Source organism: Podarcis bocagei, assembly GCF_964188305.1.
Source record: "Podarcis bocagei genome assembly, chromosome: W".
Taxonomy (NCBI): domain Eukaryota; kingdom Metazoa; phylum Chordata; class Lepidosauria; order Squamata; family Lacertidae; genus Podarcis; species Podarcis bocagei.
This window is the reverse complement of record NC_138131.1, coordinates 45,566,431-45,636,465: the sequence shown is the minus strand read 5'-3', so window position 1 is coordinate 45,636,465 and position 70,035 is coordinate 45,566,431. Positions and strand designations below refer to the sequence as shown.

At 49.6% G+C, this 70,035-nt stretch overlaps 3 protein-coding genes and 1 pseudogene across 6 annotated transcripts; 1 reads left to right on the top strand and 3 right to left on the bottom strand.

Annotated features, from left to right (window-relative positions):
• Positions 1-20,746: 20,746 nt before the first annotated feature.
• LOC308578237 (U4/U6 small nuclear ribonucleoprotein Prp4-like) lies at positions 20,747-36,281 on the bottom strand. 3 transcript variants are annotated; one of them, XM_081178482.1, is made up of 14 exons: positions 36,231-36,281; positions 34,653-34,830; positions 29,390-29,576; positions 29,200-29,287; positions 28,931-29,010; positions 28,610-28,703; positions 28,070-28,164; positions 27,545-27,603; positions 26,570-26,693; positions 24,315-24,404; positions 23,595-23,717; positions 22,301-22,408; positions 21,777-21,895; positions 20,747-21,360 (listed from the first exon to the last, which is right to left on the bottom strand). In XM_081178482.1, the coding sequence occupies exons 1-14, from the start codon at positions 36,252-36,254 to the stop codon at positions 21,167-21,169; spliced, it is 1,563 nt and encodes a 520-aa protein (XP_081034608.1). In that variant the 5' UTR covers positions 36,255-36,281; the 3' UTR covers positions 20,747-21,166. The 3 variants fall into 3 exon arrangements, with proteins under 3 accessions (XP_081034608.1, XP_081034607.1, XP_081034609.1); XM_081178481.1 differs by having other exon boundaries at positions 36,222-36,278; XM_081178483.1 differs by lacking the exon at positions 36,231-36,281 and adding an exon at positions 36,023-36,113.
• A 154-nt stretch (positions 36,282-36,435) lies between these two features.
• Positions 36,436-38,635, top strand: LOC308577967 (anaphase-promoting complex subunit CDC26-like). Its single transcript, XM_081178296.1, has 2 exons — positions 36,436-36,683; positions 38,204-38,635. Exons 1-2 carry the CDS (start codon positions 36,603-36,605, stop codon positions 38,348-38,350), a joined length of 228 nt encoding a protein of 75 aa, XP_081034422.1. The 5' UTR covers positions 36,436-36,602; the 3' UTR covers positions 38,351-38,635.
• Positions 38,636-42,949: 4,314 nt separating this feature from the next.
• On the bottom strand, positions 42,950-43,571 carry LOC308577934 (barrier-to-autointegration factor pseudogene; annotated as a pseudogene). Its single transcript has one exon. The product of its transcript is annotated as a barrier-to-autointegration factor pseudogene (transcript).
• Positions 43,572-62,521: 18,950 nt separating this feature from the next.
• Positions 62,522-68,908, bottom strand: LOC308578091 (carboxy-terminal kinesin 2-like; the record flags this gene model as incomplete). Its single annotated transcript, XM_081178367.1, has 13 exons — positions 62,522-62,525; positions 62,687-62,782; positions 62,974-63,047; positions 63,377-63,516; positions 63,698-63,836; positions 65,008-65,175; positions 65,583-65,756; positions 66,206-66,322; positions 66,974-67,105; positions 67,185-67,331; positions 68,149-68,347; positions 68,439-68,655; positions 68,761-68,908. Coding segments are annotated over 13 exons (1,755 nt in total), but the record flags the coding sequence as incomplete, so codon positions are not given.
• Between the last annotated feature and the right edge of the window lie 1,127 nt (positions 68,909-70,035).

The following is a 70,035-nucleotide window of genomic DNA, read 5'->3' as shown; positions in this document are numbered from 1 at the left end:
GTGTTTGAGTTCCTATAAATACTGTTGAGGGGGTGTGGTGTATAGCCTCCAACGTTCTGGGCAGAGAGGAAGTTCCCAGGTTATTGTGCCTTTTCTTCTTTTGTTCATTAATTACTTGAGGGATATCTTGAGTGATTTCTTGAGTGATATTCTGAGTACCACTTAGGAGGGTCATTAGGTGTGGATTAGTTGCTAAAGCTTTCGTGTCTTGACCTCTTGAGCTTGTGAAGAGTTTTTCTGAGTTTTTCTGAGAAGAGTTTTTCTGAGAAGATGGCTGTACTGCACTTAGTTGTGCTCTTAGTTGAGCACAACTAAGTGCAGTACAGCCATCTTCTCAGAAAAACTCTTCTCAGAAAAACTCAGAAAAACTCTTCACAAGCTCAAGAGGTCAAGACACGAAAGCTTTAGCAACTAATCCACACCTAATGACCCTCCTAAGTGGTACTCAGAATATCACTCAAGAAATCACTCAAGATATCCCTCAAGTAATTAATGAACAAAAGAAGAAAAGGCACAATAACCTGGGAACTTCCTCTCTGCCCAGAACGTTGGAGGCTATACACCACACCCCCTCAACAGTATTTATAGGAACTCAAACACTGAGATCCTGCTCTGTTCTAGTAACAAGAAGCCGAAAGCACCAGCCTGAAGATGACGAGTGAGACCTCGTCGAAACGTCGCCTAGACACCCCAACTCTTACACGGGAAGATACCCGAAAACACCAAAACCTGCATATACAGGAACCTACATTCCTGTACCCGTGAAAATCTACGAAAGCAATATATATATATATATATATATATATATATATATATATATATATATATATATATATATATATATATATATATATTCTTTCAGGGCCTCAGTACCTTAAAACTTGGAGTTAAAAATTTAATTAAACTAAACTAGGATCATTAGCTCCATCACAGGGCTCCCTGCACGTCAGTTTTGGGTAAAAGGGAGAGGTTCCAAGGCCTCCCCAGGCCCTTATCAGGTAAGCAGTTTTTCTTTCCTCCCAAAGATTTCTCTCTAATCACGTTCTGTTCCTTTAGGGAGTTATACTCACTCGGCTGCAGTAAAAGTTCACAGCAAGGTTCCTTCAGCTATTAATCTCGGAACTGAATTTCGCAACGCTGTTTTTCACAACAGAGACCTACTTCTTTTTCTTTCTTTTTTATAATATTTTATTAGGTTTTATCAATAGAAAAGTTTAGAAAAATACAAAAACGAAAAAGATACAAAATTACAAAATACAAAAATACAGACATTGAACACAAAAAAGAAAAAGAAAAAACACATATAAAAGAAAACAAAAATTCCCTCTTTCTTAATTTCTCATCTTTAGTTAACTTATTTTCCTGACTTCCTCACGTCTCCCATTTTTGTATCCCTTTTAAAAATTGGTTCAGCAAATTCATGTCCTATTAGTTTATCTATTATTAATCCAATCTTACATTTTACCTTGTTGCTAGAACCCCTGCAATTCATTTCAATGTCATCAGCATTCAAAAATTTTACAATATTTCTGCAAATAAGTTTTAAATTTCCTCCAATCTTCTTCCACCAACTCTTCTCCCTGGTCTCGGATTCTGCCAGTCATAACAGAGACCTACTTCTTGTTGTCTTGTTGTCTTTGAGTCTCTCTTGCTCTCTCGAACTTTTAACTTGAGCTTTTAACTCAAGCCTTGTGAGTATATTAGTTGAAGAGCAGCTGCCAAATGTTGTAGATAAAATACTGAGGCTGATAAGAGCTGAATAAAAACTGATAAAACTAATAAAAACTAATAAAAAACTGCACAACTGCTGTGGAGCTCAAGTCAGTGCTTCCACTAACTTTCCACCAATCAGTCGACTGATTTTATATTGGGGAACCATTTGTCCCAGAGGAAGAGGAATGAGATCCTCAATGGCGACTATGTAGATATGTTTACACCTTCTCCCTCCTACCAAGCTAACTGGGAAAGGGGAAAAGAAGCGCTCTTTCAGTAAACGGAGGTATAGGACGAACGCACCTTTGAGAACTGGTTGGATGGGTACCAGGTCTTCATGGGAGTTATCTGTGTGGCTTATCCTAAACGTTCAATGGATCTGGATGCTTATTTGGCTCATGTGAGGTGGGCTCACACGCTGGCAGGTGAGACTGCGGCATTAACGTATGAGAATTTTCGTAGAAACGCTTCTCTCGTGCCCTCCACCCGGTGGGACCTAAGGGACCCCAATTACTGGGGCGAGGACATTAACCCCTATATCGAAAAGAAAAACCAGGAATTGGCCAAGTCGGGTAAGACAGAGGCAAAACGGTGCCGCCAGTGCTGGGAGTACAACAGGGGTGTGTGTTCGCGACCTTCCTGTAAGTATCTTCATGAATGTGAGCGGTGCCTGGGAAACCACCCCGCCTCTGTTGGGATTCGCAGGATACTGGATAAGTCTGCAGGCTTCAACAGGATGATGCAATACTCTGCTGGGTCAGAGTGACTCAGCAGGAGTGTGATTAGTGTAATTGGCTATCACCTGTTTTAAAAAGGAAAGCCTGTTTAACAGGGGGTGTGGTGGTTGTGCCGTAGTGTGGTGGTGCTGTGGTGGAGAGTATTCGTTTGTAAGTACTCTGTATGGACTGTTTCTTTTGTAAATGCCTGTATATAGCTCACATTAAAAAGGACTGCACTGAAAAACCTGGAACTCTTAGTGTTTCGCTGAAAACGCCGCGTGGAATACGCGACAGGGTTATGGGCCCAGCACGCTTCCGCTGCGCAAGAGTACAGGAGGCAGTTATCTAGCCGTGGGTGCTGGAGGAGAGCTGCAGGGATGGAGCAGTCCAGAACTGGCGTGTTGCTGGAGAAGCTGACGGCCACGAACTACAGCATCTGGTAGGTCCGCATGCAACACTTCCTCAAGCGTGAGGGCCTGTGGAAGGTGGTGGAAACTCCACCGCAGCCCCCTGAGGAGGATGAGGACGACGATGAAAAGCTGGCACTAGCAGAGGCCCAGCTTGAAAAGGATGAGAAAGCTTTGGCTACGATCATCCTTGGAGTGGATGACAGCCAGCTAGTCTACATAGATGATAAGGTGACGGCAAGTGAGGCGTGGAATGTGCTCAAGGCTGTCCATGTGCGAGAGACAGCTGGCTCACTGATAACACTGACCAGGAGACTGTACCGGTGTCGGAAGAAACCGGGGGACTCCCTGGTAAACCACCTAAAATTCCTAACAGGCTGTTTCCAGGAGCTAGCCTTAAGAGGGAGGCCTGTGGGGGAAGAGGACAAAGTCTTTATAGTCCTGAGTTCCCTTGACGACAGCTATGATATGCTGGTCAACTCCCTCGAGTCTGTAGAGACTGATAAGCTGACTCTGGAATACGTGACCGGACGGTTGTATGCAGAGGAGGACAGGCGTGCAGAGCGAAAGATGACCTCAGCCCAGCTGTTGGAGCATCCCAGAGGGAGCAACAGCCGGGAAGAGCAGAGGTGTCGGGAGCCGGAGAAACAGCCAGGAGGAGCTGCTGCAGACCAGCCGGTGGTCAACAAAGTAAAAAGGTGTTTTTGCTGCAAGTCCAGTGGACATCTGCTTCAGGACTGCCCGAGAAAACAACAAAAACAGCGGAAGCACAAGTGGCAGCAGAGGGAGTCTACCGCTTGGGTGTCTGCAGATGGTCAAGAAAATGAAGAGCTGTGGGTTCTGGACAGTGGAGCTTCTCAAACCTTTTGTAAAAGAAAAGGATTGCTAACTGATGCTAGGGCTTCAAACAAAAAACATGTAAGTCTTGCTACGGGCCAGAAAGCAAATGTGGTTTGTGAGGGGGAGGTTGTGTTTCCACAGCTGGGACACACATTCAGGAATGTGTTGTGTGTGCCTAGTTAGCAAAACAATCTCCTGAGCATTCCTGATTTGGCAAAAGCAGGCTTTGAAGTAAATTTTGTGGGAGATCAGTGCCAGATAAAGCAAAATGGGGCAGTGTTGGCAAATGCTAGCCTTAGAACTAATATGTATGTACTGCAGTGTGAATCTAAGGTTGCGAATGTGCAAAATGTCCTGACCCATGATATGTGTATTCATCTCCTGCACAGGCGTCTAGCTCATGCTAGCTATAAGGTGCTAAACAAAACATTGGAGTTGTGTGGGGGGATGAAAAACATAAAAAGTTGTGATAATTACTTAGACTGCAATATCTGCAAGGAGGTTAAAAGCAGGGCTTGCCCAGTAGCAAGAGCAAGCCAGAGAGAAACCAAAAAACCACTGGAGTTGATTCATGCTGATGTAACTGGTCCTTTTCCGCCAAGTGTCTCCCACAACAAGTACTGTTTGATCCTAGTGGATGATTTTTCTAGATTTGGCTGGATCTATCCATTAAAGCAAAAGTCTGGCATTGCCCAAACTTTGAAGTTCTGGGTAAGAAGGGTAGAAAGGCAACTTGGTGAAAAGGTGTGCTCTATTCAATCAGACAGGGGAGGGGAGTTTATGGCAAGCTCCCTAAGAAACTGGTTGCGTTCCCAAGGGATTAAACATAGGCTTACCAATGTGGCCACGCCTCAAAAGAACGGAGTAGCAGAGCGTAGGGGAGGTGTCTTGCAGACACAAATGAAAGCATTGTTAGCAGATGCAAATATCCCAATTAAGTACTGGGCTGAAAGTATTAAGACTGCGAATTATATTGGGAATCGCTTGTGGTCAAGGGTACTAGATAACATACCCTATAAAATTCTCTATAACAAAAGTCCCAGTTTACAACATTTAAGAATCTTTGGGACAAAGGCATGGGTTGACATACCTGTGAAAAACCGAAGAAAAGGTGGGAAAAGGGCACAGCAGTTGCTATTTCTTGGGTATGAAAGTGGTACGAAAGCCTACAGGTTTGAAGATGATAAAAACCTTTTGAGTTATAGTCGATCAGCCAGCTTTAATGAGCAAAGAAATTGGCCCAAGATACATGCAAACCTGCTGCCAGGAAAAGTTTTACTGCCGAGCATACCTGATAAGGCAGCTGAAACAAAGCTAAGAATTGGCAGCTCTCCCAGAGAAACTGAAAGGGAGGAAGTAAAGGTTGAGCATTTATCTCCAGCTGCTAGCATGGAGCAGGGAAGAGAAGAAAGTGGAACAGGGACAGGAGGAGGTAGTTCTACAGAGTCAATCCACCCCAAAAGCAGTCCTGAAGGTAGCCCAGGGGGTGAGATTAATGAACCAAGGAGGTCTGCAAGAAGTAATAAAGGTCAACCTCCAGACCGTTATGGGTTCCCAGCCACCATAAACCAGGTTGTGTAACTGAGCCAGAAAACTTTGAAGAAGTGCTAGAGTTACCTACTCTAGAGAAAGAGGCGTGGTTAAAGGCAATGCAGGCAGAGTATAACTCTCTGCTAAACAACAATGTGCTTGTACCTTCAGAATTGCCTGAAGGTAAAAAGCCCATAAGCTGTAAGTGGGTTTTTAAAGTGAAAAAGCTGGCTGATGGAAGTTGTCAGAGGAAAGCCAGGTTGGTTGCATGGGGCTTTACACAGAGGAAAATGATACATTATGATGAAGTGTTTGCCCCAACAGCAAAGGCTGAAACAGTAAAATCAGTTTTAGCAATGGCAAGTCTGAGAGGGTTAAAAGTTAATCATTTTGATGTTGCCTCAGCATATTTAAATGCTCCTATTGACGCTGAGGTGTATTTACAGCAAATACCAGGTTATGAGCTGGGAAAAGACAGCATGGTGTTAAAACTGCAAAGGGCACTATACGGTTTACACCAAAGTGCACGTCTATGGCATGACTGCATAGACACAACTTTGAAAAAGATGGGATTCAAACAAAGCCTGGCTGATTCCTGTTTATATTCAGCAATGGTGCAAGGAAGTGTTTGTTATTTACTTTTGTATGTTGATGATATCTGTCTAATAACAACTGCACAAAAGCATAGAATCATAGAATCATAGAGTTGGAAGAGACCACAAGGGCCATCGAGTCCAACCCCCTGCCAAGCAGGAAACACCATCAGAGCACTCCTGACATATGGTTGTCAAGCCTCTGCTTAAAGACCTCCAAAGTATCCAATATTTCCAGGCCTTTGACCATTTTGGTTGCCCTCCTCTGGACACGTTCCAGTTTGTCAGTGTCCTTCTTGAATTGTGGTGCCCAGAACTGGACAGAGTACTCCAGGTGAGGTCTGACCAGAGCAGAATACAATGGCACTATAACTTCCCTTGATCTAGATGCTATACTCCTATTGATGCAGCCCAGAATTGCATTGGCTTTTTTAGCTGCCGCGTCACACTGTTGGCTCATGTCAAGTTTGTGGTCAACCAAGACTCCTAGATCCTTTTCACATGTACTGCTCTCAAGGGACGGGTTCTCCATGGGATTTAGAATCCCAGTAGCATTCCCCCCCAACACCGTGGACCCCCAAAATCAGAAGTCTGTGCGGGAAAGGCCAGAGATAGTTAGGAAAAATATACAGAAGGAGATCACGGCAGGCAGGGTTGCAGGCCCTTTTCCCGAGCCCCCTCTGGAGGGACTTCACCTATCCCCTCTGGGCATAGTACCTAAAAAAGCTCCGGGGGAATTTCGCATGATCCACAACCTCTCTTACCCAAGGGGAGGTTCAGTGAATGATGCAATACCTCAGGAACTGTGCACGGTAAAATACGCCTCTTTTGACCAGGCAGTCAAAATGATTTGTAGATTTGGCCGAGGAGCGCTCCTAGCGAAATGCGACATCGAGTTCGCATTCTGCCTCCTGCCTGTGCATCCAGAAGATTTCCGTTGGTTGGGGTTTAGATTTGAGGGGGCGTATTTCATTGATAAGGCAATGCCTATGGGCTGCTCCGTCGCATGCTCTGCATTCGAGTCCTTTAGTACCTTTCTTGATTGATTTGTCAGAAACAAAAATTCTCATGTGCTTGATGTATGGTTTCTTGCCAAACATCTTTTCATAGGGGGTACAACCAATCGGTGATTATAATCTGTGATTATAGGTGTAAACAAAACAGCCGAGCGCTTCTGCCCAATAACTCTCTGGAAGATTGGCATCATGCAGCAAGGTTTTCAAGCCTTGAAGCAATGTTTGGCTTGCCCTTTCACAAAGTCCATTCATCCAAGGAGACCGTGGACTTGACAGGCCATGTTGAATTCCTTTCTCAGTCAGAAAAGCTTCAAACTGCTGAGAAATGAATTCTCCCCCTCGATCTGTAAATAAACATTTCACCTGTTTATCATGCACATTTTTCAACCAAGCACAGAATTCCTTGAACCTAGGAAATGCTTCTGATTTCTGCTTGAGATTGAACACATGAATATATCTGGGATATGAATCAATGAGAACCATAAGGTACCTGGCTCCACCCAAAGAGTGTGTTAGTGGACCAACGAGATCAGCATGCACTACCTGGTATGGTTCTGTAGCTTGTCTACTAGACACTTTACCTTTTGCAGCCATTTTGACCTTGTTTGCTGCGCATGCCTTGCACTTCATGTGGTACCTGCAGGGTTTAATTGTCATACCTTCAACTAAGGCAGGCATTTTGGAACTGCCTTGAAGTTTAAATGACCAAATTTCCTGTGATAATCATGGATACATCCTGCATGCAACACCTTGTTAGTATCTGCAATACAAGTTTCATCCTGCACAACATCAACAGAATCATCATAATGCAATACAAACAAATGATCAATATAATCAGCATGCAATACAAAGTCATCTTTCTTGGTGATGGTGCACTTCCTCTTCTTGAAGGAAACGTCTATGTCCTGTTCAGTCAGCTGCGAGACGCTCAATAGGTTGTGTACAGTATCTGGAACAAAAAGAATGTTGCGTATTGATGCATCCAAGCTGTGAAGAATAACCGTTCCATAGCCTTGAGTGGAGATCGTGTGGTCATCCGCTTGGTGAATTGCACCTTCCTGTGGAGTAAAGGACACGAACAGGTGTTTGTCTTTGCAGATGTGCCTCCCGAGTCGATGATGAAGAAAGATCTAGACGTCTTCTGGACCTTTGGAGTGAAGCGTGAGACCATTGCCTTGTGTTGCGTCGTCCTGGACTTCTGACCTTTGCCTTTGCCTTTTCCATGTGTTGAGCTTTCGCTGCGCTGCTCTGTTGCCTTGGCCTTGGGATGTTTGCAATCCCTCTTCATGTGGCCTAGACGTCCACACAAGTAGCATTTCACTGCCTTCAAAGCTTTGGTGCCATCTAGTGTCCTTCGGAATCGCCCTCTAACAAATAATTAATGACCTGAGCCTTTGATAAGGCTCCAAGGCACGTTCCCCCATTCAGCAGAGTTTCCAAAGCAGCAGAAGTGATGAGATTTATGGCTACATCACTATGCTTTATTTCTTACTACACAGACAGCAAAGAAATATACATCCTCTCTCTATGAAAGCAGAGAGCAACTGGAACAAAGGAAACAGGAAACCAGTAAACATCACATCCGTCTCCCTTCTCCCGTGAGACTTCCAATAGCCTGGACTGTCTCTGGAATGTAAACAGAGCCTTGTGACTCTAAGCAGCTGCTCAGTGGCAAACAGAAACTAACAGTCACTCCCTGCTGGGATATTCATGGTAACTACTCAATAGTCGTTATATTGACCCTACTCAATAAATATGACTAACTAGGGTATAGGGACGCGGGTAGTGCTGTGGTCTAAACCACTGAGCCTCTTGGGCTTGCCAATCAGAAGGTCGGCGGTTCGAATCCCCGTGATGGGGTGAGCTCCCGTTGCTCGGTCCCAGCTCCTGCCAACCTAGTACTTCAAAAGCACACCAAAAAGTGCAAGTAGGTATTGCTCCAGCGGGAAGGTAAACAGTGTTTCCGTGCACTGCTCTGGTTTCGGTGTTCCATTGCGCCAGAAGCGGCTTAGTCATGCTGGCCACATGACCCAGAAAAACTGTCTGCAGACAGTTTTTTTTGCTCCCTCAGCCTGTAAAGCGAGATGAGCGCCACAACCCCAGAGTTGTCTGCGACTGAACTGTCAGGGGTCCTTTACCTTTACCTTTTTAACTAGGGTATATGAATTTCAGTGTGTCTGCTGTCAAGAAAACTTAGTTGAATGAAAGCTAATGTTTTTAATTGTTTTTAGAAGTCTTAAAAAAGTCTTGAAAATTATTAATGACCTGGTTGCCACCTGGGGCTCCTTCAGAAGGAGCAGGATATAAATTGAATAAATAATAATAAATACATAATGTGTGCTTGGGACCTGAGATCTTTGTACCCATTTTTCATACCTGGCTGCAGTGCCTGATAAATCACTGAAATTGATATACCCTAGTTAAAAAGGTAAAGGTAAAAGACCCCTGACAGTTAGGTCCAGTCAAGGGCAACTATGGGGTTGCGGCGCTCATCTCGCTTTCAGGCCGAGGGAGCCGGTGCTTGTCCACAGACAGCTTTCCGGGTCATGTGGCCAGCAAGGCTAAACTGCTTCTGGCGCACGGAAACACCATTTACCTCCTGCCACAGCAGTACCTATTTATCTACTTTCACTGGCGTGCTTTCGAACTGCTAGGTTGGCAGGAGTTGGGACAGAGCAACGGGAGCTCACTCTGTTGCAGGGATTTGAACCGCCGACCTTCTGATTGGCAAGCCCAAGAGGCTCAGTGGTTTAGACCACAGCGCCACCCGCGTCCCTTTTCCCTCCAAGGTAGGCAGTGACTGATAAAGTACTTCTAGCCTTTCAGAAAAGTTGTTGTTTATTAAATTTGTATACCACCCTTCATCCATAGATCTCAAGGCTGTTCAAAACATAAAAATACAATATAAGAACATAAAATACTTAATAAAAACAATACAAACTAATACTCCCTCCCTCAAACACACGCTTACTCAGCCAAAAAGGCCTGGTTGAAGAGGAACATTTTTGCCTGGGAATTTAGAATATGAGATGCAGCTGACCAGAGAGACTTTGAGTGCATAGAGACATGCCTCACGGCTGTGCAGGGTTGGGCGATGTCAACTTTTCAACATTGTGGTGTTGAAAAATGGAGGGAAGAACAAGCTGTGTTGGGACCAGCCCTGCAAGGTGCTGGAGTGAAACTGCTGAGGCCCTTCATCCAGGTAGCATAATTACATCTTACTTGAACATATATAATGTGGTTAGTTTGGGGGATTCAGTGGTTAAAGTAGCCAGGCCAGCTTTTGGGTGAGTCAGTGGGCCTGGGCATGGTATAACAAAGGAAGTGGCTTTGTACCAGAGGACAAATGGGTGGGCCCTGGGCCCCCTCCCTCACCTGGCTGCTAGTGAGAAGGGCAATAGCCAGCGTTGTGTGAGAGAGCTGGGCTAGAAGCAGGCGGCTGGCAGAAGCCAGGGCGTCAGAGCTGTACCCGATTCCTGCTTGGAATCCAAGGCTGTGGTCGTGGGAGAAGCAAGACCCTTTCGGGGTGCTGATGCTGTGAGCACCTCCATTGTAGACTCAGGTTGTATATATGTGTAGATAAACCATCTCTCCTAAAGACATAACAATTGCTGCTGTCCATCATTCCAAGGAAACCGAACATGGGTAAGTGCCTGAAACCCCTGGAGTCCCACACCCTTCGGAGACTGGGGTAGTGAAGCACAAAAGAGGGTGTGTCTACTTGAATTTGCTTCAATTCATGCAAATTAGTATCAAATAAATTGTTGTAATAATTTTAAGGTGCACACGCTTAGTGGGCCACACTCCACAGAAAACCAGTAATAATAATAAGTTATTATTTATACCCCACACATCTCGCCGGGCCTCCCCAGCCCCTCTGGGTGGCTTCCAACAGGGTATTAAAAACACAATAAAACGTGAAACATTCCCTAAACAGGGCTGCCTTCAGGCGTCTTCTAAAAGTCAGAGAGCTGTTTACAGTATTCCCTTGACATCTGATGGGAGGGTGTTCCACAGGGCGGGTGCCATTACCAAGAAAGCCCTCTGCCTGTTTCCCTGTAACCTCACTTTTCGCAGGGAGGAAACCGCCAAAAAGCCCTCGGCACTGGGCCTCAGTGTCCAGGCTGAATGACGGGGGTGGAGACACTCCTTCAGGTCTACTGGACTGAGGCAGTTTAGGTGTGCTGGTCCAGGGGGGAGGTTACTGTTATTGGTTTCAGAACTCACAGGGTTAAGGAGTTCTGGTGACGTCTCTTTCCTGAGGCGTGGTTAGAAACACATACGGGAGTGGTTTGACGCTACGTGTTTCAGTCTGGTTTCGCTTTTGCGGAGGGAGGACGCAAGATGTGTGCGTTGTCACCGGGACAGATTTAAGATCTGGTTTACTTCATGATTAAAGGCTAACAAGATAAGGAACGCTTTGTGTCAGTTCTGAATTATTCACCCACATGCTGCAATTGCTTCACCGCTGTGTTTATCTCTGCTACCGGCAAGAGGGAGAGGCAGGAAGGATCTTTGGATCAGCACGGACAGACAACAGAGCTGCGCAAAGGGAAGCGTGCTGGACTCCATGTTTGTTTTTCTTGGAACTCATGGCAACACTGACCTCTCCGTTGCCATAGGTTATGGGTGCTTGCCAATGCTTTGAAGCATTGCAGGAACGTCTCACATGTGGGGGAAGCCAGCAGGAAAGTTGCTGGGGCCAGCCGGAGCTGTCTTTGAGGCTGGAAGGAGCTCGCTGGGAGGAGAAGCCGATCTGCCAGAGGCCGGAGGAAGCTGATGCTGTCGTGAGTACGCTTACCCCGGGGGAGAAGGAGATGGCTCAGTCCCAGGAACATGGCTTTGAGCTTAAGCTGCCATGTGCGAAGTTAACAACCCAAACGTGGTTGGAGTGGAGTTATTTAGCAGAGTTGTCCTTAGTTGGAGCCAAGCTCTGGGAATTGGTGAAGCCGATGTCTTCGTCAGCTGGGGCAGTTGGAAGCCAACGTGAAGCTGAGCAGCGTGTTCTGGTTTTCTGGCTGAGAATGTAAGTGCTGATTTAAGGCCTATAGTTCTGGATGCAAGGAAGCCGACGGTCGCTTGGCTAGCTCTCCAGGAAGTGTGCAACGCTGGGGGCGGAAGCAAGGGCCGGGAGATGGCTGCATCAGAACAGGAGAGGCAAGATGGAGCTTACCACCTTTGTGGAAGCCAGTGCACAGCTGGGAAAGGCTGTGGGACCCCTGAGGGGGGCAAAGGGACTATTACCACTACTGCTGCTGTTGCTGCCAGTTTTGCAGAGTCTAAAAGCTGCGTGGGTGATGCAACGTGTCTGCGTGAGGAGCTTGGAGAGAGGCAAGCTGCTGGGGGCCCTTTACCTACCACTGGGGGTGCAGGAAAGCGTCCTGGGAGCCCTGGGAGCAGTGGGGGGGCAGTGAGCAGTAAAAGAACAGAAAAGCCTCTTTTTCCAAAGGCTGCCAAGAGTTGTTTGCGTCGTGAGTCGAAGCCTGGGAAACAGGACAGAGCTAAATGCTTCAAGGTCAGACATCTGCTGCAGAGGGAGATAAGGCCTGCAGAGTTGTCTGGGAACTCTGAGATAAGTCCAGTCTTCAGAGCAACGCAGGATGTTGCGGTTTCGGACGCTGCCAAGGACAGAGGCGGCAGCGGGACGTTTGTTGCTGCTATGGCAACTTTGAAAAACAATGCCAGCAGGAACACAGATGTGAAGTGGGTGTTGGATTCGGGTGCCAGTCATCACCTCATTGGGACGCCATCTGCTGGGGAGCTGCGGAATTGCAGGGCTGTTTTAACTGGAACTGCTGTCACATTAGCTGACGGGACAAAACGAAAAGTTTCTAATGCTGCAAATGTATATGTTTCTGTTTTGCAGGCGGAGCTGGAGTGTTTCATTGTACCAGGGATGAAGTGTTGCCTGTTATCGATACCTGCTTTGGCGAAGCAGGGGTACAAAATTTGTTTTGAAAATAACACCTGTTCTATTTCCAGAGGGGGGAAGCTGCTTGTCAACGTGGAAGGCAAGGGCAATCTCTTTGTTCTGGAGACACCTCTGGAGGGTGGGGGGAATGCAGGAAAAGCACAGGCGCAGTGTGCTAGTGTTCCCAGTCATGATTCATGTGTTCATGTATGGCACAAGAGAATGTCTCATGCTTGTCTGGAAGATGTTAAGAGGCTGCCAGGCTGCACCAAAGGTTGTAAAATCACACCATGTGAGGGATCCCTAGTGTGCAGGGCATGCAGCAAGGTTCAAAGGTGCGGGTTTCCCGGGGTAAAGAGGGTAACCACAAAACCTTTTGAGTTGGTTCACACAGACCTTACAGGACCCATGAAGTGTGAGAGTCTGGGTGGGGCCAGGTTTCTGCTAACGATGGCAGATGATTTTTCTCAGAATTTATGGTGTTTCTCTCTCAGGTCACAGAGGGAGGCAGCGCAACTGATCCAGGATTGGGTTGCGGAGGTGGAACTAAGGTTCTCCACCAAGGTGCAAGAGTTCAGGAGCGACCGTGGGTCACAATTCACTGGGTCTGCTCTGAAGGAATTCTTCAAGGAAAAGGGAATTCGTCACCAGGTGACGGGTGCAAAGTCTCCTCAAGAGAGAGGCATGGCAGAGCACAGGAGTGAAGCACTGGCTGAAGCTGTCAGGGTTTTACTGTGTGACTCTGGGTTGCCTCAGAGCTTTTGGAGTGAAGCTTGGAAATTTGCCAGCTTTGTTTTTAACAGGTCCTACAATCATGATGTAGGTGACACACCGTATTTTCTGTTGCACAAGAGGAAGTCACAGGTGCATTTCTTCCGTTCGTTTGGGTCTAGGGCTTCAGTGCCGATACCAACAGCGCAACGGAAGGAGGGTGGTCCTAGGTGCCAGGACATGATCTTCTGTGGGTATGATCCTGCAACAAATGGGTGGAAGTTTGCATACCCAGAGGGTGATCAGACCAAGCTGCTGGTCAGCAAGCATGCTGAGTTCTTTGAGCAGGGTGGTTGGTCACAGCCTAGGTATGGTTCTGATTTTCTCTCAGAATGTCTGTCCGATTCTGAGGGGGAGAAAAGGGAGGAAGAAAGGGAGGAAGGAGAGTCAGAGGCGGAGCCTGTTGCTGATGACCAGGTTGCTGATGATGGTCAAGCACAGGGGTGGGTTTCTCCACAGGTTAAGATGGAACCCAAAAGTGAGCCTTCATCTCCTGTTAGCCAAGTGCAGGAGGCCCGAAGACGCAGCAAGTCAGAGGGGGAGTCCTCTGTGCTGGGAGACACACTTGCTGACCCCAGTGGGTCAGGAGGAGCGCCCGAGGTTGTACTCCGGCGGTCAACTCGGACCAAAAAGGGGATTCCACCGGAAAGGTTTCAGGTCACCAATGCGTGGGTTGGTTTCGCACAGTGTGATTCTGGGAGTGTGGAAGGGATTCAACAATTGCCTGGGATAGATGCCAGTGGGAGGCAAAAGGCAATGGGAGGTGAGTTGAACTCAAAGAGGTCTGTAAATAGGGGTTCACAGTTTCCCTCAGGGTTCGAGACGAGAGGGGGTGTTATTGGTTTCAGAACTCACAGGGTTAAGGAGTTCTGGTGACGTCTCTTTCCTGAGGCGTGGTTAGAAACACATACGGGAGTGGTTTGACGCTACGTGTTTCAGTCTGGTTTCGCTTTTGCGGAGAGAGGACGCAAGATGTGTGCGTTGTCACCGGGACAGATTTAAGATCTGGTTTACTTCATGATTAAAGGCTAACAAGATAAGGAACGCTTTGTGTCAGTTCTGAATTATTCACCCACATGCTGCAATTGCTTCACCGCTGTGTTTATCTCTGCTACCGGCAAGAGGGAGAGGCAGGAAGGATTTTTGGATCAGCATGGACAGACAGCAGAGCTGCGCAAAGGGAAGCGTGCTGGACTCCATGTTTGTTTTTCTTGGAACTCATGGCAACTCTGACCTCTCCGTTGCCATAGTTACCGTGGGGCGAGGTCCAGGACCTGAGTCGAGGGTCGGCAGACAGTTCTCCACGAGCGAAGCGGGGTCCACAGCGAGGAGCCGGGCAAGGACAGGAACAGGACTGGGTGCTGGCCGAAACAGCTCTTCAATGACGTTGCTCCCGCAACCTGGGACCGGGCTGACTGGCCTTTATCTTCTCTGAGGCCGGGGGCAGTCCCGGCCCCCAGGTGACCCGCCTCTCCTGGCCTTAAGGCGAGCACTCCTCCTGGGAGAAACCAGTTCCCTCCGCCTCTCTGTCCTGAGCCTCTGCAGCTCAGGAGAGGCCGGTGGGTTACTGGACCCAGGGGGAGACTCATTTTCCCCTGACAGGGCTGGGAGAGGCGCACCTGTAGGCAATGTGTCCTCAATCACCTCCGGAGCCAGAGTGGATTCACCTGGTGCCTGCTCCTGAGGTGCAGGCGCTTCAGAATCAAGGCCCTGCCCCAGCTCAGCCAGCCCTGGAGGCGGGGACTCCTGTGCAGGCTGGGATTCCTCCGGTTCAGCCTCTGAATCGGATTCCCAGGCCATCACATTAGGGCTTTAAAGGTCAGCACCAACACTTTGAATTGTGCTCGGAAACGTACTGGGAGCCAATGCAGATCTCTCAGGACCAGTGTTATATGGTCCTGGCGGCCACTCCCAGTCACCAGCCTAGCTGCCACATTCTGGATTAGTTGTAGTTTCTGGGTCACCTTCAAAGGTAGCCCCACGTAGAGTGCACTGTAGTAGTCCAAGCGGGAGATAACCAGGGCATGCACCACTCTGGCACGACAGTCCGTGGGCAGGTAGGGTCTCAGCCTGCGTACCAAATGAGTCTGGTAGACAGTTGCCCTGGACAGAGATTTGACCTGTGCCTCCATGGACAGCTGTGAGTCCAAAATGAGTCCCAGGCTGCGCACCTGGTCCTTCAGGGGCACGGTTACCCCATTCAGGACCAGGGAGTCCTCCACACCAGCCCGCCCTCTGTCCCCCCAAAACAGTACTTCTGTCTTTTCAGGATTCAACCTCAATCTGTTAGCTGCCATCCACCAACCGCCTCCAGACACACAGGACCTTCACCGCCTTCACTGATTCTGATTTGAAAGAGAGGTGGAGCTGGGTATCATCCGCATACTGATGAACACCAAGCCCAAACCCCCTGATGATCTCTCCCAGCGGCTTCATGTAGATGTTAAAAAGCATGGGGGAAGAGGACAAAACCCTGAGGCACCCCACAAGTGAGGGCCCAGGGGTCTGAACACTCATCCCCCAACACCACTTTCTGGGCACGGCCCTGGAGGAAGGAGCGGAACCACTGCAAAACACTGCCCCCAGCTCCCAACCCCTCCAGATGCTCCAGAAGGATGTCATGGTCGATGGTATCAAAAGCTGCTGAGAGATCCAGCGGAACAAGGAAACAGCTTTTACCCTTGTCCCTAGCCCGCCGGAGATCATCAACCAGTGTGACCAAGGCAGTCTTATGTGGATTAAGCTTCAGTTTGTTGGCTCTCATCCAGTCCATTACCATTTAATTTTTAAGATGGCAAAAATGGCAAATTTAGGATGATCTTGGCATTCATGTGGGAGGAGGCAGTTCTCTGGGGAAACTGATCTCCCAGCTGTTGTCAGACTACAACTCCCAGAATCTTTAGCAATGCTGACTGGGGCTGATGGGAGTTGGAGTTGAGGCTGATTTTCTACCCCTGGTGTTCATCATTTTGACAGAAAAGGAAGCTGTACTATGAATATTTAAAGTCATTTTCAGGCTTATTTAAAGGACAGAATGAATAGCTAGCTGAGCTTTCCTTCTGGTCCACCTGGGGGCAATTATTCAACACCACCTTCTTCATGAAGTTTGTTCACCATGATTTCTGAATCCCACTACAAATCTCAGCATCAGGCAAGCCATTCCCCCTCATGTTCTTGGCCCCAGGTATAATAATAGTGCTGACCTACCTTACAGGGCTGTTTCTAAGAATTAATGTGGAAAAGCCTGTGAAGAACCTTTGAGGACTTTGGTAGGCAGTTGTGCCTACCATAGTGTATAATAGCATGTAGCTACCTCCCAATGATAATCCTTACAAAAGCCCTGTAAGGTAACGTTTATTAAATGTTCAGCCTGTTAACTGATTGCCATGTAAAGCGTCTCCAAGCAACTTACAAAACTTTTAAAAAGCATAAAGCACAGCATAAAAGTATGTGGTTTTTTTCAGGTGGTTCACAATTTAGCGGAACCACCTGCAACATCGGGGCCCAATACGGGCCACATGTTCTCCTGCAATGATTTTGCAAAGTTTTTTGCAGATAAAATCGCTCAGATTCGGGAAGAGGTAGACTCCACCGTGGGAGCAGGGCGGGAGAGTGCTAGAGTTCTGTCTAGTCAAGTTGCGTGGGATCAATTCCAACCTGTTACCTCCGAGGATGTGGACAGGCTGCTTCGACGAGTGGAGCCAACCACCTGTCTCCTGGATCCTTGCCCATCCTGGCTTATAAAAGCTAGCCGGGAAGGACTGGGCGATGGGCTTCGTGGGGTGGTGAATGCTTCCCTCTGTGAGGGAGCCTTCCCAGACCTGCTGAAAGAGGCGGTTATTAAACCGCTTCTTAAAAACCATCTTTAGATGCGGCCACGATGGCCAATTATCGCCCAGTCTCAAATCTTCCATTCTTGGGCAAGGTGATTGAGCGAGTGGTTGCTGAACAACTCCAGGCACGCCTGGAAGAAGCGGACCATTTGGATCCCTTCCAGTCGGGATTCAGGCCTCACCATGGGACTGAAACTGCCTTGGTCGCACTGGTTGATGATCTCCGGCGGACTAGGGACAAAGGTGAGAGCTGTTTAATAGTTCTGCTGGATCTCTCAGCGGCATTTGATACCATCGACCATAACATCCTACTGGACCGTCTTGAGGGGCTGGGAGCTGGGGGCACTGTTTATATATACAGTGGTTCCGCTCCTTCCTCCTGGGCCGTGTTCAGAAAGTGGTGTTGGGGGATGAGTGTTCAGACCCCTGGGCCCTCACTTGTGGGGTGCCTCAGGGTTCTGTCCTCTCCCCCATGCTTTTCAACATTTACATGCAGCCACTGGGAGCGATCATCAGGAGGTTTGGGCTGGGTGTTCATCGGTATGCGGATGATACCCAGCTCTACCTCTCTTTCAAATCAGAACCAGTGAAGGCGGTGAAGGTCCTGTGTGAGTGTCTGGAGGCGGTTGGAGGATGGATGGCGGCTAAAAGATTGAGGTTGAATCCTGACAAGACAGAAGTACTGTTTTGGGGGGACAGGAGGCGGGCAGGTGTGGAGGATTCCCTGGTCCTGAATGGGGTAACTGTGCCCCTGAAGGACCAGGTGCGCAGCCTGGGAGTCATTTTGGACTCACAGCTGTCCATGGAGGCACAGGTCAAATCTGTATCCAGGGCAGCTGTTTACCAGCTCCATCTGGTACGTAGGCTGAGACCCTATCTGCCTGCGGACTGTCTCGCCAGAGTGGTGCATGCTCTGGTTATCTCCCGCTTGGACTACTGCAATGCGCTCTGCGTGGGGCTACCTTTGAAGGTGACCTGGAAACTACAACTAATCCAGAATGCGGCAGCTAGACTGGTGACTGGGAGCGGCCGCCAAGACCATATAACACCAGTCTTGAAAGACCTACATTGGCTCCCAGTACGTTTCCAAGCACAATTCAAAGTGTTGGTGCTGACCTTTAAAGCCCTAAATGGCCTTGGTCCAGTATATCTGAAGGAGCGTCTCCACCCCCATCGTTCTGCCCGGACACTGAGGTCCAGCTCCGAGGGCCTTCTGGCGGTTCCCTCACTGCGAGAGGCCAAGTTACAGGGAACCAGGCAGAGGGTCTTCTCGGTGGTGGCGCCCGCCCTGTGGAACGCCCTCCCATCAGATGTCAAAGCGATAAACAACTACCTGACATTCAGAAGACATCAGGGAAGTTTTTAATATGTGACATTTTAGTGTATTCTTCATCTTTGTTGGAAGCCGCCCAGAGTGGCTGGGGAAACCCAGCCAGATGGGCGGGGTACAAATAATAAATTATTATTATTATTATTATTATTATTATTATTATTATTATTATTATTAGGGGGGGATCCATATATTACAATAAAAAGCATACAAAATCTGCAAATCATGCTCTGTAAAACTGAAGAAAAACTTGGGTAGCAAAACAGCTTGGACCCGTTTACTCATGAGATTTCCTTACCCCACCTGTGCCCACTCGCTTTGTACAGTGGAATTGGTGCTGCTACAGCTGCCAAACAACACCCGTCTTTCAATTGCTTAGTGTGGCAATGCCAACACTGTGGAACTCCTGGCCTATTGAATTCAAGCAGGAGCCTTCACTGTACTCTCTTTCGTGCTTGCCAAGCCTACCCGGATGCTTACAAAGTAGAAGTAATTTTAATCTGTTTTAGTATTTTAACTTCTGTATACTTTTTAAGGATTGGTTGTGGTTTTTTCTTGATTTTACTTTTTTTGTAAATGGCTTTGGGGTTAAAGAAAATGAAAATAAGCCTTGCCCTCTTGTTTAAGCTTCTTCTTCCAACAACAACAACAACTGTAGTTGTTATTATTATATTTGTACCCCACTCATCTGAATGAGTTGCCTTAGCCCCTCTGGGTTGTTCCCGAGAAATAAGAAAAAGCATAATCAAACATCAAACATTAAAAAGCTTCCCTATACAGGACTGCCTTCAAATGTTTTGACATATGACAGGAGGGCGTTCCCAGGGAGGGTGCCGTTACCGAGAAGGCCCTCTGCCTGGTTCCCTGTAACCTCACTTCTTGCAGAGAAGGTTCTCAGAGCCGGATCCTGTGTCCAGGCTAAACGACGGGGGTGGAGATGCTCCTTCAAGTGTACTGGGTTGAGGCCATTTAGGGCTTTACAGGTCAACACCCACACTTTGAATTGTGCTCAGAAACGTACTGGGAGCCAGTGCAGATCCTCCGGAACCCGTGTTATATGGTCGCAGCGGCTGCTCCCAGTCACCAGTGTAGCTGCCACATTCTGGATTAGTTGTGGTTTCCAAGTCACCTTCAAAGTTAGCTCCATGAACATCATGTGGCAGTAGTGCAAGTGGGAGATAACCAGAACATGTACCACTCTGGCAAGACAGTGCATAGGAAGGTAGGGTTGCAGCTGGTGTACCAAATGGAACTAGTAGACAACTGCTCTGGATACAAAATTGACCTGCATCTCCATGGACAGCTGTGCATCTAAAATGACCCTCAGATTGTGACCTGGTCCTTCAGAGGCACAGTTACTCCATTCAGGACCAGGGAATTTCCCACACCGGCCCTCCTCCGTCCCCCAATACTTCTGTCTTGTCGGGATTCCACCTCAATATATTGACTGCCATCCATCGCCCAATTGTCTCCAGACACCCACACAGGACGTTCACCGCCTTCACTGGTTCTGATTTATATGAGAGGTAGAGCTGGGTATCCTCATACTGATGAACACCCAGCTCCAACCCCCAGATTATCTCTGTCCACGGCTTCATATAAATTATTCTGGGCAACCTTCTGAGCTCCACATGCCAGTGGTAGGTGGGGTGAGGCAAAAATGAGTAGGGCAGCTAATGTAAATGTTACCTCTGTGCAGCAGGCCAGTTTCCATATCCACACACGCCCTTCCATATCCTTCATCTAGGCAAGCAAGAAGTATTATCAGAGTGAAAGAACGCATTCCTGCCAGGCAAAAACTCTCAGGGAGGATGTGAAACATGGTTTGTGGAGGGTTGTGGCCAGGGGAGAGTCCTGAGGGCCAGGCAGGGAAGCCTGGAGGGCCACATCTGGCTTAGGGGGCCTGTGGTTTCACCATTCCTGGGCTAATGATCCTTAAGGTCCCTACCAACTTTATGATTCTATGAATGCAGGAGTGATAATAGGAAAGCTGAGCACTGATGGGTGGGGCAGGGGAGGCACCCCATCACCAGAGGCTGTTTGGCTCAAGAAATGTGTCAAAAACGCAACCCACACAGGCGTCACCATTTTCAAGCAGCCACTCTGCTTTAATGTTAGGGTGTCGTTTTTCAAGAAAAGTCTCTGTCCGAGTGAGAAGAAGCTGTGACCCCACTCCAAAATAACAACCAGAACAACCCACCCTACCATCTCTGTTAGCACCCTGGGTATTCCTAAAGGTTGGTAGTGCTGGATCAATGCAAGCCAATTCCACAGGGAAGGGAGAGGAGAGTACACAACTAAAGCAAAATGCAATAGGAAAGGCATTCTCAAACTCAGCTTGGCCTGACCAGAGGGTGTGTGCATGTGTTAGGAGGAGGCAGTATCCCAGAAGTGCATCAAACCATGCCCTGATCTGCAGCGGAGGCCCAGGGAGTCACAGCAGGCTGCCTTCCTTGGCTGCGGGAGCTGGGCAGGGCCAATCCGGCAGAAATGCTCCTTCCGCCTACTCTGCCATCCAAAGCTTGAAAGTCCTGTCATAAGAGCATGTGGCGATCAGCTGCCCGTCCAGGGAGATGTCCAAGCCCATGACTTTGCCCTCGTGTCCTGCCAAGGTTTTCAGCGGGGATGAGCCTGGGTGCGTCCAGACCTTGGCTGTGTTGTCGTAAGATCCAGTAAGCAGGAAGTTGCCATGATTTGCTGGGTGGCGGAAAGAGAAAAATAACAGGAAGTGGGGAGGAGGACTAAGGAGGTAATATAGAGATTTACCACTTACAGCAGGGGTGAGGAACTACAACTCCCATCGTCCATGACCATTAGCTATGCTGGCTGGGGCTGATGGGAGTCCAACAACTTCCAGAGTGCTACCAGTTTCCCCAAAACCTTACCCAAAAGCCAACCATAAGCAGGGAACGGGGGATGCAGGAAGAGGGAGGGTGAGTGACAGAGCATACAGGCTATTCTCAAGAGCCAGTGTATTTGGGGAGGGTGGGGAGCGGTATATATCCAAGTCTTGGGAATCTATGTTGCACATGGAAACCACAGACAAGGTACTTTTCAACCCATTATATATCCTCAGTTTCTGGGAAAAGGCATTAGCAGCTACAGAGACTTACGTTCAAACTTCACTCTGGTCACCAGGTTCTGATGGGCAGGGATGGTGTAGATGCACTTTCTCTGGCGGAGATCCCACACTTTACAGGTGTTGTCGCCGCTTTCAGTGGCAATGTGGTACCTATGAGAAGTACGGAAGAGGAGGAATTCGGGTTTGCGTGCAAGGGGGTTGTTCCCAGTTTCAGCCCTATTCATAATCCTACATGATTATGAAAAAGCTTTAATAAAATATATTGGAGGAGGGGGGAAGGCTATGTACCCATCATACATTTAAAGCACACGGCTTCTGCCAAAGAATCCTGGGAACTGTAGTTTACTAAGGGCATAGGGAATTATAAGCTCTGTGAGGGGGAAACTAAAATTCCCAGGGTGATTTGGGGTGGGAAATGTGCTTTGAATGTATAGTGTGCATGCAGACCAAATTAGTTCCATTAATTTCAATTAATCTACTCCAAGCAGAAGTTAGTTGTCTGTGTGTCAATATTAAGACCTGCACCCCAAGAGGGGAAGGCAAATTGGTTCTTACCCGTTAGGGGAAAAGTTGATCCCATAGATCTCCTTGAGATGACCCTCCAAAAACATGATACAACGCCCTGTGCGCAGATCCCACACGCGGCCAAATGCATCAAGGCCACTGAAAGGAAGAGAAAAACGTCAAACAATCTCTTTCTCACACAACCCCCTTCCCATGCTTCCACTCTGAATAAGAGGCATCACTTAAAGCCATCTTTGGATCTTCTTTCCTCTTTAGTTGTCACCTAGGCTGGATGCCTCTTAACATCACTAAACAGGAGCCAAAGGAGCTTCTGCGAACCACAGTTGTTAAATTGGAGCAAAGCCTTTCTGCAATGCAGCTCGGATTGCCTCCCATGTTACTACCACCTCCTGTCTGCAGTTCCAAGGTTTTGCAAGCAGGACCCAGATCTGACCTACCTGGCAAATCACATGTAGGAAAGTCTAATTAGCACACTTTGTTTGCATAGATTTAGAATATTTATTATGCACTTAAATCAAAAAGTTATCTAAGAGGAGTACAAAAACTGAACGTGAAACATAGCTAAAATCTACAGAACAATTAAAAAGCAAATATACCTAAAAGCCATTGGCATTATAAACACGCATAAAAATAAGTAGAACTTTAAAAACAAAGTAACTAAATTATGCACTTGGGTAGGCTTTTCAAGCCAAAAAAAAAAAAAAAAGGATTCAGCAGGTGCCTACAACTATATAGCTTGCTTAATGTCAATAGGCAGGGAGTTCCAAAGCATAGTTACATGACAATGAAGGATCGACTCAATTACAAACAAGCTAAAGCAAGAGCTGCCCAGATCAGAATTTGCAAATTAAGAACAATGATGGGGCAAATCTTAATATTGCCCTAAAAAGTTGAAACTTTTATTTTAATGAGCAGTATAAACTCAGGAATACAGTCAAGCTATTAGGAACAAAGGAAGTTTCCTAGAAATGAGTCAGAACATTGGTCCATCTAATTCAGTAGTGTCTACACTGACTGGCAGCTGCTCTCCAGGATTATAGATAGGAAGATAACCATTGGGGATTGAAGCTGTGACTTTCTCCACGCAGAGCAGACGCTCTTATCGAAGCTATGGCCCCTCCCTCATTAGAATTTCCACCCTGTGACTTTTTAGCTCCAGGAGTGAAGACTTGAGTGGGATCTTCTGAAGGTAGAATCCCAACCAGTTCTCTCTCTTTTCTGGCATTTTAGAACTAGCAAGAATGAGCATCATTACTGACTGGCTGATACTTGCTCAGTGACACCCCCAGGGAGGGTTAGGACTTGCACATGCATGTAGATTTACCCAGTGGCAGAAAGGGAGCCGTCAACATGGAAGGTGATGTCGTAAACTCCTTTGCTGTGCCCCTCCTGGTGCAAGATTTCCTCCTGAGCCTCCAGGTCCCACAGGCGCCAAGAGTGGTCATAGCTGCAGGGGGGGAGGTGGAGAAGAGACAAAGACTCAAGTGAATATCTCACAAGGCCCCAACAGGTCCCCCCCCCCCCGAAGTTCAAGCAGGTGGCTGGATTGTCTATCCTGATCTCCACTACAAGCTAAGACCATGGAATTAATCTAATCTGCCCCTGGCCCCCACAAACTTAGACGATCAGCCAACTGATACAGGGATATGTGTAGCATTTAGGACACATAATTCAATTCTCTGCTCAGTATTGGGATCTTCAACTGCAGCTTCCTCCCATTCTGACCTCTCACTTTCCAGTCTTGTGTAATGAGTGCTGGGCTGAGTGGAAAGAAGTAACATATCACAAGGGGATGACAACAACTGTTTTTCTATCGAGGGCAGAATTATTTCGAAGGTAACCCATGGTGGTGGCATTGCCAGTGGTGGTGAGACTACTAACAATGGAAGGAACTCTCTTTTCTTCCTTTTCTTTCTGCTGCTCTCTGCTCTTCCTCTTTCTCCATCACATCATTTCCCTATTTATTCACCTCCTTGCTACCCACAAGAAATTAGACCAGGTGCCATGTGTGGCCCTTTGGGCAGCACCCCCTCCTCTGACTTACCAGGTGGTGCCCAGAAACCTGCCAGAGGGATGCCATGCCACCCGGGCTACTCTCGCTGTGTGTCCCTCGATGTCAGCCACTGGTTCATCACTGAAAGAAACACAACATCTCACGGCAAATTCTTGATGATGCTGACTGTCCCATAAGAGAGACTAAAATAAAGAGGGAGCAATACAGAATAGGAGAAAGGGAAAGGTGCGATGGGTGGATCCAGCTGGCTGGCTGGAGGACAGAGGGGGGGGGGGTGTGTACAGAAACTAATCTGCTGTGTGAAGGTAAAATTTACAGTAGTTACTCCACCCACCACTGGTAAGTGACCCCCCTGAAGGGTGCCCAGAAGAGAAAAATGTTTCAGTTGTTATTGAAAGATTCACAGACTAGCTTGGCTTTATCCAATGACTTTATTAACAGCTTAGTCATAGTATACTACTGTATAAGATTTGTACACTGCTTGCTGCCTTTCAAGCCTAAAATATGTTGTGACGGGGCTTTGCAAAACTAGTTCACAAGTAAACAAACAATGCTGTCTCTGACTGGCTGCAAAAATACACAGGCAGCTTGGGATGCTTCATGTAGGCTACTCCCCATTGTTCCCAGGGCTGCAAAGTACAAATATTAAAGTAATCAAAGGGCATTCGAAACAGAAGGGAAAACCCTGCCTGCCCAAGCAGAGCAGTTGTGGCTCAGTGGTAGACACACTCTGCAGGCAAAAGAATCCCAGATTCAATCCCTGGTGTCTCCAAGTACGGCTGGGAAATCCTCCCACCTGAAACTGTGGAGAGCCACTGCCTGTTAGAGCAGACAACAGTGGCCTTGAGAGGCAATTAGTCTGGCTTGCTATAAAGCAGCTTCCTATGGGGTTGTATTCAATTCAGTTCATTTCAGAGTAGACCCAGTGAAATTAATGCATGTCCATGCATTTCAATGGGTCTACAACCCTGTGTTCCAAAAGAAAGCAACTGGATAGTGAACCAGTAACCTCATTGGCAGGAGGAAGTCCTAATACTTCCTCAAGTATAAGAGCTACTAGACCAGCTCCACTTACTGTAGCTGCTCTCTTCAGTTTGATTGAGCCCCCTTGTTGCTGGAATGATCCAGTCCTGTACACGCAACCCTGACTTTCTTAAACAAAAGGTGAAGGAACTCAGGGAACTCCAGAAGGAAGCCTAGCCCAGTGGGGTTTGAATTTGACATCAATATAACAAGCCACAGAATGGCCCCAGAACAACATGTTTTAAAGCTCTTCTACTTGTTCCTTTTGCGGCCGTGTCTTTACCTGCCCCATGTTATACAAGATGTCAGGGGTGGGGCAGGTGTGGCTTGGCAAAAATGGCCCCATGGGCCATATCAGGTTCCCTGCCAGGCCCAGTCAGGCCCATGGGCCACAGGTCCCTTACTGTTGCATAAGAGGGTCTCGAGTTCAACAGGTGGGAAAAAATCTATCACTAAATATGAGTTTGAGCAAAAGATTCCTGCATTGCAGGGGGTTGGATTCAATGACCCTTGTGGTCCCTTCCAACTTGACAATTCTATGATTCTATGATTCTATGACCTCACAGGCACCCAAGACTGAGAGAAGGAGTGCGAATTTACCACCACTGATGCTTCGGCCCACAGCAACAGTATCTGACAGAAATAAACCTCTTCCCTGAGGCCCAATTAAAGAATCTGCTCTCTCTCTGTTTCCTTGGATAACGCACTGACAGAATCAACTGCCTTCCCCAAGAGTCACAGTGCCTTGACTGTTGGAACAAATGCAGCCTATCTGGGGACATAGCAAGACAAGAGGTGTAAAAAGTAAGACAAGTATGACATGGGGGAGAAGTGGGAACCCCCCACCTCACAGTTTGGGCCAGGGGGCACAACCAATAAGCCAAGCAAACTCGTGTCTCTATAAAGGTTTAGAAACAGTAACACAGAAAAGAAGCCTCATTATAAGGAGAGAGGAGCACTGCTGGATCAGGCCCCCAAAAGCACCCACAGCAAAATAACTCTGGGAACTATAGTTCACCCTCACAGGACTATAATTCCCAGCACTTGTAACAAACTACAGCTCCCAGGATTCTTTGGGGGGAGCCATGTGCTTTAAAAGTATGGTGTGGTCATGCCCCTGCCTCAATCACTTGTGTTAGTGTTTTGTTTGTTGCAGAAGGAGGTTAAGCAGGAAGCCATTCTTTAATATTTTTCTCTACCACCCGCAGCAGCCAATAAAATAAGGAAGGGAAGGCAACTGATTTTCCTGGGCCCAGGCGTACCTTTCAAGACTCCAGAGTTTGACAGAGCCATCTGCTGCGCATGAAGCCAGGTTGACGTCCTTCTTGTCCAGGAAGATGGTTGCCTTTGGGTGAAAGACAATGGCTCCAACGTTGGTGTTGTGCCCTTGGGAACAGACGAGACAGACAGACAGTTTGAGAGCCAGCCAATTTTAAGCTTGCTTCCTCTGTCTGAGTCTGGGCCTCTTCCTATTGCTCCGAAGAGACTCTTTGACTGGGAATCACTCCAAATTTAGTTTTTGTGCTAAAGCCGGGGTGGGGAACCTTGGCCCTGTAAGCCAAATGTGGCTCTCAAGGCCTTCCACTTTGGTCCTTGGCACTCTCCCCACACTAATTCACTCTTTCCCCTCAGGCCACACACTTCACTCTCCCTGCTTCACGCCCTTCTTGAGTGTCTTCTGCTGCATGCCAATAGTGGGAGGGGCCAAAAGCAAAAGAAGGTGGAGCAACAAATGCAGCTTTTCCCTTTGTATAGTAGGCTACCTGCCTTCACACTCCCATTTCTAGTCTCCTTCCAGGCCTGATCAGAATTCAAGGCCACATTCCACCCAAGTAAAAACACTAAAGGAGGGTGCCAAGCAGGGTTGGTGCAGTTTGAAGAGAGCCCCAAGGGCCAGAGAGGCTGTGAGGGCCACATGTGGCCCACGGGTCTGACGTTCCCATGCTCTGAATTAGTCAGCAGCTAAGCAGTGGACCTATAGGATATGACTCCCAACACTGATTATTAGAGTCAAGGCTGTCTTCCAGAAAGGAATGCCATCTCACCCAAGCCCAAGGGGGACAAACAAATAAAGGAAGAAGTTTGCACAGCACCACTCTCAAAATTCATAGCCTCCCACCCATGTAGCCTTATGCTCCTAATCAGCCATATACTGTAATTGCTCCAGTCATTTGAGGGAAGATAAGAGAAAAGCAGGCTGCTTTGGCAATGGGTGCGGTGGGAGTCAGATACTATACCTCGCAAAGTGCAGATGAGATTACAATCCGGCACTGACCACAGTTTACAGAGGCCACTCCTGGGAGAGAAAAGGCAGAAGGAAAACTGACTGGCATTTTATTTTATCTTAAAATGTTTTCTATCCCTTGTCTTTCTGTTTTACAAACAAAACCAATCAAACAAAAGCAATCAAGGAAGCTAAGAGAGTAAAAAAAAACCCAAACACATATAAAAACCAAGCAAAATTCAGTTGCAAGATAACAAGTCTAAAAACAAAACAGAAGATAGCAAGTCTAAAAACAACCTTCAACAAAATGATAAAATGCACCCACAGAACTATCACATTCTAAAAACTACTCCCACAATAGCCTTCCAGAACTTGCTAATTACAGGGCGTTGGACAAGATGACTTTCGGGATCCTTTCCAGCTCTACAATTTTATGATTCTATGACTGCTCCCAACAGCTCAGGCAGCCTCTCCTGTGCACTATAGGAGAACTTAGCAGGATTGGGAGGGACATAATGAAAAGCAGAACAAAGTTTACCAGCAAGCTGTAGCCAGGAGCTTGGAGTTGGGGCTGAAGTTGCAATAGGAGATAGGGCGGTCGTCTCCAATTTGGCTGCAGAAATTATTCAAAGACTGAAAGAAAAACAACAAAAAAAGATAATATTTTGCCACCAGAGGAAATGAAGGGCTCAATAAAATGAGATGGCGCTGAGATGGTAAAGAAAAGAGATGACGTTTCCTGCCCAGGCTGCTCCCCCACCTCACCCCCAGTAGTGTTTCCTACTGAGCTGAATTGTGGGACCCATTTAGTGCAATGTTATGTGCTCTGAACTGGCAGCTGAATTCCAAGCAACCAGCAGAGATCTTTCCTTGTCCAGGAGATGGAGATGCCAGGGAGTCAACCTGGGATCATCCACATGCAAAGCATTTGATCTACCATTGAATTATGCTGAGGAGGAGCAGAGGCACAGAAGCCTTCTGCAAGCTCATTTGAACCTCAGCATCTCGGGGGCCTTCTGGGCTGCAGCAGCCCAGTGCCCAGAACTTTTAAGTCATAGCAGAGATGGGTCCCACTTACCCTTAGAGATTTGTGCAGCTCCTGTTTCTGGGAAGTCCGTGTGGCCTCAGGGACCTCCTTGAGCAGCCGGGCTTCCTCCAATCGATTCATTGCCCTGTGAAGGGAACAAAAATTAATGCAACCAGGTCTTGCCCATATTCAACCCTTGCAGAGGCCTACAAGTTGTAATGGTGACAATTCTTCTGCCACGTGCCATCTGTCTTTTGAGGTGGGTTTGAAATCCCCCATTTCTCAACCATCACCACCACTCTAGTTAGGGACAATAGATATACAAGGCCTCATCAATGTTTGCGTTAGCATTTCTCAATCCCAGCCCCTTACCGAGGGAGGGAGTAGTTGGCGATCCACAGTCTGGCCGTCTTCAAGGTATTTGGTCCTTCGTGGTACCAGGTTTGCTGATACTAAGAGAAATGAAACATTAAAGGGGTGGGTATCTCTTGTGAGACTTGGGTACTATAGTGGGCACACATTTATAGCTAAGGGGAAAGGTCGGAGCTCAGTGGGAAAGTGTGAGCTCCCAGGGTTTGTGAAGACTCCCATTTGAAACCCCAGAGCTGCTGTCACTCATAACACACTTTAAAATTTATTACCTCCTCTTTTGATTTCTTGGACTTCTCATCTTCTTTTTGGGTCTTCTTCAATGCGTCTGTGCCAACCACAGACAGAATGTTACGTAGCCTGTTGAGAAATAAAGTGAAGATTAACTTGCCTTTGTTTATATGAGTCACATCAATGAACTGGAAAAGGAAGTGAGAGCAAGTCAATTTCATCCTCTCTCACCTCTCCCTCCTTTCTGCAGGGCCCTCTCCAAAAAGTGTGATGGGCTTCCCGAGGGCTCGTAAGCAGGCCTTGACCTCAGAGTCATCTGTGGAAACATTGATTTGCCTGGCACGCTTCCGGCGCTCAAACTCTGCCAGGACCTCTGCCTGGCGCTCGCTGATGTGCTCTTCCAAGTCAAAAACTTCACCTGATCATAGTAGAAAGCCAAAGGTTATAGGAAATACAACCCCAACAGGACCCTACAAAGCCTCAACACTTGACCCTCACTTCAAAAGTTTGCTTCATTCCAATGAAGCCACATTCAAAGAGCAACAATATGTGGTATATGCTGTGTCACCTCTCTCTGCTCCTTGAGTGTCCAGGTCAAAGCTTATGTTATCAGTGAGGCCTGTGGCTTAAGACTTTGACGGCTGCTGTTGCTGCTTGTGTGAGTGCTGGGAAGACCGCTCCCTCTCCTGCCAACTCCATCTGGCCTAGGGGGCGGGGCCTGCACTACCATTACAGTTTAGAGGACTGAGCAGCTACCGGCAGCAATGGACAAAATAGTTTTAAATGTTTTAATTGCTTTTAATTTGCAGCACCTTAAATGGGGGTTGTTGTTTTTTATAATATTATATTATTTCATTATCTGCAGCAAATGTTAAAGATGTTTATATATATTTTAAGTTGTTTTAAAGGTGTTTTTATTGTTTACTTTGTTGTACCACCGTGAATGGTGGTTTTTATCTATGTATTTTTGTTTGTTCCGTCTTGTTTTGGTTTTGGGGTTGGACATTTGAGTGGGGTGGGGACTGGTTTTGTTTGGGCATAATTGTTTTGGTTGTTTTGTTTTCTATTTTGTAAATGGAGGTTAGTATGAGGCTTGGGATTGCTACCGTGGAGGGGCGAGGGAGGTATGGCGGTGGGGGCAGATGTTATAGGCGAAGGGGATCGAGATACGGATATGCTCGTACCCCTTCCAATCTGCGCCCCATCCCGAGAGACAAGGGTAGGGTGAGCAAGGATTACTCACCTCCTTCACTGGTGTTGTGCAATGCCAGGTCTATAGGCAACAAAACCACTACCCTGCGAGATTTCTTTACCTCGCAGGGAGTCGACCTGGCTTGTGTGACGGAGACCTGGGTGCGCGAAGGGGTAACTGTTACCTTACGAGAGATTGCACCCCCGGGTTTCTCCGTCCTCCACCAGTCACGGACTGTGGGCCGCGGGGGAGGGGTGGCAGTATTAATCCGGGAAGATTGTTCTTTCAGGGCTCTACCACCGCCATCGATCCCCGGCATTGAATGTGTTGGTCTAGTGTGGGGCTCCGAGGAGAGCTTGGCTGTCTGGCTGGTGTACCGGCTACCTAACGCACCAGCAGCCACCCTGTCAGGCCTGCTGGAGGCGGTGGCCGGCTGGGCCTTGGAGTTCCCTAACCTATTGGTATTGGGAGACTTCAACTTCCATGCTGATGCCACTCCCTCCTCACTGGCTCTGGACCTGGTGTCTTCCATGGCGACAGTAGGGCTCTCCCAGTTTGTTTCGGGCCCCACACATCAAGCAGGCCACACGCTGGATTTGATCTTTGGCGCCGGTATAGATGTGATCATGTCTCCTTCGATGAAGGTGCCATGGTCTGATCACTATGCTCTGAAAGCCAGGATTGACTTTCCACCCCCACCCTGCTTAGGTGGCGAGCCGATTTGGGCTCGCCCGCAGAGGCTGATGGACCCGGATAGATTCCGTCAAGCCTTGCGGGACCTTGCTCCCCCGGCGACTCATTGACTGAGCTTGTTGAGGGCTGGAATACCCAGCTCCTGGCAGCCATCAATGAGATCACACCTAAGCGCCCTCTGCGACCCCGCAGAAACCGGGCTCCCTGGTTTACCGAGGAGCTTCGGAAAATGAAGCGGGACCTCAGACGGCTAGAGCGAGTATGGCGGGGTGCCCGTGACAGAGCCTCAAGAACATCTTATAGGGTTTTTATGAAAACCTATGAGATGGCAGTGAAGGCCGCTAAGAAGTCTTACTTCTCGGCCTCCATTGCATCCGCTAGCTCTCGCCCGGCGCAATTATTTAGTATAATTCGGTCTCTTAACGTCCCTTGAAGGACAGCCAAATTTAAATAACAATCTGACACACAGCTGTGAGGCATTTGCGAGCTTTTTTGCGGAGAAGGTCCTGTTGCTCCGCCATGACCTCCCTGCCAATTTGGATACAATAAAGGAACTGGAGGCCCCTCGACTGTGCTCGGGTCCAGTATTGGACCACTTTGACCGGATATCTCCAGCCGATGTGGACAGATTCCTCCAAGCTGGAAAGCCCACCACCTGTCCTCTTGACCCGTGCCCGTCATGGCTGATTAGAGCGTGTCCAGACGAGGTGCGGGGCCCCCTGGGGGATATCATCAATTTGTCCCAGGGGAACAAATTATTCCCAGGGGAACTGAAGGAGGCGGTGGTGCGTCCGCTCTTAAAGAAAACATCATTAGATCCCTCAGATCTATCCAATTACCGCCCGGTCTCGAATCTTCCATTCCTGGGTAAGGTGATTGAGAGAGCGGTTGCTGAACAGCTTGGTAGGTTTCTGGATGAAACATCTGCTCTGGATCCATTCCAGTCCGGCTTCCGGGCTGGTCATGGGACCGAGACGGCTCTGGTCGTCCTAACAGATGATCTCCACAGGCAGCTGGATCGAGGCAGGTCGGGGCTGCTGATTCTTCTAGATCTGTCAGCAGCCTTTGACATGGTCGATCACGAACTCCTGGACCACCGCCTTGCCGACGTGGGGATCCAGGGCACAGTCCTTCAATGGCTGCGCTCGTTTCTCTCTGGTCGGGGACAGAGGGTGGCGCTTGGGGGGGAATTGTCATCACGCCACTCCTTGGTGTGTGGAGTGCCTCAGGGTGCAATTCTCTCCCCGATGCTTTTTAACATCTTTATGCGCCCCCTCGCCCAGCTTGTCCGGAGTTTTGGGCTGGGTTGCCATCAGTATGCTGATGACACCCAACTCTATCTGTTGATGGATGGCCATCCTGACTCGGCCCCAGACACACTGACCAGATGTCTGGAAGCTGTGGCTGGATGGTTACGTGGGAGCCGGTTGAAGTTAAATCCTTCGAAGACAGAGGTCCTCTGGCTGGGGCGGGACGATATGGGATCGAGGGGGCAACTCCCATCTCTTGCGGGGGTGCAATTAGTGCCAGCACCGGCCGTTAAGAGTTTGGGTGTAATCTTCGATACCTCCCTCTCTATGGAGGCGCAGATTACAGCTATAACAAAGGCGGCATTTTTTCATCTCCGCCAAGCTAAGCAGTTGGCACCTTATCTCTCTCGTCCTGACCTAGCCACTGTGATCCATGCGACGGTCACCTCCAGACTGGATTATTGTAACTCGCTCTACGTGGGGCTGCCCTTGAGACTGACCCAGAAACTCCAGCGGGTGCAGAATGCCGCGGCGAGACTCCTTATGGGGTCTTCGCTGCGAGAGCACATTCATCCGGTACTATACCAGCTGCACTGGCTCCCGGTGGAGTACAGGATCAGGTTTAAGGTGCTGGTTTTAACCTTTAAAGCCCTATACGGCCTAGGACCCTCGTACCTACGGGACCGCCTCTCCTGGTATGCCCCACAGAGAAACCTACGGTCTGCAAATAATAACATCCTCAAGGTCCCAGGCCTCAGAGAGGTTAGGCTGGCCTCAACTAGAGCCAGGGCCTTCTCGGCTGCGGCTCCAAACTGGTGGAACGCTCTGTCCCAAGAGACTAGGGCCCTGCGGGACCTGACATCTTTCCGCAGGGCCTGCAAGACAGAGTTGTTCCGCCAGGCCTTTGGTCAGGGCACAGCCTGACTCCCTCCTCTGGCAACCTGCACAGAATTTTGCTTAATTGGTTGCCATCAATTCGATTTAATTAATTTTCATAATGAAATATTTTTAGATTGTGTGACTATTTGACTGATTATTTGATTGTTGTTAGCCGCCCTGAGACCGGCTTCGGCTGGGGAGGGTGGGATATAAATAAAATTTATTATTATTATTATCCCTCTTTTCAGCCAAAACTGGCTCCCCAAATGGCTTAAAATCAACATTCATACAAAGGCAAAATGTAATTAATGTTTTGCTGGGGGGGGGGGTAAGAGAGCACAATCTCTTATGGCCACTGGAAGTACACATTTTTATATCCAGAGGGAACAAATAGGATCTGCAGATGCGCAGGAGCTAGCCAACAAGCATTTGTTCCCCTGAAACGAAACCTACCCACATTGATCTGCTGCCACCTGTGACACTCCTTCTCATCTAGTGTTTTGCTTTTTGCTACCCCTATCTAGATTTAAATTATAAAGACCTCAGGGCAGGGATTTGTCTCTTGCTTGCTTTCTCCTGTAAAGAACTACAGTGGTACCTCATGTTGCGAACCGTCCCCCTTACAAATTCTTCGGGTTACGCGCTCCACTAACCCGAAAGTAGATGCCCCTCATTGTGAACTTTGTCCCGGGATGCGAGCAGAAACCACGCTCCGGTGGTGCGGCAGCAGCGGGAGGTGCCATTAGCGGAAGCGCACTTCATGTTACGAGCGGTTTCCGGTTACGAACGGACCTCTGGAACGGGTTAGGTTTGTAACTGGAGGTACCACTGTATGTATAACTGATAGCATCCCTGGGATAAAGATAGCCTGGTCACATTTATCCATGGGCTGATTACTATAACGCACTGTACTTGGGGCTGCCTTTGAAGATTGCTTGGAAACTACAGTTAAAGCAAATAAATGGGACTGGTCATATGGAACCTATTTTGCCTGTCCTAAAGAGATACACTGGATTAAAGTTCATTGCCAAGCTCAAGCCAAAGTGCAGATTTTGACCTACAAAGCCCCAAATGGGTTGGGGCCAGGCTAGTTGAAAGATTACCTGTTCCCACATGAACCCACCCAAACATTAAGATATATTCTAGGTCCTACCACCCTTGGAAGTATGGTGGACAATGACACAGGCTTCTTAGTTGTGGCATTCTGTCAGCACCAAGTGAATGTCTTCTTTGTTTGCATGTGGTTTTATGTCAGCATCTCGTTTAATCTCATTATGCTGTGTAATGCTTTAGTGTGATTTGTTTTAAAGGACTTCCTGATTTAATTGTAATTTTAGTATTGAACTGAGAACTTCTCTGAGAGCATTTGCTGAAAATGGCCTGCTTGCAAGCATTCTAAACAAATTATCAGCCCCACTAAGCAGTTCTTCCCTCCATCCTTTTCCTTCCATCTCCCAGTCAGCTCACTACCATCTCTTACCACTGGTGATATTGATGTTGCCAGCCTCAATAGCTGCTTTGACTGCATCCTTGCCCATCAACCCAGACTCCCCTTTGAGGAGACGCTCTTGCTCTTTCTCCTCTAAGCTCCCATAGAAAATTGGGGCTTTCTTGGCTGGAGGAGCATCCCCTTGATCTGAAGCCTTTGTTTTTGAACCCTGCAAGAAGGAAACTCAGCAGTAGCCTACATGGAGAAGGAAGAGAGCAAATTTGGATTTTCCCCCACCTGCTGTCATGGGCTGGCTTGATGCAGAGAACTGGGGAAGAAGGCTCAGAGCCAGGGGGGCAGCGATGCATGGTCAGAGGGAGAAGAGGCAACAGGCTTTAGTGAGCAGGAAGAGACATGGGGCAGAGAGCAGTCCAGACTGAGGCAGAAGAGGAGGCTGGAGAGGAATGGAGCCAAAAGGCAGTAACCAGCTCCCCTCCCCCTATACTCCTGACTCATGACATCTGCGCACATCTGACAGCCCCCACCCCATCAAACAGTACATGAGACAATTTTGTTTTGAATCCCAGCATACTGTTAATCATTAAGGCTAAAACCCTAAGCCCACCTCTGTGGGAGTCAGCACTACTGAACTCAATAGGACTTTCTTGTGAGTTGACATTGTTAAGGATTATACTGTTTGGTAATATATTTATTACAGTGACTAACATAAAATATTCCACAGGAACAGTCCTGTTAGTCCATGAGTATCATGGTACAGTGGTACCTCAGGTTACAGACGCTTCAGGTTACAGACGCTTCAGGTTACAGACTCCGCTAACCCAGACCTAGTACCTCGGGTTAAGAACTTTGCTTCAGGGTGAGAACAGAAATCACACGGCGGGAGCAGGAGGCCCTATTAGCTAAAGTGGTACCTCAGGTTAAGAACAGTTTCAGGTTAAGAACGGACCTCCAGAACGAATTAAGTTCTTAACCCAAGGTACCACTGTACTTTAAAAGCAAAGGAAATCCATGTCTTGCTCTGAGTAGGCCCAATAAAACTAATGGGCTTGAATTGGTTATGTTTATTCATTTCAGTGGGTCTGCTCCGTGTAGAGATAGCACTGGATACAATCCTAACATATATATATATATATTTATTCTGGCATAAACTTTCATGGACTACAAGTCCACTCTAATAGGTGGTTTTGAAACAACAACGTTTGTTAGTCTTTAAGGTGGCAAAGAATGCCTTGTTGTTTTAATGCAGCAGAAATATTAGAACTCTTAAAGCATAACATTTTGCCTTTTGTGGCAGAAGCTGAAGCGTTGAGTTGCACCCAACTCAGCTCAACTGAAAGAGGAGAGCCACTGAAATTAACAGCCGCAAGCGAGTCATATTCATTAATTCAAATGAGTCCAACCTTGAATTGAGCTTTAGTTGGATACAATCCGTTACGCTCTAAAAACTTTTACTACCGACGTGAGGTTACGTTAGTCACTGCAGTAAATAAGTAGGCACTGGTGTCTTTCAAACAGATTTTTCATTTTATCATTTCTATGAAAAGATACACGTTTTTTAAACAAAGAAACCACATTCTATCCCAGTTTCAAACCCCCTGCCTTATTCACCGCGGCGATCCGCGACGCAGCCATGGCGCTTTCCCGACCCCTGCTCTCAGACCGGGGCTCTGTAGTGGGGGAATCACACGCAACGGGCTCCCCACAAACACTTCCGGCACAGCGGCTTCCCCCGCCCTTGCAGAGCGCCACAGCCAATGATGCCTTTCCATTCCATCCCGGAGAGTGGGCCGCTCTAGCTTCCCTGGAGCTCCATGGTTATGCGGAGCGAGAGCTTCCGGGTTGCTGGCTGGCGACGTGGGGCGTGGTGGGATCGAGCCTCTGGCGTCGGCGTCTGAACTAGAGGTGCAGGTGAAGAAAAGAGCGGGGAGCTGCTGCGCACGTGCGAGAGAGCCGCAGTGTGGGGAAAGGTCTGCTTGCAAGATGCTGCGGCGGAAACCGACGCGGCTTGAGTTGAAGCTGGACGACATCGAGGAGTTCGACGGCGCCCGCAAGGAACTCGAGGTGGGTGAGTCAGCGGCGTAGCGTGAGTTGTCAGCACCCGGGGCAAGGCACGTAATTTGCGCCCCCCTAACCCCTAACCTGCGAGTTGCTGCTGGCGCTGCTGCCCAAACGACGCCGCTTGCCCGGAGGAGGAGGGGGGCAGAGAGGCGAGGAAAATGCAACGGTCCAGCAGCGGCAGCAGCACCGGCGGAGGCGGGGCTGTGAGGAGGGGCTGCCTGGCGCGTCCTCCGCGGCGAGCACTGAGAGCCGCTGCCTGCCGGGCGCCTTCAGCCCGGGCGCGCGCACAGCTCGTCGGTTCCGCGAGACATGCGGCTCCGCTACAGCCTGCGCCCGAGGCTCTTCGGCGACTCCGGAGGCAGCGAGCGCGCCCCCCCCCCCAGATGTTGCGCCCGGTGCGGCCTGCCCCCCTTGCACCCCCCACGCTATGCCACTGGGGTGAGTGGTTGGTTGGTTGGTTGGTTGCGGGACGGCAAGGCGCTCCTTGCCCACCTTTCTTCGGTGTTGGTGTTGTTGTTTGCGCACTCTGCACATGCTTAGAGATTCTCTTGGCCTTGCTTTCTCTTTTCTTTTTTAAAAACCTGTTTCTCCTCACAAGGGGAGTAGCCATCCTGTTTGTTATTGAGCTGCAAGGCCCGGTCTTCTCTCTCCCACTCAGGAGGGTACCGAGTATAGTAAACAGGCGGTGAGGTAGAGCCACCCGCTGGAGTTGGGCGCAGTCCCCCCCCCCACTGTTCTTACTTGGGTGGAACATGCACAAACAAGCTTATAAAATTATGCACAGTACGGAGAAAGAACACTGGCTCCTCAGGGCTGCCATTTGCTTGTTTTAATAAAAGGTTGTTGGCTGGGGAAAAGGTCGCAGCTCAGTGTCAAAGGGTTTTCTTTGCATTGAGAAGGTCCCAGGTTCAATTGTGAGTATCCCCAAGTAAGTTTGGAAGAGGCTTCCTGCCTGAAACCGTGGAGAAGTGCTGCCAAACAGGGTGGACAATACTGAGCTAAGTGGATCCAATGGTCTGACTCTGTAAAAGGCAGCTTCCTGTGTTTTGTTCCATGACCATAAGCTCAGCTGTAAAGCATTTCCTTTGCATGCAGAAGCTCCCAAGTTCAGTCTCCCAGGTAGGGCTGGGAGACTCCCTGCCTGAAATCCTGCAATATTGTTGTTAGTTAGAGTAGACAATACTGAACAAGATGAAACAATGGTCCAATTTGGTATAAAATGGCTACTTGTATTCCTGTGCAAGAAGGTGTGTTTGTGCGTACACAGTAGCAGATCTAAATGCCAAATTATGCTTGAGGTTGCCTCCATGTTAGCCCCCTGCACTCACGAGTAAAGGTGTTTGGCCCCTTTCTGTGGCAGAATTTTTTGACAGCTTGCAATGTCTTAAATCTGAAAGCAAAGAATCAGATTCATTACAGCTATATTTGAAAAAGAAAACATGTCATGGCATGGGCGGAGGAGGTACATATGTGATTGTCCTGGAGAAGTTTTCTTTAATTATGCTTTAATTATGTTTCCACAGAGTCGTAGGAAGCGCGAGGAGGTGGACATGGTGGGAGCCAGCGATGCTGAGTGTGCGCTGGGACTCAGCACTGATCATAAGAGCCGGGAGCAGATGATACATGACCGGATTGGCTACAAACCCCAGCCCAAACCAAACAATTGTTAATCTCAGTTTGGGAACTTTGAGTTCTAGAGCCCAAAGGGTGGACAGTGGGAGTGCCTGGTACCTGTGAGCTTTGGAAGAAAGCAGGAATTTGTTTCAAGAGCCCAACAAACTCTGTTTAGAAATAGCAGAAGAGACTGAGCTGCTCTCCTCTAGGTTTTAAATGGAGTTCCTCCTCCAAGCAGAGCAAGTCTTGCTTTCCCTACAAAGATGGGATCTTCCTTACTTGATGGTTTCTTTTGTGCAACCTTGCTAGGCTGCTGTGCTTAATAAAATATTTGTTTTTAACTTTGCATGCTTCATTGTATAAACATAGATGGACATTTTTACTTGTGAAAGAGACCTTGAGCCTTGCTGATGGGTGCAGCAACAGAAGTGAAATTGAGCATTTTTTACTTTTTACTTTGAGGTGGTTGTAGAGTGGGTTTATTTACAACTGAGAGGCCCTAGATTATTAGTGGAAGAGCAGAGACTGGATATGCAGAAGGTCCCAGGCTGAACTGCTGACATCACCAGTTAAAAATGCTTCTGAGTTGCCAGCCTGGGAAATGACCATTTGCTGCCTGTATCCCTGGAGTAGACAAGGAGTGCGGAAGCTGTGGCCCTCCAGACAGTGCTGAATCATAGCTCTCATCCTCCCTGACCACTGAAATAGGGTGGCTGAGGTTGATAGGAATTAGGAGTTCACCATTGTCTGGTGGACAGTGGCAGAATTTCGCCTACTTTAGAGTGGACTGTACTGAGTTAAGTGGACGAAAAGTCTGACTTCGAAGCAAAATGGATTTGGGGGGCAACCACACTATATTCCTCATCTTTCTCACACGAAGATGAGTTGACCACGGTTATGATCAATATGGTTTTATTTTCGGGGTGAAACAAGGTACCAAGATCTACTTGTTACAGAGATGCTCCAAAGGTGCAGGAGATGTTACTTAGTGTTTGAGGATTCCCCCTCCCCTTTTGTCTTGGGAAGAAGGCATTCTGTCTAAAGCTGCTGCATACTGACAAATTAATCTTCCTGCAAAACAGTATGCCACAAGAGGCTGCCTTACAAGTCCATGGGTTGCAATAAAACATCTGCTCCTGCCTTTTGTGCTTGAATTCTGTGTGATCCATTCATAAGCAATGGGCTGTAGCCAATGCTAGTCCTACTCAGAGTAGATACACTGAAATTAATGAACGAGACTAACTTGGGTCCATTACTTTATTTGGGTTTACTGATTAGAACAAGCGTTAGCTGGTAATGGTTTTCTGCAAAGAATTCTGGGAGCTGCCGTTTGTTAAGGGTGCTGAGAGGAGTCGTTTTAGTTAACACAGCTGATTTTTGGTTCTTGCCAATAAACTGAGTAGCATAAAAATTATAGCGGGGATCAAATACTGGAGAGAACTCACAAAAATACAGTGGTGCCTCGCAAGACGAAATTAATTCGTTCCGCGAGTTTTTTCGTCTAGCGAATTTTTCGTCTTGCGAAGCACGAACTCCCATAGGAATGCATTGAAATTCAATTAATGCGTTCCTATGGTCAAAAAAAGTCCAAACAAAGCCAAATTTGGTACAACAAGAGTTTATTAAGTGCTCTTTAAAGTCACACATACTGTAAAGAGCATTTCAAAAATTGAAGGAACAAGTAAGTTTCTAAACATGACAGAAAAACATTTAAAAATCAACAAAGTGTACAGTACATTTTCTAAGACTCTGGGGGACCACTCGAAGAAGGTTCCTCTTCCACTCTTTGCTTCTTGCTGAAGAACCTGCCCATGGTCTGCTGCTTCATCCGCCTTTTCAGCACCTCCCTGAAAGGCGACATGACCCTCGTATCAAAAGTGTTCGCGAGGTCATGTGCCACGTGCTTGTCAGGGTGGTGCCGCTGTGCAAAAGCCTGCACATCCTTCCACTTCAGGCAAATGTCCCTCAGTTCTTTGGAGGACGGCCATTCCTCAGTTGCTTCCTCCTCTTCCAGCGAGGCCTGCTCCTGCGCAGCCTCTGCCTGCAGTTCGACCAGCTCCTGGGTGGTCAGCTCGTGGTCGTGCTCCTCCACCAGCTCGCTGATGTCCTCCTCTGTGACCTCCAGGGCCCATGGTCCTCCCCAAGGCAACAATGTCCTGCACCACTGTTGACTCTGGTGCATCAGAGTCACTTGGTGCCACGCAGTCCGGCCACAGGCTGCGCCAAGCGCAATTCAAATTTCTCTGGCTGATCCCATTCCAGGCCGTGGTGATCATCTTCAAGCAGGTGACGATGTCAAAGTGGTCCTTCCAGAATTCCCGCAGGGTGATGGTGGTGCAATCAGTCACCTCGAAGCATCGCCTGAAAAGCTCCTTGGTGTAGAGTTTTTTGAAATTGGCGATGACCTGCTGATCCATCAGCTGGAGCAGTGGCGTGGTGTTAGGCGGCAGGAACATGATGCTGATGAAGCTGAACTCCTCCAACAAGTCCTCCTCAAGGCCTTTAGGATGAGCAGGAGCATTGTCCATCAGAAGCAAAGCCTTCAGCAGCAGGTCGTTGTCCAGCAGGTACTGTTTGACAGCAGGGCCAAAAGCAAGATTGACCCAGTCCACAAACAGCACACGTGTGACCCAAGCCTTACTGTTGGATCGCCACATGACACTCAGCTGCTCCTTGTCGACCTTGTGTTTCTTGAAGGCCCGTGGGTTCTCCGAGTGGTACACCAGCAGGGGCTTGATCTTCAGGTCGCTGCTTGCGTTGGCACAGAAGAGCAGGGTCAGACGGTCCTTCATGGGCTTGTGGCCAGGCAACGTGGCCTCCTCCTGTGTGATGAAAGTCCTTTTGGGCATCCTCTTCCAAAACAGCCCGGTCTCGTCACAGTTGAAGACCTGCTGTGGAACGTAGCCCTCCGTCGTCACAACCTCCAGGAACTCCGCTGCAAAGTCTTCAGCCGCAGAAACATCAGAACTTGCAGCCTCTCCATGCCTGACCACGCTGTGGATTCCAGATCTTGTCTTGAACCGGTCAAACCAGCCTCTGCTTGCCTTGAAGACTTCTGGCTCGCCTGAGGTTCCTGGCTGTTCCCGGACGAGGTCTGCGTGCAAGGCCTTGGCCTTCTCACAAATGACGGCCTCAGTCACTGTGTCCCCTACACGCTGCTTCTCTTCTAACCAGATGAGCAGCAACTTCTCCACCTCCTCCAGAACAGCTGGGCGGTTCTTCACGATCCTGGTGACTCCCTTGGCTGCATCAGTCGCAAGGATCTTCTCCCTCACCTTCAGGATGGTCCCGATGGTCGATGGATTCCTCCCGTACTCCCTGGCGAGGTCTGTCACACGCATTCCACCGCCGTGCTTCCGGATGATCTCCTTCTTCATTTCCAGCGTAACCTTCGCCTTCTTCCCCTCGCCGGCCTCTGCAGCAGCAGTCTTCTTGGGTCCCATGGCAGCACAGCTCCTACCTTCGCAAACCCCCAAAAATAAATAAATCAGTGCTTCAATTCCAAAAAATTCAAAAGCACCCAGCCACCCACCACACAGAAATTCAAACCCAGAACCAGGTCCTTGAATTCCAAACACCCCAACCCAAAATCCAACCACCCCCCCCAAGTTTTAAAACTTTAACTTACCGATTGGCTGCAAAAGAAGTTTTGGAAAAGCTTCAAAAATCACCAAAGTCTTCAAAAACCTCAACTGTTCCCCCAGCCCCTCCCCAACTGTTGCAACCCCCTCCCCAACTGTTGCAACCCCCTCCCCAACTGTTGCAACCCCCTCCCCAACTGTTCCCCCAGGCCCTCCCCAACTGTTGCAAACCCCTCCCCAACTGTTCCTCCAGCCACCCACCACACAGAAATTCAAACCCAGAATTTTTTTTAAAAAAAACACAGCAGAGTGGCCCAATGGTCACAGAAAATCATAAAAATGCAGAAAAAACCACACAAGCTTCCAAATTATTGCAAACCCCTCCTCAACTGTTCCCCCAGCCACCCACCACACAGAAATTCAAACCCAGTTTTTTTTAAAAAAAAAACCAGCAGAGTGGCCCAATGGTCACAAAAAATGCAGGAAAAAAACACACAAGCTTCCAGATTCTTACAAACCCCTCCCCAACACCAAGTCCTTGATTTCCAAACACCCCAACCCAAAATCCAAAACCCCCCAAAAAAGTTTTAAAAGTTTAACTTACCAAATGGCTGCAAAAGAAGTTTTGGGAAAGCTTCAAAAAGCAGCAAAGTCTTCAAAAACTTCAAAAAATACTACCACACCACGTGCTATGAGTTGCTCCTCGAAGTCAAGTCGCAACTGCACCTCTTCAAGCAATGCACCCTGGGTATTAACGGTTTTAAGAAAAAGGAAACAAACTTGCAATACGTTTTCGTCTTGTGAAGCAAGCCCATAGAGAAATTCGTCTTGCGAAGCAGCTCAAAAACCGCAAAACCCTTTCGTCTAGCGAGTTTTTCGTCTTGCGAGGCATTCGTCTTGCGGGGCACCACTGTAATAATCCTAATAACATCTTTTGTCTTCAGAATTGACGGGTAAATCTCAGTCTAACTGGAGCTCAAACAAAGGTAGTAGGGGAACTTCCATTATTGTTAGCAGGCAGGTCTGGTTCTGGAGTTGGGTGGCCTAACAGTGAGGGGGGGGGTGCTATTAAAGCCACGTAAAAAACAACGACCTACTTGATGTTTAGAACATTTGATGTTTCTCAATCCTCTCCCTGGAGGAAAAAAGATTCAGTTACATTAAAAGGCAGCCGTGGCTTCCCCCCACCCTGCCCCAGTGTTGGGAGCAATAGCCCTCAGCAGCTTGTGTAGATGTTGGAAGGTTTATAAGAAGTAGGTGCTGAGAGAGATGGGGAGAAACAATCTCTATTCAACTACAAAAGCCCTCACAGCATCCACCAGGCTTTGGCCAACAATCACAAGAAAGCATCACACCATTCCTTCAGGCAGCCATAACAGTCTCTGGATTGCTTGGCGTTGGCACCGCATGTGTCCTTCAGCCACTCGCGGAAGAGGTCCTTCAGCACTAAGAACTGTCCCAGAACCACGTACGCCTTGTCAAAGCCTTTGTCTTCCAGCTTCCTGCCAAGTACATCTCCAATGCCAGCTAAAGTACCAAGAGACTTGTCCCCCATGGGCTCAGCCATGAAGTCCTGATGCTTCTGACTGGTGGTCATGTTGCCTGCAGCTCTGCCTGCTCTCTCGCCTCAACCACTGCTCCCATCAAAGGGTGCTGAGAGTTGTTAGAAGACCCACTAGTCTCTTCACAGAGCTACAATTCCCAGAGTTCCCTGTGAAGAGGGATTGATAAACTGCTCTGGGAGCAGAAAAGGGGTTCTCAGCTGTAATGGGTATGGGGTTGCTCATGCGTAAGTTGCTGCCTCTCCTGGTTATGTTGCCTTGTTAAACTTTTCTGTCTGCATAGCCCTTCAATTCGTGGCTGCCTCAGTCGCTAGCAGAATCCGTCAGTGGGCGTTTCTTAAATCTTTTCCAACATAAAAGTTGTTTGACACCCAGTCTCCTCCTACTCTCTCTGCGCGGAAGTCTTCTGTGCAGGGTGGGCGTGGGTAGCGGAGGACCCGTGCTCTCCCCGCTGGTGTCCGGTGAAGAGTCCTGGAGCCCTCTCGCCGATTCCCCCATCAGCCCCTCTATATCCCTGGTGTTGCGCTGATTTGCTTCCCCATCTGCGGAGCTGCATCTCTCCCTGCTGGGCCCTTCTCCAGCATCATTTAAGAGCCTTCCCTCCGCCTCTAGCTCCGATGTCAGTTCCCTGACATCAGCCCTCTTAGCAAATCAGTTCCCAGGATTCTTTGAGGGAAGCCATGACTATTTAAAACAATAGTGTTTTAAGTGTGTTTTGTGAATGTGGCCAGTATACAGGTGAAACTCGGAAAATTAGAATATTGTGGAGAAGTTCATTTATTTCAGGAATTCAGCTTAAAAGGTGAGAGCTGGACCATAAAGAAGGCTGATCGCTGAAGAATGGATGCTTTTGAATTCTGGTGCTGGAGGAGACTCTTGAGAGTCCCATGGACTGCAAGAGGATCCAACCTCTCCATTCTGAAGGAAATCAGCCCTGAGTGCTCACTGGAAGGACAGATCCTGAAGCTGAGGCTCCAATACTTTGGCCACCTCATGAGAAGAGAGGACTCCCTGGAAAAGACCCTGATGTTGGGAAAGATGGAGAGCACAAGGAGAAGGGGACGACAGAGAACGAGATGGTTGGACAGTGTTCTCGAAGCTACCAGCATGAGTTTGACCAAACTGCGGGAGGCAGTGGAGGACAGAAGTGCCTGGCGTGCTCTGGTCCAGGGGGTCACGAAGAGTCGGACACGACTAAACGACTAAACAACAACAATATATGAGATAGACTCATGACATGCAAAGCAAGATATGTCAAGCCTTTATTAGTTATCATTGTGATGATTAGAATATTAAATGAAATCAGCAAAATAAGGACTGCAAATAGAGCAAATCTCTTTTCTGATAAGAACAGCTTTTGCATCTCATTTGGAAACCAAGGACCCAGAGTCTGGAGGAAGAACGGGGAGGGACACAATGCCAGATGCTTGAAGTCCAGTGTGAAGTTTCCACAGTCTGTGTTGATTTGGGGAGCCATGTCATCAGCTGGTGTTGGTCCACTGTGCTTCATTAAGTCCAGGGTCAATGCAGCCGTCTACCAGGAGATTTTGGAGCACTTCATTCTTCATGGGGATGCTGACTTCATTTTCCAGCAGGAATTGGCACCTGCCCACACTGCCAAAAATACCAAAACCTGGTTCAATGCCCATGGGATTACTGTGCTTGATTGGCCAGCTAATTCGCCTGACCTGAACCCCATAGAGAATCTATGGGGCACTGCCAAGAGACAGATGAGAGACATAAGACCGAGCAATGCAGAAGAGCTGAAGGCTGCTATTGAAGCATCCTGGTCTTTCATAACACCTCAGCAGTGCCACAGGCTGATAGGCAGTAATTGATGCAAAAGGGGCCCAAACCAAGTACTAAGTACATATGCATGCTTCTACTTCTCAGAGGTCCAATATGGCTCTATTTGCAGTCCTTGTTTTTCTGATTTTATTTAATATTCTAATTTCCTGAGATTGTTAATTTGGGGTTTTCATCAGCTGTACGCCATGATCATCACAATTATAACAAATAAAGGCTTGACATATCTCGCTTTGCATGTCATGAGTCTATCTCATATATTAGTTTCACCTTTTAAGTTGAATTACTGAAATAAATGAACTTTCCCACGATATTCTAATTTCCGAGTTTCACCTGTATATAAGGAGGCAGCATCAAAATCTGTCTCCTGCATGTGGTTCTGAAAAATGTTTTGACACCGAAATGCATGAAAGATGCTGGCCTAAAAAAAAAAAAGAAGACACTAGCTTCATGGTACTGTTAGGTGCCATGCAGGGTGCTTTGAAACATTTCACACACATCCACAATTTCTATAAAATACATTCTGCTTTATTAGTTACATACACAGACTGTTCATCTGTACTTATATAATGTTATCAGATGCGCAATCTCAAACTGGATTTAATGAACATCTGCCATAGAATACTTTGCTAGAAGAGAGAGACAAGTCTGAAAATATATTGAAAGGCACCATTGTTTATTGGGCACAGTGGGGTATACAGCACCAGCAACACAATTCTTTAGCAAGTAAAATGAGGCCCCAACTGCACCATGTGTTTAAAGCAATATCACATTGCTTTAAGCAGTCATGATTTCCCCAAAGAATTTTGGGAACTTCAATTTGTTATGGGTGCCGCAGTTGTTAGGAAACCCCTAGTCCTCTGATAGCTACAATTCCCTGAGTGGTTTAACAGTCAATCCTTTTACCATGGGAACTTTGGGAATTGTAACTCTGTGAGGGGAAAAGGGAGTTTCCTAGCAATTCTCAGTACTCTTAACTGAGGTTCACAGGATTCTTTGAGAAGCCATGACTGTTCAAAGGGGGCAACTGGCAAGTTGAAGGCTCAGAGGTGGGAGGAAGCTGGAGGCCTCAAGTACACCCAGACCTTTATTGCAACTTCTCATGAGAACATTGTGGATCTTCACTCTCAAGAGGTACCACACTTCCACCAAAGGCACCCCACTCACAGAACATGCCAAGCAGTACTTGCCTGGGCAAACATGGGTTTGTGGGCTGATGGGAGGGAAGCAAGCAGAGAAACAGAAGCAGGCAGAAGAAAAAGGCTGGAATGTGGCTGCCGCCAAGCATGTATTGCTGAAAACACATGTTAAATGCACATAAGATGCAAATTGCCTGTTTTGCTTTGCTTCCGGTTATACATAAGATAATAATAATAATAATAATAATAAATTTTATTTATATCCTGCCCTCCCCAGCCGAAGCCGGGCTCAGGGCGGCTAACAACACTAAAATAGTGCAACATTATCAAAAACATCATAAGAATTAATTAAAATCAAAAATGATGGCAACCATAAACTAAAGTATTGTAAAGATTGCCAAAGGAGGGAGTCAGGCTGTGCCCTGGCCAAAGGCCTGGTGGAACAGCTCTGTCTTGCAGGCCCTGCGGAAAGATGTCAAGTCCTGCAGGGCCCTTGTCTCTTGTGACAGAGCGTTCCACCAGGTTGGAGCCGCAGCCGAAAAAGCCCTGGCTCTAGTTGAGGCCAGCCTAACCTCTCTGTGGCCTGGGACCTTCAAGATGTTTTTATTTGAGGACCGTAAGTTCCTCTGTGGGGCATACCAGGAGAGGCGGTCCCGTAGATACGAGGGTCCTAGGCCGTGTAGGGCTTTGAAGGTTAAAACCAGCACCTTAAACCTGATCCTGTACTCCACCGGGAGCCAGTGCAGCTGGTATAGCACCGGATGAATGTGATCCCGCAGCGAAGACCCCGTAAGGAGTCTCGCCGCGGCATTCTGCACCCGCTGGAGTTTCTGGGTCAGTCTCAGGGGCAGCCCCACGTAGAGCGAGTTACAATAATCCAGTCTGGAGGTGACCGTCGCGTGGATCACAGTGGCTAGGTCAGGGCGAGAGAGGTAAGGAGCCAACTGCTTAGCTTGGCGGAGATGAAAAAATGCCGCCTTTGTTATAGCTGCAATCTGAGCCTCCATGGAGAGGGAGGTATCGAAGATTACACCCAAACTCTTAACGGACGGTGCTGGCACTAATTGCACCCCCGCAAGAGATGGGAGTTGCCCCCTCAATCCCATATCGTCCCGTCCCAGCCAGAGGACCTCTGTCTTCGAAGGATTTAACTTCAACCGGCTCCCACGTAACCATCCAGCCACAGCTTCCAAGCATCTGATCAGTGTGTCTGGGGCCGAGTCAGGATGGCCATCCATCAACAGATAGAGTTGGGTGTCGTCAGCATACTGATGGCAGCCCAGCCCAAAACTCCGGACAAGCTGGGCGAGGGGGCGCATAAAGATGTTAAAAAGCATCGGGGAGAGAATTGCACCCTGAGGCACTCCACACACCAAGGAGTGGCGGGATGACAGTTCCCCCCCAAGCGCCACCCTCTGTCCCCGACCAGAGAGAAACGAGCGCAGCCATTGAAGGACTGTGCCCTGGATCCCCACATCGGCGAGGCGGTGGTCCAGAAGTTCGTGATCGACCATGTCGAAAGCTGCTGACAGATCTAGAAGAATCAGCAGCCCCGACCAGCCTCGATCCAGCTGTCTACGAAGATCATCTGTTAGGGCGACCAGAGCCGTCTCGGTCCCATGACCAGCGCGGAAGCCGGACTGGAATGGATCCAGAGCCGATGTTTCATCCAGAAACCTACCAAGCTGTTCAGCAACCGCTCTCTCAATCACCTTACCCAGGAATGGAAGATTCGAAACTGGGCGGTAATTGGATAGATCTAAGGGATCTAATGATGTTTTCTTTAAGAGCGGACGCACCACTGCCTCCTTCAGTTCCCCTGGGAATGTCCCGGTGCCAAGGGACAAATTGATGATATCCCCCAGGGGGGCCCGCACCTCGTCTGGACACGCTCTAATCAGCCAAGACGGCCACGGGTCGAGAGGACAAGTGGTGGGCTTTCCAGCTCGGAGGAGTCTGTCCACATCGGCTGGGGATATCCGGTCAAAGTGGTCCAATACTGGACCCGAGGACAGTCGAGGGGCCTCCAGTTCCTTTATTGTATCCAAATTGGCAGGGAGGTCATGGCGGAGCGACAGGACCTTCTCCGCAAAAAAGCTCGCAAATGCCTCACAGCTGTGTGTCGAATTGTTATTTAAATTTGGCTGTCCTTTGAGGGACGTTAAAGACCGAATTATACTAAATAATTGTGCCGGGCGAGAGCTAGCGGATGCAATGGAGGCCGAGAAGTAAGACTTCTTAGCGGCCTTCACTGCCATCTCGTAGGTTTTCATAAAAATCCTATAAGATGTTCTTGAGGCTCCGTCACGGGCACCCCGCCATACTCTAGCCGTCTGAGGTCCCGCTTCATTTTCTGGAGCTCCTCAGTAAACCAGGGAGCCCGGTTTCTGCGGGGTCGCAGAGGGCGCTTAGGTGCGATCTCATTGATGGCTGCCAGGAGCTGGGTATTCCAGCCCTCAACAAGCTCAGTCAATGAGTCGCCAGGGGGAGAAAGGTCCCGCAAGGCTTGACGGAATCTATCCGGGTCCATCAGCCTCCACGGGCGAGCCCAAATCGGCGCACCACCTAAGCAGGGTGGGGGTGGAACGTCAATCCTGGCTTTCAGAGCGTAGTGATCAGACCATGGCACCTTCATCGAAGGAAACATGATCACATCTATACCGACGCCAAAGATCAGATCCAGCGTGTGGCCTGCTTGATGTGTGGGGCCCGAAACAAACTGGGAGAGCCCTAGTGTCGCCATGGAAGACACCAGGTCCAGAGCCTGTGAGGAGGGAGTGGCATCGGCATGGATGTTGAAGTCCCCCAATACCAATAGGTTGGGGAACTCCAAGGTCCAGCCGGCCACCGCCTCCAGCAGGCCTGACAGGGTGGCTGCTGGTGCGCTAGGTGGCCGGTACACCAGCCAGACAGCCAAGCTCACCTTGGAGCCCCACACTAGGCCAACACATTCAATGCCGGGGATCGATGGCGGTGGTAGAGCCCTGAAAGAACAATCTTCCCGGATTAATAGTGCCACCCCTCCCCCGCGGCCCACAGTCCGTGACTGGTGGAGGACGGAGAAACCCGGGGGCGCCATCTCTCGTAAGGTAACAGTATCCCCTTCGCGCACCCAGGTCTCCGTCACACAAGCCAGGTCGACCCCCTGCGAGATGATGAAATCTCGTGGTTTTGTTGCCTATAGACCTGGCATTGCACAACACCAGTGACGGAGGTGAGTAATCCTTGCTCACCCTACCCTCGTCTCTCGGGATGGGGCGCAGATTGGAAGGGGTACGAGCATATCCGTATCTCGATCCCCTTCGCCTATGACATCTGCCCCCACCGCCATACCTCCCTCGCCCCTCCACGGTAGCAATCCCAGGCCTCATACTCTAAGCCAAGATCTAAGCCAAGATTAGCCACACTAGAAGAGACTGGTTTCCTCCCATCTATATAAAATGAAAGTTTAAGTCTCCTAAAGCTGAGAGCACACCGATACTAGTTAGGGCAGAGGTGGGGAAATCTGTGGCCTTGCAGATGTTGGGACTCCAGCTCCCATCAGTCCTAAGCACCACGGCCCCTGGTCAGAAATGATGGGAACTTTTGTGCAGCAGTACCTGGTGGGCCCAAAGGTTCCCCATCCCTGTACTCTAGTATGAGCATCTTGCCTGTAAAGGGATGATTCAGAGGTTGGAAGCTGCTTGCACCTAGCTCAGTTACCTGCCATCTACTATAGACTTTCACCTTTTCAAGTGACTTAGTGTATAGTGAAATGTTAAAAACACATAAAACACAACAACATAGACCTGGGGAAGCCATTTGACTGTGACATTTAAACTATGACACAGTTTGTTTGCTTCATGCTAAAGACAGACTGCATGCGGAAATTCTGTAATAACCTTGCATCTCACTTTATAAAGTTACTAACTTTACTTGCACAGTATTATTCATTTGGGGCATGTAGTGATCTTGGATGAAAAGAATCACCCACACTCAAAGCAATTTACAAAAAAAAGACAACTTGAAGGAAATGGCTATCTAAATTCTACTCTTTTGTTGCCTCCAAAGTCAATTTTTGCAGAAGTCTAAAGCAGAAAAGTGGGTATGATTTTTATATGCAGGGACTGAAAGCCAAGCCTGCTCAAGAAGGGTTGCACATGCCTTTTAAAGAAATTATGCCAAAGAAGTCAATCCAGAATATTTCCATTACTGGTAATGGAGGTATAGACCTTCAGTCTTAAGTGTTTTATTTCAATTAGGACTCAATGAATGCGGTTGCAGGGAAGAGCTTAGGCAAATTATTTTTAAAAAGCCTCTCTTACTATATGCTAAGCAACATAACAACATATTAAATGACCAACAGTTAAATGATACACTGCTTTCATTTTTAGCTTCCAATAAACTTGCCCAAAGGGCTACTGTAGATGGGGGTAGCCAATTGGAGACCCTCTCCGGATGTTGTGAACTCCCAACTCCCATCAGCCCTAGCCAAAATTCACATGAGGCTTGAACAGCAAAACTCTGGGAGGAGTGCCAATAATAATAATTCTCCTCTGTCCACCCCTTGGCCCAGGTCGTTTGATTCACAAAAGAACTTTTTACACAGTGTTCATAAGAACCAATCAGATTTCCTCTGAGCATTTCAAAACCCCAACGTGGGACAAAGTCAGATCAGAAGAAATTCTTTTAACGACAAAGAAACTATTTCCTACTTGAGCATGCATATGTAGTTCAGAGTAAATAAAATAGGAATAAAAGGAGGAATGCATTCAGCAAAACCCTAGAGGTCGTAAACAGGAGAGGCAGGATGGCAGTATTTACTATCTTCTCGTGAACTCTCTTCCTGGCCCTTAAGATCTATCTAAAAATTAAACTACATCAAAGCTACCTTCTATCTTTATGACCCAGGATGCCTGATGAACAACTGGCCTGTGTATTTAGAATGTTTATACGTGCCTGTCAGGCGTAGAGAAAGCAAATGGCAGAGGTGGAGAGGCTTGTGTGGTGTAGTGGTAAAGAGCGGTAGTCACGTAATCTGGGTAACCGGGTTCACGTCTCCGCTCCTCCACCTGCAGCTGCTGGGTGACCTTGGGCCAGTCACACTTCTCTGAAGTCTCTCAGCCCCACTCACCTCACAGAGTGTTTGTTGTGGGGGAGGAAGGGAAAGGAGAATGTTAGCCGCTTTGAGACTCCTGAAGGGGAGTGAAAGGCGGGATATCAAATCCAAACTCTTCTTCTTCTTCTTCTTCTTTGTGGGATTCGATCAGAAATTATTGTCAATGAATCAACCCCCGTCAACGCGATGCTTTCATCGCAGACACAAATGGCTTGCTCCATATTTCATAATTCCTCATAGCAATCCCACCTGACCCCCACACTCTGGATATTTGCACCCCTACATCTCACCGCTTTTTATTTTTAAATTTTTTTATTTGTTTTTGTTTTTTGTAAGAAGAGCTTAAGATAGTAGAGGTTAAGGTAATAGATGTACTGTGTTCTCTTCATGTTCATGTATGTGTTCTTGTATCACATAACGATGTCTAGCAGACATTCCTAAAGGAGTGCTCGACAACCTCTGCCTATTCTTTTCTAAAATTGAGTGACTAGGCAAGACCAAAGTCAGTCTGCTGCGGCAGCACTGAGCATCAGATAAATTGGCGGGAATGTAGTTATAACTTCTTTGATTACACGTGAAAAACCAATCATCTGGCAAGCTAACATGAGCATAATTAAAAATAATCTGCTGAACATGTGAGCAATTCCAAGTTGGCCATCCTGCGTCCAGACAGCAAGTTGCTTTCTTACTGCAATTCCCAATCTGAACACAAGAGGTGTCTGGTGGTGCTGCAACTCTAGGTGTGTATAATGCTATCGCATCCAGAGGTAACTTTTGTGTCACCTTTTCCCAGTCATGGAGATTGGTATAACCAATGATACCTTCAGGAATCCATTTAGAAAACCACTTTCCCATGTGTGTGGCATGTGCCATATGAAAGGGTTGTGTACAAACAGGGAGTATACAATTTCCTAAGGTAGTGTGCATATCATATGCTTCACTCAGACAAAAATGAGAGACGTTAGCCACTTTAGCGAAACGCATCCACAAATTATAGTTATGACTAGAAGAAGTGCCAGGGGGAAGATAGATACACTGAGTACTTGGTATCAAGAAAACAAATAATACACATGTTAAAATCAGCATAGAGTTCATATTTAGCTGAGTAATCAAGGCTACTAAAAAAGTCCCTGATGCTTCTGGAACATCATGATGCTGAAGTTGTGAAAAGATAAAGTGCGAGACTGGCTTCATTACTATCAGATAATGGAGGCATATAATTTGGATAAGAAAATTGGCTTCCAGGTGGAAAAATCAAAATTAGAAACAGAACTGTTAAAACCCAAAACTAAGATTTTGTCAAAGATGTATAACTTGCTGTTGAAATGGAATACTCAGGATGAAACGGTGAAATCTGCTATGATTAAATGGGCACAAGATGTTGGACATAACATTATGTTTCCTGACTGGGAACAGTTATGGACCACAGGTATGAAGTTTACGGCATGTAATGCTTTAAGAGAGAATATTACGAAAATGATATACAGGTGGTACATGACACCAGTCAAGCTTGCAAAAATCTATCATTTGCCTGACAATAAATGTTGGAAATGTAAAGAAACTGAGGGTACATTCTTTCACCTTTGGTGGACGTGCCCAAGGATTAAGGCTTTCTGGGAGATGATCTATAACGAAATGAAAAAGGTATTTAAATATACCTTCCTGAAGAAACCAGAGGCCTTTCTCCTGGGCATCGTCAGCCAATTGGTACCAAAGAAGGATAGAACTTTTTTTATGTATGCCACAACAGCAGCAAGAATACTCATTGCAAAGTATTGGAAGACACAAGATCTACCCACCCTGGAAGAATGGCAAATGAAGGTGATGGACTATATGGAACTGGCGGAAATGACTGGCAGAATCCGAGACCAGGGAAAAGAGTCGGTGGAAGAAGATTGGAAGAAATTTAAAGACTATTTACAGAAATATTGTAAAATTAATGAATGTTAGAATGATGTTGGATAGAAATTAAGGGGTTTTCAGCTGTAATATTATAAAGGAATATGAAAAATGGATTATTAATAGGTAAAAATTTAATGTTACAATAGCTTAAGATTAAAGACTAGGATAAACAAAGAGGGTAAGGATTTGCTGAACCAACAAACTGAACTGGAATACAAAAAAGGGAGGTGTGAGAGGTCCGGGAAATAAGCTAATGAAAAATAAGTAATGGAAAGAATGAGTTGTTTTTAACTATTTTTATTTTGTATTTTCTTACTTTTTATTTTTATTTTGTAATACTTTGAAAATCTTAATAAATATCTGTCAGGGGTTCAGAAGCAGAGACGCAGAGAAGGGAGGAGACAGAGAGCGAGGGGGAGGAATACGAAGGAAAGATGAGTGGGGATGACGAACCGAGATCACCGAGCTTATCCAGTGAGTCCGAGGATTCCCAGAAGGGAGCGCCAGCGGTCAGAGCAAGGGGGGAAAGCAGGGGGACACCCCAGGAAGAAGGGTCCAGAGAGGAATCAGAGAGCAGCAGTTGGAGATCGGGACCCACGTACCCAGCCGGGAGCAGCGGGGAGAAAGGGGACCAGATATCGGGTTCCGGAGGCTTTCAGAAGGAGGGAGGGCATGAGTCAGGAGTAGTCACGCCCACCTCGGGGAGCGACGAAACGATCAAGAGGAAGGTTGAGAGTTGGGCGCGCGCGCCAAGTTCAAATGTAGCGGAAGCTGGCGCAGTAAGCAGCCCAGAGAGTGAACCAGGTCCCAAAGCCCGCCGCAAGGAGGCGGAAGGGTCAGGGGGGTCCGCGTCAGAAGAGAGTAGGAAAAAGGAGACCCCGGGGGGCAGAAGGACCCAGAGACGGAGGGAAAGGCGCAGGAGGTGGAGCAAGGCTAGGGTATTAAGCTGGTGTGCTAGAGGCGGAGACTCAGACGGGTCTTCGCCGGTCTGACCTAGAAGAAGTAGGGCTGCATATTGCAGTTTGGAAATGGAAGCTGTAATCCAATAAAGACTCTTTTAACCTGAACGCTGGCTAACGTGGTCCTATGTGAGCTGGGACTGAGTGGCAGCCCTGACAGTAAGACCCGTCTCATTTAAGCTTCGGACACCTGATACCTCGCAGCGGAGGCAGAAGCAGCGAGAGGAGGAGATTGGTGTTTGGGAGCGAGCTCACAACGGTTGGCAGAGATGACGGAAGCAGAGAAAATTTCAGCGCTGCAACAGGCAGTGACCCAATTGAACGCGGAGGTACAGGCATCCAAGAAAAGGGAGGAGGATGCGGCAGCCGCCTACAGAGATCTCCACGCCAGGTTTGAAGCATTGGTTAAGCATGGGCAGCCAGGACCCAGACCGGAGGGGGTTGGGTTGGCACGGAGAGCAGGAGGGCTTGTGGCTCACTTCGATGGGAATTTACAACAGTACCCCAATTTTCGAGCAGACGTAATGTGCGCACTGCAACTGCTGGCAAAAGACTTTAGAGATGAGGAAGAGAAAGTGGGGTTTATACTATCCCATTTGCATGGGGATGCTAAAGCGTGGCTACGCAATTTGTGGAGGGATAAAGATCCGGCGCTTCAGAGTGCAGATGCCTTTATCAAAGCGATGGATGCGTGCTTTTTATCTACCATTGACGTGGATCTTGCCCGACGGGAGATTCATGGACTGGAACAAGGGAGGGCGAGCGTACGGCAGTATCACGCCCGCTTTTTTGCGCTGGTCAGTGCCTTAGAATGGGACCGGGATTCGCCCCCAGTCAGAGACCTATTCTGGGAGGGTCTGAGCAGTGCTGTTAAAGACGAAATTGCGAGGGGGGAGAGGCCCCGGAGCACGCAGGAGGTGGTCCAAAGGGCGCTGACTGTGGGGGTGAGGCTGGAAGAACGTCCATGGTGCAGAGACGAAGGACGTGGAGGGCGCGAAGCAGCGAGAAGTTTCTCTTTCGTTCCCAGGGAAGCTGCGCGTGCGCAATCCACACCTCCGCCAGGAGGGGGAGTGGAACCTATGGAGGTGGGAGGCGCCAGGGCTCAGTCAGCTACCAGAGCCCCTGCACCGGCGGCAGTCAAGACTAAACCTCCTAGAGGGACCCGGAAGTGTTACATATGCGACAGCTCTCAACACTTGGCGAAAGAGTGTCCCCAGAGGAGCTCCAAGCACACTGCAGCCTCCGCAACGGTGAAAGCGGCCACGCAACACAGCGAACCCCAGCAGGGAAACGATGATGTCTGGCTGGAGACAGAGGCACTGGGGCCCAGCCAGACGCATCACTGAAGCAGTCCCCAGCGATCTTGCAACCCACGGACCCCCTCCCACCCAAACCAGTAGTGCAGCTCACAGCATCTCTCCAGCTACCCGATGGCGTCACTATCGAAGTGCCGCTTTCTGTGGATTCTGGAAGCAACGCAGACTTTATAGCGCAGGATTTTGTGGAGCAGCACGCTATACAGCTATTACCTGCCACTCTGCCCCTGCAAGTCGTCACAGTGGATGGCAGAGAGTTGCTGGGGGGGCAGGTGGTGAAGCAGACGCCGCCAATGGTGATGCGCCTTGGTAACCACAGGGAAGTCATCAGTTTTAATGTCACCCGACTGTCGGACACACCCATTGTGTTGGGCATGAGTTGGCTGGACAGGCACAGTCCGACACTGGCTTGGTACCAGCGACAGCTGATCTTCGGCTCCTCTTACTGCGCAGAACACTGCATCCTGCCCAGACAGGAGGGAGAGGAGGAGGAATCACAACTGCAGTTGGGAACGTTGCAAGCAGTCCCCCACAAATACGCAGACTTTCTGGAGGTCTTCTGCGAGAAGGAGGCAGACAAGCTACCACCGCACAGGCAATATGACTGCAAGATTGACCTCCTACCAGGGGCGACGCTACCGAAAGGGAAGCTGTATTCCATGTCTGAGGACGAACTACAGGAACTCAAACAGTTCATAGATCACAATTTGGAGCGCGGTTTCATCCGGGAGTCCAGGGCAGTAGGGGGCAGTCCTGTTTTCTTCGTGAAGAAGAAGGACACGCCCCAAAAAAGACTGGTGGTGGATTTTCGCCTCTTGAACAAGATGACCAAGCCCTCTGATTTCCCCATGCCCAGGATTGACGACCTACTGGCGACGGTGCACAAGGGACGCGTGTTCACCAAGTTGGACCTGCGAGTGGCGTACAATCTCATCCGCATGAGGGAGGGCGATGAGTGGAAGACAGCCATGTTCACGCCTCTGGGCACCTACGAATACAGAGTGATGCCGTTTGGATTGCAAAACGGTTCTCACTGTTTTCAAGCTTTCATGCATCATGTGTTGGCGGGACTCCTCTACAAGAAGTGCGTCTGCTTTCTGGATGACATCCTGATATTCTCCGAATCGCAGCAAGCGCATGACCAAGACGTTCGGGAGGTGCTGGAGAGGTTGCAGCAGCATAGACTGTACGCCAAACTGGAGAAGTGCCAGTTCGACACGAAGGAGGTGGATTTCTTGGGTTACAAGTTGTCGGACAAGGGGCTAGCCATGGACAGCGCCAAGGTTCGCGCGGTGTTGGATTGGAAGAGCCCGCGCAACCGGAAGGAGGTCCAGCGGTTTGTCGGCTTCGCCAACTTCTATCGCAAGTTTATCAAGGGGTTCGCGATGCAGACGGCGGCTATTACGGACACGCTAAGCTCCAAGAAAAAGAAATTCATCTGGACGGAGCAGGCGGAGCAGTCCTTTCAGGCACTCAAGCGTCTCTTCGCGTCGGAAGAGCAACTGCTGCATATCGACCCCAGCAGACCGATGCGGGTAGAGACAGACGCGTCCGATAGAGCAGTGGGAGCTGTCCTGCTGCAGAGGGACCCACAGGGGGTCTGGAGGCCGGGAGCGTTCTACTCCAGAAAGCTCAGCAAGTCGGAGCAGAACTACACCATCTGGGACAGGGAGTTGCTTGCCATTCATGCAGCTTTCAAGGCGTGGAGACACTTCCTGATCGGCGCCAAGCACACGGTGCAGGTCTGCACGGACCACAAGAATCTGGAGCACTGGCGCACGGCGAAGTTCCTGAACCAGAGGCAGATACGTTGGGCGGAGTTCTTTGCTGACTTCGATTTCCGAATAGAGTACGTCCCAGGCGACACCAACATCATGGCGGATGCACTGTCCCGAAAACCGCAATACCTCGAAGAGGCGACGCCAGCGGCAGCCATGCACATCTTCGCGCCAACAGCGTGGGCGTGCGCTTCAGCCACAGTAGACCTGGATGCGGTGCGGCGGGCGTTGCAGGACGACTCATTCGCGCAGGCGAAGATGGCCGAGGTGCACAAGGGCACGGCGAAGAGCGACGAGTTCCAGATACGAGACGGCTTGCTCTTACGTAAAGGGGCCATCTACGTGCCGGGAGACGAACTTCGCGCCAAGGTACTGCAGCAGTTGCACGACGCACCCACGGCCGGGCACTTTGGCACAGAAAAAACGGTGGAATTAGTCGCAAGGGACTTTTGGTGGCCCAGACTGAGAGGGGAAGTCGCGGACTACGTCGCGAGGTGCGACACCTGCCAGAGGGCCAAACCGGTGCACAAACCACCGGCGGGACTGCTGGAACCGCTGCAAACGCCGTTTGAACCGTGGGAGAGGGTGGCCCTGGACTTTGTCACGGATCTACCCAGCTCGAGAGGCAAGACAGCTGTACTAGTGGTGGTGGACTTGTTCACCAAGATGGCACATTTCATACCGTGTGCGAAGGTGGCCACGGCAGAACAAACAGCCAAACTGTTCATAGATCACGTGTTCAAAGTGCACGGGCTGCCGCGGTCTATACTGTCCGACCGCGGCCGCCAGTTCATCTCGAATTTCTGGCAGAAGCTGATGGGCTTCCTGAACGTCAAGATCAACCTGACATCAGCGAGACACCCGCAGACCAACGGGCAAGCGGAGAGGGTCAATGCCATCATGCAGCAGTACCTGAGATGCTATGCCAATCAACAGCCTGCGACGTGGGTGGATTACCTGCCGCTCGCCGAGTTCGCCTACAACAACACGAAGCACGTGTCCACAGGGGTGACGCCGTTCTTCGCCAACAATGGGAGGAATCCCAGAACCTTCCCGGGACTGGACAGAGTGGGGGAAGGGGAACCGCAGACGGCGGACGCTTTCGCGTCTGAGTTGCAGGAGGTCCACGATCAACTCCGACGGCAGCTGGAGCTAGCGAAGCACGCATACAAGGTGCAAGCTGACAAGCACAGGCGGGTTGGCGAAGAGATACGAGTGGGAGACTGGGTCTGGTTGGCAGCCCACGCAGTGCCGACCAGATCGTTAGCCAAGAAGAAGTTGGGGCACAAGCAACTCGGTCCATACCAAGTCGAAGCGCAGATCAACCCAGTAGCTTTCAGGCTGGTGCTACCGGAGGGTTCCAGGATGCATCCGGTGTTCCACAGGTCGGTGCTCACTCCCTACAGGACACCTCACAGGTTCCAGGAACCAGGAACGGCACCGAGTCCGTCTCAGGAGCGGACGGAGGCGGGGAGATTGCCACAGCAGGACCCCATCAACGAAGTCACGGAGATTTTGGACTCCAGATGGGGGGAAGACGGAGTAGAATACCTCCTAGCCAGAGAGGGCACCCGGGCCAGTGCTAATAGCTGGGTGCCAGACTACGCTTTGGAGGAACCCCTGCTCAAGGACGAGTTTCATGCCCTTTTCCCACACAGACCCATGCCACAGGTGCCACAGGGTTCTGTCTTGGGCCCGGTCTTATTCAACATCTTTATCGACGACTTGGATGATGGACTCAAGGGCATCCTGATCAAATTTGCAGATGACCCCAAACTGGGAGGGGTGGCTAACACCCCAGAGGACAGGATCACACTTCAAAACGACCTTGACAGATTAGAGAACTGGGCAAAAACAAACAAGATGAATTTTAACAGGGAGAAATGTAAAGTATTGCACTTGGGCAAAAAAAATGAGAGGCACAAATACAAGATGGGGGACACCTGGCTTGAGAGCAGTACATGTGAAAAGGATCTAGGAGTCTTGGTGGACCACAAACTTGACATGAGCCAACAGTGTGACGCGGCAGCTAAAAAAGCCAATGCAATTCTGGGCCGCATCAATAGGAGTATAGCATCTAGATCAAGGGAAGTAATAGTGCCACTGTATTCTGCTCTGGTCAGACCTCACCTGGAGTACTGTGTCCAGTTCTGGGCACCACAATTCAAGAAGGACACTGACAAACTGGAACGTGTCCAGAGGAGGGCAACCAAAATGGTCAAAGGCCTGGAAACGATGCCTTATGAGGAACGGCTAAGGGAGCTGGGCATGTTTAGCCTGGAGAAGAGGAGGTTAAGGGGTGATATGATAGCCATGTTCCAATATATCAAAGGATGTCACATAGAGGAGGGAGAAAGGTTGTTTTCTGCTGCTCCAGAGAAGCGGACACGGAGCAATGGATCCAAACTACAAGAAAGAAGATTCCACCTCAACATTAGGAAGAACTTCCTGACAGTAAGAGCTGTTCGACAGTGGAATTTGCTGCCAAGGAGTGTGGTGGAGTCTCCTTCTTTGGAGGTCTTTAAGCAGAGGCTTGACAACCATATGTCAGGAGTGCTCTGATGGTGTTTCCTGCTTGGCAGGGGGTTGGACTCGATGGCCCTTGTGGTCTCTTCCAACTCTTCTATGATTCTATGCCCTCCCAAGAGGATGGTACGGGGTCTGTTTTCCAGCCTACTTAATACCCCCCCATGTGGATTCCTGACCAGATTGCCTCTGCACTCCCTAGAAGGAGGCGTTTCGACTGACCTGGCAACAATTGCAGGTGGGAGTTCCCAGAATTGGGGCAAAAATCAGTGGCCTCCAGAAAGGATACTGGCCCATTATTCTCCAGCCTCATGGAATCGGGGAGAGAAAATCTCTGGGGCAAGGGGGCTGATCTAGAACTTGAACCGCGTAATCAGACTCCAGGCAGTGGTAGAGATTGTTGCTAACACAACAGCCACGGCCCTTAGGTTAATTGCCACGCAATTGGATGAGACACGCGTTTCTCTCAGTCCGCTTAGCGTTGGACTTTCTCCTGGCGCAATATGGCGGCTTTTGTGCAGCGTTAAATCTCACGGGTGGGGCCTGTTGCTTTAACATCTCTGATCATGGTGAAGCCATTCGCAATTTGGCAGCAGGACTTGAAACAGTGGCCCATATTCCTACCGAAACCTGGGAGGGATGGGACATGTCATGGCTTGACTGGTTGCCAAACCTAGGATGGGTAAAAGGCCTGGTTTTGCTGCTGCTTGGCCCACTGTTCATCTTGCTAATTTTTTGCTTTTCTGTACCTTGCCTGCTGCAATGCTTGCATACAATGACACGCAATATGATTTCACGCATGCTTCGCCCCCTTTCGCTTCCCAGATCCAAGATAACCTTGTCCTGGTACATTGACTTGCAACATACTTCCGGGAACAGAGTCAGAGAACGAAAAGCAACATTTCTATGTAAGAATCTGTGAAGGGGGAGAGGGAAGGAGGGGCTTTGGAGAACAGGATAAAAACCTGATGTAAAATACTTTTTGCTGCGGCCTGTCTTTTGTGAACTGAATCACACAGGTGCCTCTGCCCCCCCCCCCATGGCAGAATAAAACACTCTTTCTCTGGATTAACCCCTTGGTGTCGTTTGGCTCCTTTTGTCTCTGCTCGGGTGCAACAATTTTTCCTACCCATGGATTAAAAAGGCTACATACCAAGGAGAGCCTAATCCCATCCCCAAACTTGCCAAGGGGCCAGACATGCAAAGGAAGTTCTGTTTTACTTTGGGTGGTGGGACTTCAGAAGTGTTTGCCTATGCTAATCTAACACCTGGGTCTTGCCCTGACATGTCTGCTTATGCTGATGTTGTACCAAGGACTTGTCTGGACATGTTTGCCAAGGTTAACCCCTCCCCTTTGAACTGTATTCTGGGATATGGTGGGAAAGTTTTAAAAAGTCGCCACCCCATCCTCGGGGTTCCAAATTCCTCTTTGACCCTGTTGCAGAATAAACTTTGGTCTACAGCTATTTGCTCCGGTTGGTGGCTGGACTCCTCCTTTATTCTGGCTCTGCCCGACCGGTTGGGGGACTGAGCAGCCTCCCACCTAGATTCTTCCGTAACAGTATGTTGTTTGTTACTATGGTGTGTATTTTTGCTTGGATGAACCCCCCAACTCACAAACAAGCCCTGACACAACCAGCATGTTTTTCTCCTCTGAAACACAGCTAAACTTTTATCTCTTCGTACATAAGAACATAATAGCCTGTTCAGGAGTCTCTGGCGAGGTGCTGTGGCTGCTTTTTGCAGGAAGGAGTTCAACAGGAGTAGCCCATCTTTCCTGGCGGGCCATTTCTGCATGTTTTGGCCTTGCTAGCAAAGCCACATCATGCAAGAGTTGGTTGCTGAGAGCCCTTGAAGCCTCCTCAGACCACAAGGGTCTTACGGTTACCTACAAGGCTTTCCTGCCTCAGCCACAGTTAAAGTCCTCCCGTTGCCACAGGATCCTTTCCAGAAGGGCCAAACTCAAGCTCAAGCCACCTATTTCCCTTACCCCTGAAGAAGAAGAAGAAGAAGAGGGGGAGGAAGAGGAGGAGTTTGGATTTGATATCCTGCTTTATCACTACCAGAAGGAGTCTCAAAGTGGCTAACAATCTCCTTTCCCTTCCTCCCCCACCAGAAACCCTCTGTGAGGTGAGTGGGGCTGAGAGACTTCAGAGAAGGGTGACTGGCCCAAGGTCACCCAGCAGCTGCATGTGGAGGAGCGGAGACACGAACCCGGTTCCCCAGATTACGAGTCCACTGCTCTTAACCACTACACCACACAGGCCACTGCACTGCTGCCAACGAAAGGGCAGGGAGGCTTGAGAGGGAGGAGACGCCCTGAAGTGGAGCCTGGGCACGCAGCTCACCGGAGGAAGACAGCAGAAAAAGCCAAATTCAGCAGTGGAAGAAGAAAATTTCAGAATATAAATGCAGAAATATAAACATTTATTACAAAAAAAGTATCATGACTTTAGAAGACAAAAGAGTAAGAATGGGAGTCGCTATCCAAGACGCAGAAAGACCAGCCGCCTCCGCCGCCCTCACTTCCTCTTTGTCGCTGTGCCAATGACACAGTCATTCACCTGCAAGGCAAGACCGGGCAGATTTGGGGGGCCAGAAACTGGTCCCCACAGCTGCTGCTGCCGCCACCTCCTCCATCCAGCTGCGGTCAGGATGCCCCTTCCGCAGAGGAGATTCTGCAAGCAGCCCAGAGAAAGGGACACCCCCGCCCCCCCCCCCCAGCCGGATGCTGCAGCCACTTACCTTTCTGGCAAAGCGAAGGGAATTGAGGGACTCGGCAAAGTTCTCCTCCGAGGGCGAGATGTTAACAAACATCAGCCTGGGGGGAAAGGCCAGAGGAGAGGGTGAGGAGAAACAGAGGCTGCCTCAAGGGGGGTGCATGGCCCCCCTGTCAGAGACCTCTGGGTTGAAAGGGGTCATCTAGCCCAACCCCCTGCGTTCCTGGCAGGACAGCGCAGACCAGGCCTCAAAGGGGAGGGGGAGCCATCAACTCCCTCCTTGCCGACTCACATCTTGGAATTGCCGCCTAAGGAGTTCTGGAGGAGGTAGGTCAGCTTGCTGTTCCGGTAGGGCACATGGGCCTCCTGCAAGGGGGCAAAGGAAGCGGACAAGGATGGGTGCAGGAGGGGGAAATGTGTGGGGACCCTCCTCCCCACTTAGGGCAGGCCGGTTCCGCCAGCATCATGAGGCTGTCCCATTCCCGATTGAATTGTAGAGTTGGAAGGAATCACAGCTCTAGAGCCCCCGATAGGTGGGCACCCCACACGTGAGACAGTGCTGGACGCCACATCCTCACCCTCGCAGAAGACCAGCGCACTGCGGGAGGCGGGCTGTGGGGCTGCAAAGGGCTGCCCCATGGCTGGCCAGGACTCCCCCCCCCCGGAGGCACACGCGACCCCCCTCTCCCGCCTACCTTGTTGCTGAGGGCGGTGATGACCAGGCCCAGGTTGGAGAGGCTGCTGTTGATGGCCTGGGTCTCCTTGAGGCGGTCGCCGGTGGAGAGGGACCTGTCCAGGCGCTCGCTGCCAGCCAGGTCCACCAAGCTCAGCACGGCTGCGGGGGGGGGGGGACGACAAAGGAGGGGTGAGGGTGGAGGGAGAAGGGGGGGGTGCTGGGGACCAGGGACCCACAGAGGGCCTGGCCTAGAAGAGGAGGGAGAGCAAGGGAGCGCCTCTGGGCCAGGGCAGGGACAGAGGCCTCCGGCGAAGGGGGTCGTGGGGCCGGCCACACTCACAGGAGGTGTGCAGCTCCCGGTTGGGGTTGTGGCCCTCGATGCGCAACTGGAAGAGGCTGTGGCTGCGGGACGAGCGCTCGTTGAGATTGGTCTTGGCCACCGAGCGGTTGGCTTTGGCTCTCTGGAGCAGCTTCAGGACCTGAAGGGGCAAGCGGGGGGCAGGAGGCGGAGAATGGCGGTCGGAAGGGACCCCAGAGATCCTCTGGCCCTAGCCAGCCCCAGGCAAACAGCGTGAAGAGGCTAGCCGGGCACATTCCCCCCCCCCGGCTATTGGCTACTTGCGACCAGACTGAGATGCCCGGGCGCCCGATGGCGTTGGACATCACCGCCTGGAGGGGAAGCCTGGGAATCCTCGGAGCAAGACTCTTTCCACACACGAGGACCTCGTCCTATAGAATTCTATCCGTTACACAATCAGAATGAGTATCAGGAACCAAAACGGTTTCTCTCAGCAGCCTGAGCAGGAGCAGTGAACAATGGCAGCTCCTTGTTCTCACCTGACTTCACTCCCCCGCTGCCCCCACTGCCCCACGCTCAGCTGCAAAGAATATTCTTATATTCTGAATGTACAGTTAAGAAAGAGAAGTTGGAATAGGCCAAGATATGTGGACTGCCCCAATCCCAGCTCAAGGTGGTCATCTGAACTGGCCAGATGTTTAACTGAGAATCAGTCAGTCAGTCAGGCCATCATTTGAAAAATAAGACTTTAGAACGCCTGGCCCCAAAATGGCAACGAGACATCCCATTTGGGTGAGTTTAAGCTTGGTTTAAGGAGCCGCTTGGTGCCTAGCCTCTACACTGGAGTTTCTACCATTGCCTGCAAATAGAAAGGGAAGCATGGGGGGGGGGGAGTTCTTCCTCTGGGAACTCTAGGGCAGGCAGAAGCCCCATAAGGAGCCGAGGGGCCAAGACCCAGGTGATCTGAGCTCTCCAGACAGGCAGGATGGCTCAGGCCTTCATGCAGAAGCCTCTCAGAGAACGGCACAGTCGGAGGGGAGCCCCCAGGGTCATCTAGCCCAACCCCAGATTCCTCCCTCTGCTCCTCCCCTCAGAGGCTTTGGATGCAGACACACTCTGGCTGCCTTGTCCCCAGACCAAGGCCCTAAAACGGGTCACAATGGGGCTGGTTCTCTGGCTTCTGCCTCTCCTCCACCCCTTGCAAGCAGGCTGGTGGCCGGACACAGTGCAGAGAGCGGGAGAAGAGTAGTGTTGGAAGGGGACCCCCAAGGGTCATCTACCCGACCCCCTGCACCGCTGGAACCCCCCAGGAAAATCCCAGACAGACAGCTGCCCCCCCCCCACCGCGGTACCTCTTGCTCCGAAGCAACGGGGACGTAGCAGAGGTTGGGAACGTGCAGCTCCTCCGTGCATTGGCTCACTCGCCGGATCTCCAGCTCAGAGCCCTGCTCAGGGCGCAACACCAGCAGGTCCCGCAGAGACTCATTGTAGATCTCCAGGAAGTTGGCAGTGAAATGGTACTGGGAGGAGACAGGCAGAGGGGCAGGATCAGACCAGGGAAGGCGGCTGGGGTGGCGTGTGCCCAGCCAGCACATCGCTCCCAGCTCAGACTCGGGGACCAACTGGCATGGCTATTCCAAGAGGAGGCTTCCAAAGGTGAGGCCCAGGAGTTCAGACAGGCCAGCCCTCGGGTGTTCAGGGGATCTTGTGAGGCTGAACGGAAGGCCCTGCAGAAAAACACTGGCGGTCTCACCATCCTGTGGGGTGGGTGAGGGTGAAGGAGGCAGCCCTCTCTCACCAGCGCCCTCTCTGGGAGCTCCCAAGCCCAGTGCGAAACCCCCCTGGCAATTGCAGCATGGCGAGTGAATGCAGCGGGGGTCTCCACCCCCTTTGGACACCTGCATCCGCTTTCCCTCTCTGCCCCCACCTTCCAGCCTTTGGCCTCCATCTCCCGGGCTTTCCTGAAGATCTGCTGCACTGCGCGGGGGATCATGCCGGCCGTGGAAGGGTCCTGGCAGTCGGGGCCCTCCATGGTGTACGTCTTGCCGCTCCCCGTCTGCCCGTAGGCAAAGATGCAGACGTGGTAGCCGTCCAAGGCCGACTGCGGGGAGGAAGGGAAGCCGTCAGGCTGGCGTCCACCAGACCCCACCTGCCCCCGGAGGGGGAGAGCCGCCCTATGTGGAATTTCCAGACCATCCTTCAGCCACGACTCACAGGACAAACCAGCCAAATCAGCCGGGGAATCATCCTCACGATCATCATCATCATACAGTGGCACCTTGGTTGTCGAACCGAGTCCGTTCAAAAACTAAGGCTGCCAAAGAATGTTGGGGAGTTGGAACACTTACTTCCAGGTTTTCAGCGTTCAGGGGCCAAAGTGTACGAGTACCAAGGTGTTTGAGGGCCAAGATACGACTGTACCATGCTCAACATAATAACAAACTAGAAGAACTGGGCCGCTTCCCCCCTTAATGTATTTATTCTATATATTTATTTGATTGATTTATGTGCTCTTCAGGGTGGTTGACAGAATAATATGCTTTTCCTTACCTGCACAAGCAGAGAGATCTCCTCAAAGACCTCCTCCTGGGAGCTGGACGGAGGGAAGACCTGGTCAAAGTTGAACTCATAGACAATGTCCTCTTTTCGCTCCCGGCCAACGTGGGACTGGCAGAGAATCAAAGAATTGCAGAGTTGGAAGACCCACGAGGCTCATCTAGTCCACCCCCAAGCAAGACTTGAACCCACAACTCTGAGATTATGAGCCTCTACCGACTAAGTGGTGACAGGGGCCGCGTTCCCCCTTGGCCAGCTCTCCCGGGGCCACAATGCTCTCTCTCGCACACACACACATATCCTCCAGCTGGCATTGGGTCTGTTGGCCTTGGGCCGGCCATCAACATTTGGGTTTCTCCTGCTCCTGCAAAGGTCATTGCAGGAACAACACTGGCTTATTTGAAGAAGAAGAAGAGTTTGGATTTGATATCCCGCTTTATCATTACCCAAAGGAGTCTCAAAGTGGCTAACGTTCTCCTTTCCCTTCCTCCCCCACAACAAACACTCTATGAGGTGAGTGGGGCTGAGAGACTTCAAGAAGTGCGACTGGCCCAAGGTCACCCAGCAGCTGCATGTGGAGGAGCGGAGATGCGAACCCGGTTCCCCAGATTACGAGGCCACCGCTCTTAAGCACTACCCCACACTGGCTCTCGGCAGGCTTTGCGGCAGGTGGAGACTTCCTGACGTCCCCTGGCAACTGTGACAGCCCAAGATGCCACCAAGACTTCGACAACCGCCTTGTCCCCCCACCCCCAGACTGACCTCCTCCGCCTTGGATAAGACCAGGCTCTTGCTGTTGTCTGGCGGGAAGCGGAGGTGGCTCACCCCCTGTTTCTGGGCCTCCTTCTCGCTGCTCAGCAGGGGGCGCACGCGGCAGAAGACACGGATGTTGCCCTGGAGGGAGCGGGGAGTCGTCAGCACCCAGCCCCACAAAGGGTCCCCCAGTGCCAGCCCCCCACCACCACCGGCCCACCTTCAGCTCCTGGACGGCGTTGTGCAGGGAGCGCCGCTCCATCTCCGACTCGTGCTGCTTCTGCTCCAGCTGGGCCTTGTGTGCTGCCAGCGCCTCATTCTCCTGCGCCCGCCGGGCCAGGCTCTCCTGCGCCAGGCGCAGTTCCGCCTGCGTCAGAGAAACCCCAGGGCCAGTGAGGGACGGGCCACCTCAAACCCAGAGCCGCCCACCCGCCCTCTCAGCCAGGCAACAATTCAGGGAGGAGGCGGCAAATGCAGGCTTCCTCAGCTGGGAAAGGAAAAGCACCAGCAGGAACAGACACAGCAGAGGTTAGCACTTCCCCCAGACAGATATCTAGGGCCCTCTTGCGATGGATAGAAAAGGGACTTGTGTGAGAAACAGGGTGTGAGGCTGAGGAGAAGGGAAGCGCTTCCCGCGAGAGCCGAGAGGGATACACTTCTCTGTATGGGGGGGATTGAAGATTAAGATATAATTATGATAGAGGGCTAGACACATAAAATTTTGTGTTTTATTGCGATTATTACTATTACTGTTGTGATTTTTATTTATTTTCTTTCTTTTTCTCCTTATCTTCCCACCTTTTATTGCTTTTTTCTGTATTTCTTATTATCTTTTATTAAAAAATTCTTGTTTTCCAAAAGTGTTTGCAACATCTTTCTCTCATCTTATTATCTTTTTTAAAACTAGTTTGGTTTGTATTATATGTTGAAAATATTTAATAATTTTTTTAAAAAAACATTTTTTAAGGTATCTAGCTCTCTTTTCTGGGGCTGAGGACCCTTAACTGTGATCTTGAGTCTGGCATTGTGGAATCAGAAGGGTACCTACGGGACATCTAGTCCAACCCGCTGGAATGCAGGCGTCACAAGCGGATGTTGGCTAGTCCCAAGGATTCCTCGCCTCACCTTGGGATTCCAAGCACCATTCAAGGGCGGGTGGAAGGGTCCCCAGCCCCCCCCCTCACCTCTCTGGCCTCCAGCTGGGCAGCCAAATCCTCCTTGTCCTCCCTGGCTTTGCGGCCAGCGGTTTCCAGCTCCTGGATCGTCTGGCTCTGGCTCTTGACGGTCTCCTCCAGCTGCTGCTCCTGCTTCACCAGCTGCTCCACCCTCTGCCGGCTCTCTGTGGCCTGCGCTTGGCAGGTCTGCAGCTCCAAGGCCAGGGCACTGCCAAGAGAGGGTAGGGCAGAGGTCAGGTCCTGCTGCAGGAGGAGCAGACGGAGCCCGCCATGCCCTTCTCAGGCTGCTGCTCGCTCACCTGTTCTGCCCCTCCAGCTGCTGGTTGCGGGCCGTCGCCTGCTTCAGCTCCCCCTCCAGCTGGCTCAGCTGATGCCTCAGGGCCTCATTCTCCCCGGCCAGCCCCTGGGCCTTCTCCTTGTAGGTCCCCCCTTTGGCCCGCAAGTCGCTCACTTGCCCCTTCAAGTCCCAGGGGGCCCGCTTCTTCTCACCCCCGCCAGCAGCGGCAGGAGCAGCGGCTGCCAAGGGGAGAGGGAGAGAGAGAGAGGACAGTGTGAGGGACCCGGTGGCGGCTCAAGGATGGCACGGGGGGGGGGCACCTCCCTCCCTTCTCTAGGCCTTACCTGGCTTAGGGGCTGCCGCAGCCACCGTCCGACGGGATCCTGCTGGGAAACAAGGAACGAGACATGAAGCAGTGAAAGGATTCCCAAGGGGACCCTGTCTCCCCTCCGTTGCTTCATGAAATATCTCCAAACAATAGTAATACTTCAAAACATAAAATCAGCAAGGAACTCAAGACAGATTAAAGCAACATATGTGGGGGTTCCCTTCCACGGATTGCGCCTAAAGTCAAAATCACGTATAGCTGAAATATGCTGGATTTAATGGTGGGCAGGATTGCCAGAGCATTTTCCCCAGCCCCTCTCCAAACTTTTAATATTGTTTCCTACACTGAATGCACACAAGTTAAAGGGGCACCAGATGCAGGATTACGGGGAACCCACATTCTACACATCTGAATCAGCTTGGAAAAACTAAAATGGCTTCAGCAGGTGCCAAAAAGAGTCCAGCAAAGATAGCTGCCTGGTGTTGTAAGAACATAACTGGATCAGGCCCAAGGGGGCCTGTCTAGCCCAGCATCCTGTTCTCAGTGGCCAAACAGTTTCCTGTGGGAAACCAGAGAGCAGGATTCAAGTCCAAGAGCCCTCTCCCCCTTTGTGGCTTCCAGCAACAGGTATCCAGAAGAATTTCTGCCTCCAGCCATAGAAGCAGAGCACAGACATCACGGCTAGTAGCCACTGATTGCCCTCTCGGATGTGCATCTGTTTAATCCTCTTGTAAAGCCATCCAAGTTAGTAGCTATCACTACCTCCTGTGGGAGGAAGTTCCATAGGTTAGCTATGCAATGCCATTGTTTTTTATACAGAGGTGGCTTGGTTCTCAAACTTCATCCGTTCCTGGAGTCCAAGACTCCAGAAACCATTCGCAAACCAAGGGACGGCTTCCGACTGGCTGCAGGAGCATCCTGCACTCATTCGGAAGCTGTGTCGGATGTTCAGCTTCTAAAAAACGTTCGCAAACTGGAAAGCTTACTTCCAAGTTTCCAGCGTTCAGGAGCCAATTTGTTCAACAACTAAGCCGTTTGAGAAGCAAGGTACCACTGTAATGGAAATCAATACAACAATATTTATAATATTTTTGAAAAATAACACGATGGGTGCTGCTCCTCTAAATGATCAATTCCTTACAGGTACGATATGGCACCCTTAACAGGGACGCTTCTGCAGCCCGCTGCCTACCTGTGGTGGACGGCCCTGCCACACCCGCAGTCGCCTGGGTCCGAGTGCTCGAGCGGCGGCGCCCCCCTGCCAAGAAAGCGGTGTTACAGCAAAGTCCAG

Bases quoted from the DNA above. Each gene is read 5' to 3' on its own strand.
- LOC308577967 (XM_081178296.1), top strand. From the start codon at position 36,603: ATGCTGCGGCGGAAACCGACGCGGCTTGAGTTGAAGCTGGACGACATC. The intron at 36,684-38,203 runs GTGGGTGAGTCA...ATGTTTCCACAG, and splicing joins GCGCCCGCAAGGAACTCGAG to AGTCGTAGGAAGCGCGAGGA.
- LOC308578237 (XM_081178481.1), bottom strand. From the start codon at position 36,254: ATGGCTGCGTCGCGGATCGCCGCGGTGAATAAG. The intron at 26,694-27,544 runs GTATAGTATCTG...TCTGTTCCCAAG, and splicing joins TCTCATCTGCACTTTGCGAG to GGCACAACACCAACGTTGGA. The intron at 22,409-23,594 runs GTAAATCTACAT...TCTTCCTTTCAG, and splicing joins GGCTCCCTTTCTGCCACTGG to TGGCCTTGATGCATTTGGCC.